The sequence below is a fragment of the Ambystoma mexicanum genome, chromosome 9, assembly GCF_040938575.1.
Source record: "Ambystoma mexicanum isolate Mex_15411 chromosome 9, UKY_AmexF1_1, whole genome shotgun sequence".
Taxonomy (NCBI): Eukaryota; Metazoa; Chordata; class Amphibia; order Caudata; family Ambystomatidae; genus Ambystoma; species Ambystoma mexicanum.
The window spans coordinates 968,618,172-968,690,260 of NC_090931.1; positions in this window are offsets into that span (position 1 = coordinate 968,618,172).

Genomic DNA, 72,089 nt, shown 5'->3' on the forward strand with positions numbered 1-72,089 from the left:
CGCAAAAGTAAAACTGAGAAAAGAGAAACAATCACTTAAAAACTGGTTGAAACAACACCAACATCGACTACTGCAGGCAGACGGGGAGAGAATGCTGGGCCTGATGGCCAACAAGAACACAGTTGAGATCTGGAAGTTGTTGAATTCTACAACGGCTCCACAAGACTCGATTCTTGAAAACTCAATATCATCGTCAGCTTGGGAAAAACACTTTGCAGGCTTGTTCTCTAATAATTTGGGGGAAGTACATGAGAAGGTTATACTATATAACCTACCCTGGACCTTTGAATTTGACAGGGAGGAGATACTCACCCTAATAAAAAAGGCAAGTGCTTCAAGGTCGGCGGGCCCGACGGCCTAACAAATGCTATCTTGAAGCAACACCCGGAACACTGGGCCGACTTCATGCTGTCCTTATTTCAGGAAATCAAACAAAGAAAATACCAACTTCATGGACCAAGTCAATTTTGGTCCCAATTTCCAAAAAGGGCGACAGGTCTGACCCAGCCAACTATAGACCAATCGCCCTTTTGGATGTTGTAGGAAAGCTGTTCTCTACAATACTCCTGAAACACCTGAACACGTGGTCCAAACTATCAAACCACCAAGACCGATGGCAATCTGGCTTCAAAAAAGGGACGGTAACTACCCTAAATCTTTTCCTGATAAACTTGTTGAAATGCAGGGCAAAAGTAACTAAGCAAAACAAGACCTACATCACCTCTATAGATTTGGCCCATGCTTTCGACTCAATAAACAGGAACACTCTATGGGGAAAACTGTCAAAATGGGGCTGTCCGACTGACCTGAGGGAAGCCCTGGAACTCCTGCATTCTGGAACAACACTAAGAATACGCTTGGTCAGAGCAGGAACTCTGTCTAGCGAAATTGGAACATCAGCAGGGATAAAACAGGGAAGCAGACTAGCACCGGCAATATTCAATCTTTACATATCTGACAACGAGGATGCTTTTGAAGATGTGAGGTGCTTCTGCCCAAGGATTGCAGGCACTCCAGTGGGAAAACTACTCTACGCTGATGACCTCCTAATCATGGACCAAACTGAAGTGGGACTACAGAGACAGCTGAATGCTCTGTCTAAATATGTGTGTGACAACACACTAACCATCAATGCTAAGAAATCTAAAATTATGGTTATAGGAGAAGCAAACAGAACCCACAGGACGAAAGGAAGCTGGAGTCTCCAAGGGGTTAAAATACCCAAGGTCACATCTATGAAGTACTTGGGGTTAACAGTGAACACCAGTATGGTAGACTCACACGGGGCAGCAGTCGTGAAGTCCAGAGCCAAGAACCTAGCAACCCAGGCTAGAATAATCAACCGCAAGTATGGAAAATTCACCCTACTTCCCATTATTAACGTTTACAAATCAAAGGTGTTCCCGATTTTGACGTACGGCTCTGAAACGCAGTTACAACTTGCAGGCTCGCTCTGGAAGCAGGTTGAGGGAATATTTTGGCGACAAGTTTTGAATATGCCAAGATCCCTACCGGTAGAAGTGATCAGGAGAGAAATGGGAATGGTGTCATTATACACCATTATGGTTTGGAGATCATTGTCAATGTTGAGGAAATGCTTACAACCACCAGGTGAAGGAGGGTACGAAGTACTACAACAAACCATCTCCTTAAACAGCGAGAAGTCTCTAACTGAATGGAGATCTACATGTGTGGTGATACTAAATAGTCTAGCACTGAGCGAAGAGACTCTACTGAAAAATCCTGATCACGTCAAGAAGAAACTTTACGATCAGAACTGGATAGATACAGGTGAACGGATTCGGAGCATGAAAAGTGGTGGGATAACGAAAGACGTTAGGAAACGTGGTCAAGTTCCAATATACCTGACAAAGTTTCCTTCTCCCACTATCAGACAGGAGTTCATGAGGTTCTGCTTTAACCTGTTCCCTACAAAAGAAGTTCTCGAGAGACGCAAAGTAGCCTCAGTGAGAAAACACACGTGCAGGCTCTGCAACGGCTCGCTCGAAACCCTAGAACACTTAACAACTGAATGAGAGTCACTGAAGGATTTAAGAACAACATACTTGGGACATTTGTTCCAGAAGCCAACAACATCACTTCCGAACTCATTTTGGGTCAGCCTATGTCAAGGGAGAAGAAATACAGAGATTCTAGCCCTGATGGCCTACGTCAAAAAAATCTTCGAGAGACTGACGATAGAAGATGGGGAAAGAGCTTCACTGAGATGAGAGGAAAAAATAGAAGATGATGGAGCGATTTTAGACTTTTGGGATGGGAACTGGGGCTCTTCTTCATTATTAAGAGATTGTTTTGTATTTATTTATTTTTTATTTTATTTTTTCTCTTTCCTTCTCTTCTTACTTCTATTTTTCTTTGCTAGTAGTTTTATGAATGTTTGTTTTGTTTTAGTAAATAGCATAAAAATGTTTAAATGTAAACTATAAATATGCTAAATAATTTTTTTTTAAAAAAAATCTGACATTATTGACTGTATCTGAAAAAGGATAAAGGAAAAAATGTTTCCAATGCTTTGTAGCTCGTTATTTATTTATTGGCAGAGTTCCTCCGCGATTATTTTTAGTTTGTGAAAAATATATATAAATTGTCAATTGTGTACCGTAATTGTCCACCAGCGGAATTGCTAACTTCTTGTTCCATTCATTACCGACTTTTGTGTGTTAACTTCAGATGCAATTGTCTGGTTTGGAAGTTTTTAGATTCCAAGGGATCAATTTGTGCAATATTTGTGCCGAAGACACCCGTGTTTGCGAATTATACTTTCTATGATTTCACAGATGACAGCTCATATCCCAGTCAACGGTCATACCAGTATGTTATCTTGAAGTAAAGTAACAAATTATTTGTTTCACTAAGGAATTTCTTTATTGCAATTACTGACTACGGTCAGACAAAAGAGTGCCCTGTGTTTGTCCACCAGGTTCGAGCTGGAGCACTCCTTTTCCCACATTGTATTGTATTGTTTGTATTGTTTATTTATTTATAGAGCGCACCTGGCCGTTGAGCAACTGGGCGCTTGCAGAAAATAAATCTTAGGTTACAGGTACATAAATAAGTTACATTGTTATGGTCTTGTAGCTGAGACTCACACAGGAGCACCTGAATGAGATTGAATCATATTATTTGACAAGAAATAGAGTTTTATGAACAAGTGTTATCAGTTAACAAAAGTGCACCTCAACACTGTATGTTTACCTTTGTGTTGAGGCTATCCCAATTTTAGAGGTTGCACTAATTAATTGACATGGGAATGTCATTTTCAAAAATTGAATCCTTAACCAGCAATAGAGCTGGAACATTAGGTTTCACTGATGAAGAAGCATTGAGAATTTTGAATTTAATTAAATCTACTGACCATGACCTTGGCACTACAAAAAAACAGAAGAACTAGTGACACAACTAGAACACCTAATTAGAAGAGAAATAAGCCAAAAACTACATGCTACTACTCTATCCCAATATTATAGAGCCCAGCAGATTCCAAGAGGGTTGCGTATTGACTTAGAACCCACGCTCTGTAAAGATAACCCTGAATTTGTTAAAAGATGGAGAAAGATTCTTAACAAATGCTCATTAGACTTGATTATTCTCACGATTGAAGAACTCTCAAAATCCCTCGAATCCATTGACGGTGAATTAGAAAATATTAAAACTCAGCTGACATCTTTCATCACAAAGGAAGAACTAACCTTATTACTTGAAGAGATTAACTCAAAATTGGACACTTACAAAAGCGAATTTGAATCCAAGAAAATTTGTAAATTTAGGCGAGATACTCTTGACTATAAACCGGACATCGTATCTAGTTGGAAAGAGTACTACCATCAAAGAGATCAATCTAAAACAGGAGGTCCCCCACATCCTAGAAATAAAAGGCCAGAAAATCCAGAAAACACATCATCAGATGCTTCAAGTGGAGAAACTGACATTCGAGCACCAGAACAAACCACAAATCTTGTAATAGATTCTCAAGTGGCAAGAACATCAAGTACAACTCCATCGACTCTGGAGTCTTTTTTAGAATGGGCGCGACTCGAAGAGGTAAAAAGAAAAAACTTACCCAGGAAAGAGACACTTTGTCCAAAGAAAACTTAGTGATTAACATCTCAAACCACACTTTGACTAAATTTGAAAAACTGACATTACAAAAAGGTGTGTCATTTGTACCTCAATATAACAGCACCCTCCTGAAAGAAAAAATCGTTTTTTTCAAACTAGCACGGAAAATGAAATTAAAAGTATTCTTTGACTCTGCTCTAATAGAAGAAACACAGACAACTGAATCAAGATATATGGAAATGAGACCAACTAGTACCTTTATACCTTAAATACAAAACACCATTTTAGATTCATTTAAAAAAGAAGTACTAAATAATCTATCTAAAATCAATTATCGGAAAAAATCTCCAACAAATTTCTCACATAGAGAACAACAATAGTTGGATTGCCTTTGGAGCAATCCAGAACTAACAATAAAACCAGCCGACAAAGGCGGAGCACTTGTCCTAATGGACACAACAAGATACAAAATGGAAATTGAGAACCAACTACGAGATTCAGATACATACTTAGAAGTCTTTACAGACCCAACGGAAGCGGTACGGGCCATTATCTCATCAGTTTTAGAAGAAGCAGAAACAAAAGGTTTCATCAATCATCGGACAAAACGATTCCTTACAAATTCACATTCACTTATGCCAGTATTGTACACGCTACCAAAAGTACATAAGAATCCCATAGACCCACCGGGGAGACCGATTATAGCAGCAACCAATAGTTTACTTGAACCTCTAGCACAATACATTGACAGAGTGGTACAACTACTAACATGGAAATTCACAACATATATTAAAGATACGAATGAATTTTTGGGGAAACTGCAGAACATCTGATTCAATGAAGAAACCAATGTCCAATTTACTATGGACGTAGCAAGCCTCTACACAAACATTACACATCAAGGAGGTCTTGAAGCCATGGAATGGCTGTTACTTAATACATCAGAAGCATGCTTTACAGATCGCCTGTTCATTTTGAAATTATTAAAGATTGTGTTAAACAACAATTTCTTCATGTTTGAGGATAGATACTTCGTCCAGATTTCAGGCACCTCAATGGGGCCATCTAATGCCCCCACCTATGCTAACACACATATGGCATATTTAGAGGAACAAAATGTGATCAACAACAACAAATGGAATAAACACTTAAAACTTTTTGCGAGATACATTGATGATTTGTTTGGAATCTGGGATGGCACACTTGAAGAACTTAATGAATTCTTTACATTCATGGACACAATGGCTCCTAGGATTAAATTCACCTCAAAAGTGAGCAAGACATCAATAGACTTCTTAGATGTAAGAGTCTATATAAAACATGGGAACTTATGACGATTTTCACAAAAGAAACAGAAAGAAACAGTCTTTTGCACGCAAGAAGTTTCCACCCAAAAAATACATTTTCAATTATACCACTGAGCCAATTTCTAAGATACCGCAGAATAATCTCAGAAGAAACTGACTACATGAATAAGACCCAAGATTTAGCTAAGAAATTTGAACAAAGAGGATATGACGGCGCAGCAGTGGGAAAATGTGCAAATAAAGCCACACAGATCCTAAGAGAAGAAGCCCTTAAACCGAAAGAAAAGAAGAAATCAGAAAATCTGGTGTATGTGACATCTTACTCCAACCAGAGTAATAAAATCAAGAGTATTGTTAAAAAACATTGGAAAATCCTGACATTGGACCCAACTCTGGCAAAACTTTTTCCAACTCTGCCGCTGTTTGCATACAACAAGAGCAGGTCGATAAGAGACAATTTGATCAAAGCAGAACTATACTGGATTGACAAATTGGAAGCTATGCACCCAAAAGGAATGAACGTTGATTGGGATATGAGCTGTCATCTGTGAAATCATAGAAAGTATAATTCGTAAACACGGGTGTCTTCCGGCACAAATGTTGCACAAATTGATCCCTTGGAATCTAAAAACTTCCAAACCAGACAATCCCATCTGAAGTTAACACACAAACGTCGGTAATGAATGGAACAAGAAGTTAGCAATTCCGCTGGTGGACAATTACGGCACACAATTGACAATTCATATATATTTTTCACAAACTAAAAATAATCGCGGAGGAACTCTGCCAATAAATAAATAGCAAGCTACAAAACATTGGAATTGTTTTTTCCTTTATCCTTTTTCAGATTCAGTCAGTCAATAATGTCAGATTATAATAACGCATTGTATCGCATCATGATACACTACACTCCAAGATGGCGCCCTTCTCAGTTGAGTAACATAACAGAGATGTCAATTACCCATCAACCCTCACGGTTGCCCAGACAACGCCGCTTCTGTAATCTACACGAACAGTAAACACTTGCGAGCTCAACTCAAGACACGTAAGCCAACCGTGAGCGTGGCATACATGAAGGTCTTAAGCTGCAGCGAAACGTTGTACACCTAAAGTCACAAGTAAGTCATCAAAATAAACAGAAAGCGTTAAAGCACGGCATTTGAATTGAAATTAGAAGCTAGCCTTTAATACCCAGATAACAATTCGCAATAATTTGCATAGTTGAATCACTGATGCCTACATGTTGAAATTATTGAAATCACCACCAGAAATACAAATCTGCAGCTAACGACGATGTTACAAATGGAAGTCACGACCTTGAATCTACCATCACTGTGAAGACGGTGAGCGGAATTATATACTTTTACAAAACAGTTGAATTAACCGTGTAGTGGGGCCCAGCTCTTTCTTTTGAGCGACTGTGACCCACACACGGTTTTGTAATATACAAACTCATGTTAAGTTTTTGAAAAATATATTTCTCCATTAGGTATCAGCTTAACACACTGCTGAAATCTTGAAAATCTAATAGGACACTAGATCGCACAGAATCCTTTCCAGTCACTATTGGATACTTTAAGGCCACAGGTCAGTCCTCGGTTTTTTTATAAAACAGTAAGAGATTTAATTATATAGAAATCCCAAATGAAAGCATAAGTCTTATACGACTTTATTTATTTATTTACAGGAAAGTCAAAGCTTGAAAACTGTACCTGAAGAAGGGCTAGTCCCGAAACGCATCGTACATATGTTTTGTGACAATTAGAATTATATGCTTTTGGACAGTGTTAATGAAATAAACCCTTGTGTTCTCACAAAGTCAAAATAGTTTATTTTCTAAATACCTAATGCATTCACTTTACCTTGAAATATTTTCTGTTCCAATAAAAAAATTTTGAAGCATTTATTTTGAAAAAATACCAGTATGTTATTTTGAAGTAAAGTAACAAATGATTTGTTTCACTAAGGAATTTCTTTATTGCAATTACTGACTACGTCAGACAAAAGAGTGCCTTGTGTTTGTCCACCAGGTTCGAGGTGGACCACTCCTTTTCCCATACTATCTATCAGCCACCTAGTCAGATCTCCTCCTTCCTCCCTGAGTAGGCAGACCTCTCCTCCTCTGTCCTGGCCTCGACCACTCAAATTCCCCTTCTTGGAGACTTCAACATCCATCTGGATGCTTTCTGTCCCTCATCTGGACTCTTTCGTGACCTCTGTGAATCTCTCTATCTTTCTATTCTCCCCTCTGGCCCGACACACTCTGCAGGACACACTCTGGATGCTCTGATCTCTTCAGACCTCCCACTCTCTATCCCTTGGACAACTTCTCTCTTCTGGAGGAATAACTCACTCCTCTCCTTCCATCTTCACTCGCTACCCTTCAGGCCAAGCCAACTACAGTCCTTCCACCTACCTTCTGGGTCGTCCGACTCATGAAGCGTGTGTCAATTGAGGCTTTCACTACCACTTTCCCTCCTCCAACTCTGACTGACTCACATCCTGACACAGCTCTTTCCACACTCTGTTCCTCTATCTCGGATACTCTTGACGCTCTTGCCCCTGTCATGAGGATCCGTTTGAAGCCCAAAGCCAAGTTCAACTCTTGGTACGATTCTGACCTAGTTACCCTTAAACGCAAGTGTATGGTGGGTGAGAGGAAATGGCAGGCTTCTTGCGCATGCCCTGACAAACTGTCCTGACGCCTGCTCCAAAGGCATTACCGGCTCCTTGTCCGGACTAAGAAGAGAGCCCATATCCACGCCTGCATCTGTGCAGCATCTAACAACTCAGCCGAACTGTTTAAAATCTGCAAGGAGCTGGCCAATCCTACTGCAGTCTCTACCTCTCCTGTTGCCTCCCAGGTCCTTTGCACCGCCCTGGCCTCTCATTTCATCTAAAAAAATACCAAATCATCTTGTCCACCCACTCATCCTGACCTCCCCCCTCTCTCTCTCTCTGATACCTCTGGCCCCCTTGCAGCCACCTCTCCTCCCCCATCTCATCTTTTCCTCTGTTCTCCCCCGACGAGATTTCCAGACAAGTCAGATCTATGAAAGTCTTGTCAAAACAGGTTTTTTCCTGTCTGTCCAAAACCATCAAGGACCACATTGACACCCTTGCTGCAGCTCTTGCAGACTTCTGTAACCATTCCTTCACTTCTGGAGCCTTCCCCTCCACTCTGTGCACCCTCTTCTCAAAAGAACCAACGGCCGACCCATCTTGCCTTGCTAATTATCGCCTGATTTCTATCACTCCTTTTCTGGGCAAACTCTTGGAAAAGCTGGCTGTCTCTCAGTTTAATCTTCAAACCAACTCTGTTGGCTGTCTACATGACAATCAGTCCGGCTTCAGAGCTGCCAGAAGCACAGAGATTGCTCTGCTCAACATACGCAAAGACCTGCTCTCCAACCTTTACTCTAACATCCCTTCTGTCCTCATCCTACTCAATCTCTCTTCTGCCTTTGACATGGTCAACCATGCCATCCTGCTCAACCGTCTCCGTGATAACCTGGGTATCACCGATCAGGCCCTGGCCTGGCTGACCTTGTTCCTCTCTGATCAACCCTCCTGGGTCCAACTTGGGTCCTTCCTTTCCTCCATCTCACTCTCTACTCGTGGTGTTCCCCAGGGGTCAAACCTCTCTTCCTGGCGCTTCAAACAATACCTGGCACCCCTTGCCCACCGTATTGCCACTCTCTGTTCCAACTTTCAGTGGTATGTTGATGACACTCAACTCGTTTTCAGGCTTCCCTCCACCACCTGTCTGCCATCCAGGAGTGTTGTGCCACCAATGATCTCTGCCTTATTGCCAGTAAGATGGAGATTCTCCTCATCGACACACCCCCACCCCACTTCCCTGTCACTCCCTAGCTGGCCTCCCTTGGCCCTCTTCCTGCTCCCACCAGTGAGGCTAAGAACCTCTGGGTCATCTTTGACTCCCCACTCTCCTTTTCTTCTCACATCTCTGATGTCTCTAAAAGTCAATCAACTGCACCTCCTCAGAGGTATTCTTCCATTCTTCTCCTTCCCCCAGAAGCGTACTGTCTCTTCAGATCTGGTTCTCTCTAAACTGGACTACTGCAACAGCCTCTTTCTAAATCTGCCTGCTTTTAATCTCCACCCTCTGCAGCTCATCCAGAACAGGATTGTGAGACTTGTCCTTGGCCCCAATCCCTGGGATCGTATCTCTCCAGCACTGACATCTCTTCATTGGCTCCCAGTGGCTGCAAGGGTTAAATTCAAGACCTTCTGCATTCTCCACAAGGCTTTCTGGGGCCTGGGTCCAAAATACCTTCAACTCTCCCTCTGTAAATACCTTCCAGCTCTAGCTCTTCACTCTCCCACCTCCAACTCCCTCAGGGTCAGTCGCATCTCCAAGCAATGAGTAGGGGGTAGATCTCTTTCCTCGGCTGGGGCCTCCCTCTGGAACAGCCTCACTGCACTCTGAAACTTGAGGAGCAACATCTCCGGTTCCGGAAGCACCTCAAGACCTTCCTCTTTGCTTCTGCCTTCGATCTTGCTCTCCCTTGCTGATCTGTCTGCTTCGGCTCCGTGCACCTACTACCCTCCACCCAACCACACACCCGCACTCCCTCCTTGCAACCCTTGCACTTGAGTCTGTATCTGTAACGCTACAGTTCCCTTTCCTGCACTTATCAGACACCCCTTGTCTATGCTTTAAACCTTGCACTTGCCACCATGCTGGCTGCACTACCAGTGTTGTTTTTTTATACCCTGCTCAGCACTTTCCATCTCTCCGCTATGCATTGCACTTCCCCCTTCCCTCTTCCCTGCACATTTTCAATGTCACTGGGCCTAGTAAGATCGTTGTTTTTTGTCCTCCTTTGTTCCCCTCCCTTGCTTTGTCACGCTCTGAAACACGTGTGTATGAGCACGATACAAATAAAATATCATATCATACCTCCCTTGCTTCCTGTCCTGCCAGACACACTGGAGCCAGAGGCGGGTTTCAGTACAGAAGCCCGCCAAAGGCAAAATTAACAAAAGGGTTACACCTGATTTGGCACACAGAGTAAAACCCAAGAAAGCCCCCACAAACAAGAAATTGCAAAAAAAGAAGACCAGGGCCATTTTGACACAATGGTCACCCATGGGTGCTATACTGCAGCTGAGTATTCAGCCTGTGGTAGAAAAGCACAATGGTAGGAACATTAAACCAGTGCCACCAGCCATTTAAAGTAGTGAGGGTAACACAAAAAATGTTACATGAGTAAGTGGGAAAAAGTGCTACTAAGTAACACCCCAGCATCCCACATAAAATGGGGTGGGCTGGACCCACATAGGAAAAAAGGTAAGTAAAGTTAATTTCACCTTACGATTTCTTGGGAACAGTTAGTTCACCCACACAAAGGTAGGTAAACCTTATGAGAAATCCAAAGGACTTCCCCGTAACAATGAACTGAAGGTGCTGTGTGTCACAATACAAAAGATGCCTACGGAGTTTGTCAGACTCCAAAAACAAATAAAACACAGTCCAAATCAGATCAAAGATACACGAGAGAGTGCGAAAAAGGTCTCACTCACTCCAGGATAAAAATGTAATGTCCTAAAGTCCAGCAAAAAGCAAAATTACAATGGGTCAGGAGGCGGCAGCCGAGACGGGCCTCCTTTTCATCAGGACACCTCCCCAGGATATAGTGTATGGCCCCAGGGCACTTCTGCCCCATAAGTAAGGGAGCTGTGACAGAAGGTCAGCCACAACGGTCCAGCCCGGTACAGAGCAGGACCCTACGAAGAAGAGAATTAGCTGGTGGTCAACAGTTGTGGACGAGTAGTATAAGTGATGTATGTAGTATATGGTGAAGGAATAAAAAGAAATAAATCACAATTTGGTGACCCTGATCTTCCCAGGTACCAACACATATACAACGGCTAATCGATCAGGGCAATTTAATGAAAGACCTAGGACCACTGTGACTTCTCTCAATACAACATTCTTAAAAATCATTACACAAGACAATATACAGTACACATTTTTGACATTCACATAGACACATTATTCAAATGCTAAACATTACATGTATACCTTATTGTAAATTTATCACAACTATTCATCCACAGTAAACCTTCCTACTGGACAAAGGACTGGCTTGATCTACTATGCCTTATTGCTTGGCAGATGATGCAGTGTATGTACATTTACACTGCTCCATTCAAAATATGTCGACAAAATGTGTTTCGGCCTCACCAGCTAATAGAGTGCTCGCACTCCCACGGCCTTCATCAGGACAAACGTCACTACTTTCATCTCCCAAATTTGGGTTCCTGCGCTCTATAAATCTACAACGTAGCTAAAACACATAACAAATAATTCAAGCTAGGTCTATCCAAGTTAGTTGTTGTCCCATTTAATATGCTGACCACTTATTCTAAATCCATCAATGGCAAAGATAAAGTCTGCTTCCTCACCTAGTATTTTGCACCGCTGAGTATAATTTCCATTAGGTTTACTCCACATTCAACTGTGTTCCATCTACAAGAACAAACAGTACAAAGACTCAGTATGTCTGTACCATAGAGCAAACATCCTCATAAATTGCATCTGAGTAGATATAAGGGGAAAGTCACATCTTCTCACACTATTGGACAATTAATTCATGCATCATGCTTCACTATTGCATTCCCAGTGTGTTTTTTTCTGTAAAATAATTCCAAACAAATGCCTTATCACTCTCATTGAATTGATGTAGTGAACTGGCAGTCAGACCATCCACCTTATGGCGATTTTGCCATTTCCCGCAAATTGCCGCTATAAATCATTAAATGAGCGCAAAAAAGACACGTTAGCTTAGTGTGTCTTTTTTCGCGCTCATTTAATGATTTAGAGCGAACACAGCTGGCTGCTGATTGCAGCAGCTTGAGGGTTAACACCTCGGCTCTGCGTTGCAGGCCCAGGATTGGGGGAGGGTCACGCAGGCCTGGGAGATGCACAGCATTTGGCTGTGACCCCAGGCACCTCCAAGGCTCATTGAGTGCCCGAGCTGACAGTTGGTGAAGCTAGCCAGGTAAGCACTGGCCTGTCCACTCATCTGCCCTCAACACAGAGCACCCAAAGAGGCCACTGGACTGTTTTCATTCCCGGCCTCGACAGGAAAGTAAATTACTTTCCTGTCGAGCGCCGGAAAAGAAAGCATAAACTTAATGCTTCCTGACGCTCGTCTACAATTGGTATCATGCAGCCCAGCCTCAAGGCTGGGCTGCATGATACCAATTGAAGACTCTCGTAGCTGTATTAATTTCAAATTGCTTTACAATTGGTATCATGGGCTGCATGATACCAATTGTAAAGCAATTTGAAAACGAATACAGCTACGAGCGTTTGTATCATGCAGCCCAGCCTTGAATCAAGGCTGGGCTGCATGATGCCAATTGAAGACTCTCGTAGCTGTATTCGTTTCAAATTGCTTTACAATAATTGTAAAGCAATTTGAAACGAATACAGCTACGAGCGTTTGTATCATGCAGCCCAGCCTTGAATCAAGGCTGGGCTGTATGACACCAATTACGCACAAAATTGGGTGTTAAAATTTATGAAAGGCAAATGCCATTCGTCCTGTGCAATTTATTTGGTGCTTATGCAAAGCCAATTTAATGGTATATGCATATTTCACCTTGATATGCTAATTTCTGATGACATCACATGCCATTGCATTTGTTAATGAGTTCCCTCCCCCACTTTAATTTGTAGGACTTGACCCCTGGTAGTGTTGTGATGTTTCATTTCTGTTTGTGGGTGTGTTTAGTCACCATGTGTGGGTGGCATAACCAAGGAATTATGACCACCCAAGAGAGTTCATTGTTTGGCTAGGTATTATGGGCTTGCAGTTACTGCCACTGCATTGCCCCTGTGTCTTGGCCTCATGGATTCCTTCCATGGAGAAGTGTAGAGATGTTCCCCCTCTCTCCTGGGGTCATAGGACAAGCGAAAAGCAAACCTATGGGCTTCAACCAGGGTTACACTTTTGAATTCAAGCCTATCTGTTTATTTGCTTTCCACTTGTCTGCTGGAAGTAGTGGCACAGCACCATTTCCTTGGAGCTCATCAGGCTGTATCCCCCTTCCCCCACCACAATCCAAAATGTTAGGCTGTGGTGACTCGACCTGGCTGTCCTACAGAGCGCAGCCAGACAGAACACATTTTGTTCCTCACTAACAAAAGCCTTGCAATTACTTGGTTTTAGGCTAAAAAAGATGTTAAATTATATATTTTTCAACGTTAGAAAATGCTGCAAAAAACGCAGTTGGGTTCCGCAATTTTTTTCTTTTTTGTGCCGCAATATTTTCCATTTCATGCCGCAATTTTCTGGAGGATTTGGCCAGTGCTGCATTCGCTAGAGTGATAATATAATTTGCTTACTAGAAAATGAAGGTCCTGTGTGAGCCACTCAGCATTGGTCTCCACCAGCTTAACTCCCTATGTTCTAAAAACATGAAAAAATGTGTTAGTGCCACGCAGTGTTCCGCGCTGCACCCATCTTCATTCACAATGCTCATACCATTATTTCAGACCGCTCGTTATCTAATTCTCAATTTGAGCATCTATGCTCCAAAAATTTTGTATTGAGAGAAATCAAGTAGTCCTAGGCGTTTCCAAAATCGCCCTGATCAATTAGCTGTTGTATATGTAGTTTATGGTGGAAAGTAGAACTTCCTGCGGGGTAGTGATGGGTAAAAACACTCGAAACCCCAATTGTCATTGAAAAATACAGGGCAAGCAGCCCAATAGGCAACCGCATGGCACAGATTTTAAAGTGGAAAATCACAATGGAAAGCCCATGAGTAAGTGTCAAAGATGGCCCCACCACGGAGCAAATAACACTTTCCAAATATTGCATATGGCACCAGATCAGAGCGAATATCAAGGAGGACCCCATTCAGGAGCAAACATCAACGTTCTAGCATCACAGATTGCCCCATCTAGGAGCAAGCATCACAGATGATCCTACCCAGGAGAAAATATCACAGATGACCCCACCCAGGAGAAAACTTCACAGATGAACCCGCCTAGGAGAAAATATTACAGTTACAGTACAGATATTTCAGGTGGCCCCACCCAGGAGCAAACACCACAAATGAACCCACCTAGTAGCAAGTATCGCAGTGCAAATGTCAAAGAGAATCCAGCCCAGGCGAACATAATCCAGGTTAAATAACATTAGAGCTCCCCTCACACCCAAAGACCTAGAGCCTATTAAAGTAGTGATGGGATCTTTTAGGTCAATGTGTTGACATGCCCAGGCAGGTTTTAGGCCAGGAAGAGGAACAGAGAGTGTGCTTGTCTCAGTGCAAGATGACATGTCCAGACTCGCGGACGCAGGTGGTGTTGGAGCTTTGATTCTGCTGGATCTGTCTGCCGCATTTGATACGGTGGACCATCCTATTCTTCTCTCACGTCTAGCACAAATCGGGATCTCTGGATCAGTCCTGGCTTGGTTCACCTCTTTTCTTGCAGACCGCACTCAGACCCTTGCTATGCCCCCTTTTCTCTCTGTCCCTTGTGCCCTCACCTGTGGTGTCCCCCAGGGATCCTCTCTCTCTCCTATCCTATTCAATATCTACATATGGGCGCTGGTCTGCCTTATCCGCTCGTATGGACTTAATTGTTATTCCTACGCGGATGATACCCAAATCCTGATCCGTTTGGATCAGGATCATATCAAGGTCTCAGCTTCTCTTCATGACTGCTTGACATCAGTCGGTGTCTGGATGGACCAAAATTGGCTCAAGCTTAATGGCGACAAGACTGAGGTGATGTTGGTGGGTTGCCCTCCCTGCCCGTCATTATGGACCCCTGCTTTTTGGCCTACCTCACTGGGCCCCTTGCCCTGCCCAGTGGACAAAGTAAAAAACTTAGGAGTCATTCTTTCCACCTCCCTGTCCATGACAAATCAGGTCTCTACGGTCTGCCAATCCGCCCACCACCAGATTAGGGTACTTAAGAGGGTCCTTCCTATGATCCCAGAGGCTATGCGCCCTCCTGTGGTAGCTGCATTAGTCCTCTCACGGTTGGACTATTGTAATTCCTTATACCTCGCTCAGCCGACAGGCCTTCTCCAACGTCTCCAACGTATACAGAACCTGGCAGCTAGACTAACCACAGGTTCCCCCTATGGAGCTCATATCTCGCCAGTGCTTCGTCAACTCCACTGGCTCCCAGTGGCCCAGCGAGTTAAGTTCAAGTCACTGTGTATTGTCCACCGAGCAATCCAGGGCCTAGGTGCTGAGTTTCTTCAAACCAAATTTGTCCGTTATATCCCGGAACGCAACCTTCGTTCCCTGAACACCAATCTCTTGGTGGTTCCTAAGTATAGCCTTTTCCATTGCTGCGGCGGGAACACCCTCCCACTGCCACTCAAGTCTATCTCCAACCATCTGGCTTTCAGGAAAGCCCTGAAAACTACTTTATTTTAGCTCTCTGACTATTACTGTGCTTCCTGTTTGATAGCTTCCTCACCAGCGCCATGATGCCCTAGGGCGACCGTGCGCTTTACAAGTTCAGGTAACATAACATAACATAACATGCAAGTACCAGGGGGCATGGACAGGCATGGGGCAGAGCTTGGGGGATCCACCAAACAGTAATCACCCCTTTTCACTTCATGGGCAAAGCTGCCCTGTGAGGTCTGTTTCTGGAGTAGGGTGGAGGGGGTGGGGTTTACATGACTTTCCTAGCCAAATCACAGACAAGAAGGTCGCTAATTGTTAGTGAAAGTGATTTTGTTTACAAAGAAACAGAGAGGATGGTAGGAATTCTCTTCCTCATGAGAAATCTAAACCACAAACTGATTTTTTTCCATCCACTTTAAATAATAAATGTTATTATTGACCAATGACCTCCTAAAACCGAAATGTAAAGTTGACCGTGCTAGGAATCATGCCTGTATCCATCAGATCATTCAGTAGGTGCTCAGCTCACAGAGCTATATTACCAGCTAAGCCCTTAGTTAAACAAAAGAGCCATTTTGTGGTCATTGACACAAGTAGAAAATGTGATCATTCAAATATCAAAAGTCGTTCAATAAAGTTTATGAGGCAATACTATGTAGGCCAGGTCACATAAATTAAACTAATCCTGGGATATTTTGCACTGGTATGGTACCAGTAATTTGGAGATACTATTTGCACTAACCAAACACGGCAATGTCATAGCCAAAGTGTGTCACATCAGTGCTAAATTGTCCTTCACATCTGCAAAAACTGAAAAGAATACATTGAGTTAATAGGGACTCTCTGGGTTTGCTGTGCTTACAAAAAACACTGAACGTGCAAAGCCTCACCAAAATATTTAATACCTTAACGTGCAAAGATGACTACTTTTTAAAGCTACGATTATTAATGTCTCACTGAGTTGTACAGAATTTTCATTGTAATGCTTTAGTCAATATTAATAGGTTAAGAAAGTTGAACTGGGTTCTCCAGCCCTTTAAGATGAGTAGCAATACCCTGGAGATGGATGGGGATGCATATTTTATTCATACATCAATAATCAAAATGACTCAGGTAGTTTGGCAAAAGGGGAGTCCGTTTTAATAACAAGTATATAAAACAGGGAGTACAACGAACATCAGCTGTCGTTCAATCCTCTTATTCAATGCATCTTAGTTGAAACTGAGGTTGTATTGCCTAAAATCATCATCATTGATGTTGACCTGCGTCACTACCTACGTGGCAAACTACAAAAACCTATCGGAGGGAGTGATTGGTTCTAAGTGAATATCTAATCATAAGTTCCATATCAGTATAGAACCGTGAAGGAAAGTGATAGGGTGCTTAACATCAGGTGGGGCAACTAAGCCCTCCCTAAACATGGGCACTATAAACATCACTAAATACACAATGTTCCATTGGCTACACAAACTGTAGGACCTTAGATTACATAGTCCTCTACAATTGGTTGGCTTCCGCCCCCCATCAGTACTTTTCCACCTACGTTTAGCAGCATGCAGAATGAACATCCAGGTGCTAGTGGGCTCATCTAGAAACCAGCTTCCCACCAATTATTATATCAATCCATCATCTCCTCAACAGTCCAGTGTCAATTAGTGCTTTGAAGTTTGGCCTTAGGCTTATTCTTTGCTCTCAGAATTTTAAGGAGTGTAGGCACAGCTGGCCTTCATGCGTAGGTGTGACCACCTCGATCGTCCAATTTCTTCCTTCCACGCGACTGGACACCATGAAATCGGGCTTTTCGGGTATTTAATATTCTTTTTTTAATAGTCGTCTGATGTATTTTGTTTTGCTCAAGCTTCCTGAACAGGAGCCCCTTGTTCCTTCACACAATTTGTATCCAATGTCAGTCAAGTCCAGTTCGATAAGACTTTTGGCTTCCTGGCTCGTCCTATCTCCGTTTTCTAAGATTCATTCGTGCAATTAAAACTTGCTTTTAACTGTAACACTCTGAAGTGAGGCCTTTATGTTCAGCACTGCTTTATAACGTATATTGGAAACATCCATTTCTATTTTTCCATATGCATCTATAGAGGTATATATATATATATATATATATATATATATATATATATATATATATATATATATATATATATATATATATATATATATATGTATTGGCGAGTGCTGTGGTCTATCTATTATAAGCTTAGAGCTAGCTTCACGATCACTTTGCTGCTTGCGTTTCTTCTGCATCTGTAGACGTGTAAAATGATTTGATATCTTCATTTGTTTCTGCGGCATAAGCTTCTTCATCCTGAGCCCAAGATGTCACTTATCCTTGTTGCTTTCTTGATGCCTTATAGAATATCTGCATTCTCTGATCTCTGCATTTTTTCTGTGTGCGTCATCTCTTTCCGTATGATGTCACCATTCATTCTTGCCTTTTAACTGCTCTGCTTCTTCGGGAATCTCATTCAGATGGCCATCATTTTGTCTTGTGTGTAGGTACGGTTTTCTCAATGGCTACCTTGCCTCCCAGATTCTCTTTGGTATTGGTACTCCTATGAGTACAGCACAGAGTCCATGCTCTGCTCTTTGCTGATTCAGCTGTTCCACATACGTCACATACTTTGGTTCCCATTCTATAGGTAATATGGGCAAGGCAGTTGGAGGGGGAGTACTTGGCTCCTCCTCTATGCTCCACCCTCTTGGTGATTTATCAACCACTCTCTCATCATCCTTCACATCTAGACATCCTTGTCTGAAGAATTGCTTCTTTGGATCCATATCTTTATAACTCCCTTCAGACATCCTGCTGATTTGACATGCTCATCCTTGTTCCATGTCATGACCATGCAATGTCCACTTGGACTGCAATAGATCTATCTTACCACATATTTCTTATGGTTCTTCGGGTACAGGAACTTTGTTCCTTCAGGTGCATAAATATTGGCCTTCACAAAGTCTCTGATCTCTTTATCTGTCAGATCCTTGGGCTTCCATCCTGGTTCAACATCAATCATAATTGTCATCCCTATAGCTTTCTTTTCTGTCTTCCTGCATTGTGAAATTATTATCTTGATTACACAAAATTCAAGCAATACCAAAACAATCAGGGCTCCAAGAAACCTGAACATATCTGCCATCTATTGTGGAACCCAAGAGAAGAGTGATCCAAACCAACTGTCATCAGCAATGTCTTCTACTTCGTCTATCATCTGGCCATGGACTTTTCGTCAGCATGTCGATGGCCTCTGTCAAGGTTCCATTCTCATCATCATGAGAAGATATGAACGTGCAACATGATTCTCCAATTGTTGCACAAACACCTCCATCCTTAGCTGTGATCATGTCTAGGATGTACCTATTCTGGAGAGTCATCAGTCTTCTGGCTGTCATCTCTTCTCTGATTGCATTGAATCCCTTTATGGTAGTGTTAATTATCTGCAGCAGTTGCCATCTGGTTATCTGTAGCTACTTGGTATTTGCTCCAACTTGGATTCTTGGCATGAAGATTAATGTGAACACTGTAGAGGTTTGGCTGAATAGGCTGTGTTCATATGGTATAGAATCAAAAGCTGCTATTGATTTGGCTGAAAAGTAATTTTCTCTCTTTATTCTTTTATCAGCTCCACAGATCTCTTCTTCCTCAGGTGAGCATCTGCTTTTGGAAAACTGTCAAGATTCAGGTCACTTTTTGGAATCACCAATTCTGGAACACGGACATTCACGAATGTGCATATTCCTCCCCAGTCTTTAGGTAGCCTTATGTAGGCCTTGTATCCACAAGCCCAATAATGATCCATGATTACTGCTGCTCCATGCACCATTCCTGGAACATCAAATATTCTACCATCATTTTGATTCTCTCCCACTTTTCTTGTGCCATTATTCCTGAAACATAGCTTTGAACTTTCCAAAGGTACTATTTGCAGGGGTCCTCCTCTATCTTCGACCCAAGTCAGCAGTTTAGCAAGTCTTGGCCATAATGGCTTGCTGCCATTCTGTACTATGTCAATGGCAGGTTTGTAACAACCAATGACAACCCAGGCTCTGCAGATCACTACTCCTTTTTCCCATCCATCTGGTGATAGCACTGATCCCCAGATCTGCATCTGGCCTCTGTTCTTGCAAATTCAAATCTCGTCTGCAGTTTTTCCTACGATTTCCAATTTCTTGTTCACTTCTCTTCTAATTTCTGCTCCTTTTACTCCAGGTTTCTCGTATCTGATCACCAGCTTTCTCGTCTTTGCATTGTTTCTTGTCTTTATATCTTGTGTGTAGTCATCTTCATCTGGATCTGTCTTTTCAGTTGCCCATTTGAGGGAGGCATCTTGACCCATGGATTGGCCTCCTGTTTTGCAAAGTGCCACGTGTGAAAGACAATGTGCTATTTGGACATCTATTTCAACAGCTATGAAGATCTTTGATTTCCCCATGCTGTATGGCAGGAGTGCACATACAAAGCATTCCTCCTTTGAAGTTCTTCTCCTGACTTCCTTCATACGTTGGTACCATATGTTATTTCCCAAGTGTGCTGTGCTGTCCAGGTAATCATTTAATTCATAATTATCTTCCTGTGTGCTTCTTTTAGGTCTCATTCTTTTCATATGAGCTTCCATAATCATATCATGAAGTGTACCCATGTTGCTTCTTCTCCCTGAATTAGTCACATAAACATCTGTCCGGATTCACTGTGTAGGAGAAAGTTCAGACTGTCTCATCTGTTCATCAGTGTATAACTGGGGGTGTGGTAGCCGCCGATTTAGAATTGGAACATGTCTTGAGTGTAGTATGTTGTATTGTTCTGATATAACTAAATTGGTGTTACTAACAATCACCAAGAGCCCAACATGCAAGTATTTTGAATAGTGCTTCACATGCAGAGCCTATTTAGGCATGAAAATGCCTCTTATAATTTCCATCTGGGATCTTCTTTTTAAAACTGCTGTACGTTAACCTGCAACATCTACTTCTTGGACAACGTGAGCGCCTTTCTTCATGCAGTAAAATTATGTTGCTATTTAAATTACTCATTTTGACCAACTAAGGAAGAAAAAAACTTATTTTTAATGTTTCAGCATGGTGAACTGCTTCTGGAAAACTGCCATCTTGATTCAGCAAGTCGTCCTTGATCAATTGTCTGCTTACTTAGATGATGAAAACAGTGTCTCTGTGTCTCTGGAATCAGTCTTTCACTAGTCAAACTGTAGATGCCTTTTCAGTATGAAGAAAAATGGTATCAGGTAATATTATCCCCATAAATATGGTCACCGTATATAATATCGCCGGGAAAAGGTTGTGGCGATATTATATGGGTGACCATATATATGGGGACAGGGGCAGAAAAAGAAAAAAAAAGGGTTTGAGGGTTGCGGGGGTGTCCCCTGCATGTTCCATGCAATAATGTCCCCACAAAAAACGTCCATTTTTCGGCAACATTTTTGCATGGCGATATTTTTGAGGGGACATTATTACATGGAACCAGAAAACCGACCTTAGTAAGTCTATAGAATCTGAATGACATAGATTATCTCCCAATCTATACCTCGAATCTGCCTCAGCCCTGATGACATATCGAATTTCTTTCAGCAGGAACTAAAAGTCTTTCTTCATCAGCAACTTCCTGATCTGTCCCTCGGAGGAAAGTTTCTTCACCGACCTGTGTTTTCTTTCAGAATAGATGCTCACTTGGATAATGATACCTTCCAGGATCCTATTCAGATTGGCAGTTTTTCTTGGATCCCTGAAAAAGGTCTGCACATCGGTGGGCCTCCCACCCAGGTGCGGATACTCTTCGATTAGACAAAAGAACACCACACTGACTAATCTATTGGCTGCTTCGTTTGATAGGGGCATTTGTACTCTCCTCACTGTATTCAGGTAATTGCAAGAACTGTTCAGTGATGACTATGAGCAATCTTTTAATAACTTCTTCATTCTTAGGATTTTGCAAAAAGACTGGAATGCGGGTGGTCCTCCCCACCAGTGAAGGACAATTGTTCAGTACTAACTCGAAATAGGTGAGAATGTTTCTAGTAATGTCATCACTGGGTAACGCCATAAGTAAATCCAAAGAGGAACGCTGTGTTATATGAATCTTGGTATTCTACCCTTTTCCAATTGCTGTGTCCACGATCAAAATCTGGCATAACCCGCTTCTTATCAAGGCTTAAGCATGCCTCTGTCCAAAGTCAATAAGCTACTGTGGCTTTAAGAACAAAAGGATCTTCCCTTAACCCTGCAACTGAGATGCACAGAGTGTTCGAATTTGTATTTCCTGTCCCAAACCAAGCCATAGTCCACTGGGTTCTTTGTCCTTCTATTTGTCAGCTTCTGCGTCCTTCTTCCTCATCATCGATCTTGTCTGCACATGCTGTGGTTCTTCCCCGATGCTTGTACTTGCCTCGTCGTGAAGGGGTGCAGGCAGAGGAGTCTTTCCAGCAAAGATTTTCACATCTCCCAGAAAAATCCAGTCACGCCTACCCTGCCCTTTGACAGCTGATGGCATGACGTCCTCCACAATAAAAGGCCCACAAAAGCGGGGCTCGTCACACCATGTTTCTTACGTGATTGGAGATTAGAACCGCATCTCCTGGGAATAGCTTGGGAACAGAAAGTTCTTTAGATTGGTCTGTCGAAGCATCTCCTTCTGCGTTCTGTACTGCTGTACACCCTCGTCTCTGCAGCTGTCCTGAAATGACAGCGATACTGGAAGTTATACAGTGCTGTGGTTCTTCCCCGATGCTTGTACTTGCCTCGTCGTGAAGGGGTGCAGGCAGAGGAGTCTTTCCAGCAAAGATTTTCACATCTCCCAGAAAAATCCAGTCATGCCTACCCTGCACTTTGACAGCAGAAGGCATGACGTCCTCCACAATAAAAGGACCACAAAAGCAGGGCTCGTCCCACCATGTTTCTTACGTGATTGCAGATTAGAACCGCATCTCCTGGGAATAGCTTGGGAACAGAAAGTTCTTTAGATTGGTCTGTCGAAACATCTCCTTCTGTGTTCTGTACTGCTGTACACCCTCGTCTTTGCAGCTGTCCTGAAATGACAGCGATACTGGAAGTTATACAGTTCAAATAATCACGTAATTCCAATCCTAACAGTTCTGATGTTGGCTGAGCATCACTTCTAACTCTGGATGGAAGCATTAGAGGTGTTCTCATTTGTCTCCCCGTCACTATTTTGTGGGGCGTGAGATGGTGGTCAGAACCTGGTTTGTTCCCCGAAGCATATAGTGCCAGTGGTAGGTGATGCAACCAAACCCTTCTTTAAGGTAAGCTTCAACTTGGCTATTCTTTCTTTAAGCAAGCTGTTGAGCCTCTCACAAATCCTGTTTCCTTGCAGATGATAAGCCGAAGAAAACTTGTCCCTTATACCAAGCAACAAGCTAATCTGTTAAAAAATGTTATTACCAAAATGAGGACCATTATCTGACCTCATAACTTCACATACTCCCCATCTAGGAAATACTTCTCGTACGAAAAATGTTGCTGCACAGGTGGAATCTAGGTGTGTACATGGGCCTGCTTCTATCCATCTTGAGAAAGGACACACGACTAGGATCAGGTATCTATAACCATTACATACTTGTATCATGTCGACATAGTCGATATGCAAGTGCTGAAACAGGCCATTAGGTCTCGGAATGACTCCCCTAACTGTACGCCCAGCTGTGAATTGTTGACACACCATACAGTTCACTATACAAAATACAACATGCTCCATCGAATTCGGCACCAACCAGTCCTCAGCAATAGTTGCATCAAGATTCTCCCTAGTTGTATGCGCAGGGTAGTTACATCTAACTATTTTGATTGTGGGGTTTGATATAACTACCTCATAGGCAGAAGCCCAGAAAATCCCATCACTATGCTTGCAGCTTTCTCTATGGAGAATGTGGCGGCTGTTAAACTTTGCTCACATGGAAAATGACCCCTCATTACTGGGGCTAAGATTCTGCTGTAATATGCAAGGGGCTTGCACCCCAATGTGGTTCTCTGCGTAAGCACTGCTGTCATAACAGCGCCATCTGTATGTGTCACAACTCCTGCCTCCAGCCCACTGAGACATCAGGCTGGAGCCAGGCCCCGTTCACCTACATGGCCCCTAAAGGCCTCCCCATCCTCCCAGAGACCCACTTGGAGGCAGACCTACGGCGCCAGGCTCACACACTGCCCTAGGATGGCATTGGAGTTTTAATGAATAGAGGGCAAGATGGATGCCCCCACATATTCCAGTTCCCTAAACTGCATATGCAGACTAGCCTTTTGGGTGTGGTTCAACCCAGGGATACTTGGGATACCTAGAGACTATTTAAGTCACGGCCAGGCCGAGAAACACGCTTTGCGTTTCTCTGCACCTGCAGCGTGACACTCACCGTGCTTGGATCGGTCTCCAGAAGACCTTCTCCTTTCTTCCGTGTCCAGCGCCCTGCAAGAACAAGAACATCATTAGAAATAGCATTACCTGTTGAGCATCCAGCTTCCATCCATCGCTCCTCTAGGCCAGTGGGCAGCTTTGGCGGTGTCATCTTCATCCCAGCACTCCGCACCCTGAGAAAGGGGAAAAGAACAGAGGAAAAGACATTAGTAAGCAGTTTGCATATTTCCGGTTACCCGAAAACTGTAGAAGTTTCAAACGCTTACCTGAATTCAAGCCGCAACGTAGACTCCGGAGTATCTCATTCACCTGCAAGGAGAGAAAAGGCATACCAGGTTAGCGCTGAAAGCACTCGTAGGTGCCGCACATCGTGCTTACTCACGCGTCCCTATCTCTCAGCTGATACCCACGCTGGGACTTTGCGGCATCTAAAAGGAGAAAGAAACAAACATTGGTTAATACAAGTAATAAGGATCGCATTGCGTACTGCGCTCTCACTCATCGCTAGAGTCACTCGCCTCAGCAGCACGCCTCCGTCTGCGAACTCCCTCCATCACCTAAGTAAGGAAAGACACAGTAGAGAAGGAACAAGAGTCAATAAAACTGTTCATAAGACTCTTTCTACTTACCAGTCGGGCTGAAGAAACAGCAAGCCCTGTCCGTCGGACTCACGCCAGAAGTGAAGCAACTAGGCAGCAGTGGACTAAGGGGACGCTTTGGACACGGGGAAAGAGGGGGTCAAGCAAGCAGAGACAACAGGGGTTAAACTCAGACAATCCTGTGTTTCAGGCCCAGCCTTCAGGCAAGCAGACTCCAGGGAAGGGGTTCGAGGTCATGGAAGGTCCGAACAGGCTGAGTGGCGTCCCCGAGGATACCAAGTGAGCATTACAGAATGCAAAGCCTCACACCACAATCCACCTGGGCATCATGGAAACGTCAGATACCGACCAGTTAGCCCAAATGCTGGGGCAGCTACGTTCTGAAGTACATGCAGCCAGGCAGGAGACCAACACCCTGAGGAGAGAGTTGATAGTTGCTAAAGAACGCACCAATGATTTAAGCCGGCAACTTCTCCAGTCACAAGCGGGGCATGCACAGCTGCCGGGCAACGCGCCCTCGATACCAGTGCCATCAGCCAATCCCGTTCAGATAACCCTTCCTGGGGCAGTTCCCTTGGCCACGCCCGAGCGATTCACGGGGGATCCCAGAAGTATGCAACATTCATGAATCAATGCCGACTGCACTTCCTTTGCAGGCCTGGGGCCTTTCCGAATGACCAATCAAGGACGCTTTTGTGCTATCCTATCTGAGCGGAAGCGCTGCAGACTGGTCTGTGCCCTTGGTTAATCAAGACGATCCTTTGCTTCATGACTTCAGGGGTTTTCAGCTGGAGATGGACAAACTTTTTGTCCGTCGTACTCATGGGCAGGCATTGGACAACAAACTTCTGTCTCTACGTCAGGGGAACCAGGACCTGTTAACATATATAGCCACGTTCAATAGACTCATAGTTGAAGCTGAATGGCCTGAGGAGAAAAGAACCACGTTATTTCATCGGGGACTGTGGGGAGAGCTCAGGGATGTTCTCGCACAAGTAGTGAATCCCCCAAAAAACTGTGCAGAATTGATTGACCTTGTTATTCAGCTGGATCACAGGTTGCAAGATCGAAGAGCCGATCGAACCAGACCGGACCCTCGCCCTATGTATATGCATTCAAAGGACAATGTATCCCGAACAACTGAAGGCTCAGGGGAACCAATGCAAATCGAGGGGGTCAGAGCCCCCTTGACCAAGGCCGAAAGGGATAAAAGGAGACAGTAACAGCTGTGTTTGTACTGTGGAAGGTCAGGTCATTTCCTTAAAGAGTGCCCTGTGAAACCCCTGAAGAGGACGGTAGGGGCCATGGACAAGGAAGATAACATCAAGGAATCGGAAAACTGTAGGGTCCACTTGTCGAGCGAAGAAAGTGAACTGCAGACCTCCCATTTTTCTCTATTTGTGGTCTTGATCAATCACCAACAACCATCTCGGATGCACGCAGTAAAAGCGTACATAGATGGGGGAACCGTTGGGAATTGCATAGACCAGGACCTCACAGCAAAGATGGGGCTTCCGTTATGCCCTAAGTCAACCGCGGACACTGTGACCACAGTCGATGGCACGGAAATAGCTTCTGGTCCAGTATCCCAATGCACTGCTGCCTTAACCGTTCTGTGCCAGGATGGACACCAAGAATCTATGGTTTTCGACCTCATCAAGGCACTGCAATTCCGGTTGATCTTAGGAATGCCTTGGTTGGTAGCTCATAATCCTCGAATAGAATGGCGGGCAAAAGAATTGGCCTTTTCTGAAAATTGCGCTCACACGTGTTATCACCAAGGAGAACAATCAGTTGATACCAGGAATTCTATGCTTGGGACAGTGACAACAGGTAGCCTACCAAGTGAATACCAAGATTTTCAAGATGTATTTCAGAAAGAGCAAGCAAAAACCCTACCACCGCACAGACCATACGATTGCCAGATCAACCTGATACCCGGTGCACAGAACCCTTGTGGACGAATCTATGCACTCATGGAACCAGAAAACCAGCACCTGAATTCCTATCTCGACCAATATTTAGCGAATGGGTTCATCCATCTCTCAATCGAATATCGCGCACTGAACCAAATTACAGTGAAAAATCGTTACCCTCTGCCGTTAATCCCTCAACGGCTTGACCAAGTCAAAGATGCCCAGATCTACACAAAATTAGACCTGAGAGGAGCATATCACCTCGTTCGTGTGAAAAAGGGTGACAAATGGCAAACCGCCTTTCGTACCAAGTATGGCTTGTACGAATATCAAGTAATGCCCTTTGGCCTTTGCAATGTGTCCGTTGCATTTCAATACTTCATGAACGATGTCTTGAGGGAATTGATTGATGTCTGTGCCCTAGTGTACATTGACAATATCCTACTATACTCTGCCTCAAAGCAGGACCATGTCAAACATGTGCGATCCGTATTGGCGAAACTCTGCCAACACCAGCTCTACGCTAAGCTTGAAAAGTGCTCATTTCATGTCACCGAGGTGGAATTCCTTGGATTCATCCTCAGTCCGAACAGAATCCGAATGGATGTACACAAAGTGGATGCTATCTTAAACTGGCCATCTCCAAGCTAATTCAAGTGGTTCCAAAGTATGTTGGGTTTCGCAAATTTCTACCACCGGTTCATTCCGGGGTTCTCGCAAATAGTGCATCCTATCACATCACTACTAAGAAAATACAATAAAAAGTTTCATTGGACAGAAGAAGCATCTTTCCGGGAGCTCAAAGCAAGATTCACTTCCGCCCCAATTCTGCGTCATCCTCGCCCAGATCTCTCATACCTGGTGGAGACGGACGCTTCAAGTATGGCTGTGGGAGCTGTCCTCTCACAAAAGGATCCCGAAATGGGTCAGTTACACTCTGTTGCCTTCTGGTTGTGCAAATTCAAACACCCCCAACTCAATTATGCTATCACGGACAAAGAACTCTTGGCCATTAAATCAGCATTTAAGGCCTGGCGCCATTACCTTCAGGGTGCCAGGCACACGATCACCGTAATAACTGACCATCGGAACCTACAGTACCTAAAAACAGCAAAGGCTCAATCTTCATGACAACTACACTGGGCTCTTTTCTTCGCTGAATATGACTATGTAATTACGTTCCGGCCAGGGGTAAGAAACGGGAAGGCTGATGCCCTTTTTCCGTATGGAGTAGAAAAACAAGGGTACAGGACCCCTGACACTATAGCCATCATCCCAAGTGACAAACTCCTAGGAATCACGGCAACCATAACTCAGAAGGAGTTACATGAAGAAATCCAAAATTTGATGAGTCCGGAGCAATTACAAAAATGGAACACACAAGGAGAACACTACACGATAAAGGACCAGCTGCCCTACTTTAGGAACCGCTTTTTCTTACCAAACCAGGAACTACGAGAACAAGTAATGTCTGGTTATCATGATTCTTTAATCGAAGGCCACCCGGGAATTGCAAAACCCTTAGCCAAGGTGAAACAAAATTACTGGTGGCCCACGTGGCGGAAAGACATCATCCAATTTATCCTATCTTGTGGAGTGTGTGCACTAAACAAGTCATCCAAGCAGAAACCAGCTGGGCTCCTACAACCACTGGAGATTCCACCAGCACCCTGGCACACGTTGTCCCTAGATTTTATTACTGACTTACTGCCCAGTCAAGGGTTTAACAGCATTTTAGTGGTCGTGACCTGTTTTCAAAAATGGCACATTTCATTCCTCTTAAGGGGCTCCCAAACGCTTCCACTCTGGCAAAGGTGTTTCTTGAAGGTATTGTACGGCTCCACGGGTTTCCTTCAGTGCTGGTTTCGGACCGAGGTACTCAATTCATGTCTAACTTCTGGAAGAAGTGCTGCTCTATGGCCCAAATCGACATCCAGTTATCCACCAGTCACCATCCTCAAACGGATGGTCAAGTCGAGAGAACGAATCAAACGCTCGAGCAGTACCTCCGCTGCATGTTACATCAAGCTGAAGGAACCTGGGCAGATCTGTTATGGATAGCTGAATATGCTTATAATAATTCCCTGCACACCAACACTGGACAGACCCCTTTTTATACCATATATGGCAGGCATCCACGCACTTCCGAGTTAGACGTCCCTACAACCTTGGAAATGCCAGCAATCACAACCTTACACACAACTCTTTCTCAAACCTTTAAAAGAGCAGCTGAACAACTATTGCAAGCTAAGAATCGCCAGAAGAAGTTTGCTGACCAACACAGAGGAAAAGCCCCCAATTATAAGGTTGGAGACAAAGTCTGGCTGGCATCTAGAACGTGCCCATTAAAGAAACCCGAACCTTCCGTCCCCGATACCTAGGATCATTCACTGTCACCTCTGTGATAAATCCAGTAGCTGTCAAACTGGTCTTGCCCCCAAACATGCAGATCCATCCTGTGTTCCACGTGTCTTTCCTAAAACCTGTTCAACCCGGGACCCGAGTAGTAATGCCACCGAAGCCAGTAGTAGTTGCTGGAGAGCCCGAATTTGAGTTCAAGGACATCCTGGATTCAAAATATGTCAGATCCAACCTGTACTACTTAGTAGACCGGAAAGGTTACGGTCCGCAGGACAGAATGTGGGAACCTTGTGAGTATATCCATGCACCTTGCTTGCTTAGAAGATTTAATCAAAACCATCCAACCAAGCCGGGACCAGACAGGAGAGCCACCTTGAGAGGGGCCTTGGGTGGAGTGTGGTCACGACTCCTGCCTCCAGCCCACCGAGACATCACGCTGGAGCCAGGCCCCGTTCACCTACATGGCCCCTAAAGGCCTCCCCATCCTCCCAGAGACCCACTTGGAGTCAGACCTTGGACTTGTAATGAATAGAGGGCATGATGGATGCCCCCACATATTCCAGTTCCCTAAACTGCATATGTAGTCTAGCCATTTGGGTGTGGTTCAACCCAGGGATACCTAAGATACCTATAGACTATTTAAGCCATGCCCAGGCCGAGAAACACACTTTGCGTTTCTCTGCACCTGCAGCATGACACTCACCGTGCTCGGATCGGTCTCCAGAAGGCCTTCTGCTTTCTTCCGTGTCCAGCACCCTGCAAGAACAAGAACATCATTAGTAATAGCCTTACCTGTTGAGCATCCAGCTTCCATCCATCGCTCCCCTAGGCCAGTGGGAAGCTTTGGCGGTGTCATCTTCATCCCGGCACGCCGCACCCTGTGAAAGGGAAAAAGAACAGAGGTAAAGACATTAGTAAGCAGTTTGCATATTTCCGCTTACCCGAAACCTGTACGAGTTTCAAACGCTTACCTGAATTCAAGCCGCTCAGGGCAACGTAGACTCCGGAGTATCTCTTCGACCTGCAAGGAGAGAAAAGGCATACCGGGTTAGCACTGAAAGCACTCGTAGGTGCCGAACATCGCGCTTACTCACTGCGTCTCTATCTCTCAGCTGATACCCACGCTGGGACTTTGCAGCATCTAAAAGGACAAAGAAATGAACATTGGTTAATACAAGCAATAAGGATTGCATCGCGTTCTGCGCTCTCACTGATCGCTAGAGACACTCACCTCAGCAGCACGCCTCCGTCTCCAAACTCCCTCCATCATCTAAGGAAGGAAAGACACAGTAGAGAAGGACAAGAGTCAATAGAACTGTTCATAAGACTCTTTCTACTTACCAGTCGGGCTGAAGAAACAGCAAGCCCTGTCCGTCGGACTCACGCCAGTGAAGCAACTACACAGCATCGAGTCCGCATCATTCAATGCACCCCTGCCCTGAAGGCAGGACGGAGAGCGCCCTACACACGAAAACAAGGTGAGGAGTGGACTAAGGGGAAGCTTTGGACACCGGGAAAGAGGGAGTCAAGCAAGCAGAGACAACAGGGGTTAAACTCAGACAATCCTGTGTTTCAGGCCCTGCCTTCAGGCAAGCAGACTCCAGGGAAGGGGTTTGAGGTCGTGGAAGGTCCGAACAGGCTGAGTGGCGTCCCCGTGGATACCAGGTGAGCCTTACAGTATGCAAGAATAAAAAGAATTCCTCAGCATAATTGGGAATCCCTAAAACTGGAGCCGTGCAAATCGCTTGTTTCAATTCATGAAACCCGTTTTCCATCTTCTCAGTCCACACAATTTTTTCTTGCATTGCCTATGCTTTCATTAGGGCCTGCAAATAAGGGCCTAATATATGAGCTGTAGTCAAATACCCATGCTCTGACAGAGTTACATAGTCCCAAAAATCTCTGCATGTGCTTTATGGTGTGGCTTGGCTGTTTTCAAAATAGCCTCAGCTCTTTCATGGGTAACCTTTTTCCCTTCATGTGAAATCAATTGTCCTATGTACAGCATTTCCTGTTGCAGTATTGTAACTTTTCTTTGTCAACCTTATATCCTTTGTCAGTGAGTATAATCATCAGCTGGACAGATTTGCTTCTGCACTCTTCCTCTGAGATGCTGCAAACTAGAATATCATCTACATATTGTAGCACAACGCTTTCTAAAGCAATATTGCTTAAGTCCATCTGAAGGGCTCTATTGAAAATCGATCGGGACTCACAGTACCCCTGGGGTAAACATGTGCTTTTTAGGCAACTTTGTCTTAACATAAATGACGTCAGATCCTGCGAGTCTTTATGCAATGGGATTGAGAACAATGCATTTTTCAAGTCAATCACTGTGAAATGTGGTGCGTCAACAGGTATATTACATAGGATTGTAGAGGTTTGTAGATGGGTTCGGGACTAGAGGGAACTCGGCCTCTGCAATGTGGTTTATTAGCCTAAGATCTTGTATTAGTCTCCAATACCCCCCTTTCCTTTTTTCACAGGATAAATCGCAGTATTACATGGTGACTCTGACGTCACCAAGATACCCTGTTCCATCATGAAGGAAATCGTCTTATAAATATCTTCATCTGCCTCTCGAGACTTGGGATATTGCCGTGCTCGAGGAAAAATTGCTCCTGGTTTCAGTTTAATCTTTATTTCTCCAACCCCTTTCTGTAGGCCTACGGCATAGGGGCCTGTGGCCCATAATGAAACTGTTACCTTTGCCATATCTTCATCGAAATATTCAGGAAGCTTTTGTACTAGCATCATTTTCTGAGGAAATTCTCTTTTAATCGCTCTTACCCAATAAGTAATGTTCATCTCAAATATCACCTCATCATCAGAAGGGTGATCCCCAAACAGGTCTTCATCAGTGACGTCAGTCAATTTGTAACCTTCTCTAATGGTGATTACTGCGCGCCATTGTCTACCCTCATCATCATTGCCATCAAGCAAAGCTATTTCCCCATGAACTATGGCTGCTTGTATCTTTAAGGGAAAGACTCGTCCTTTTCCTCGAACATAGGTATCCTTGGCCTGAACAAAAATGTATCGGGAGTTCTCATCATTCTGTCTGCCACTCCTGGCAGCCATGACATTAGAATGCAGACCCCATACTGAAAGATCTCTGGTTCTAATGGGATTGCTCTTATAGCTATTTGTCCTGCAATTGCCATGATCATTTCGCACACGTTTTCATAATGCATACGTGGCGTTGAACACACTATACCTTCATCAGTAAACAAGATTGTCATATTTAATTTTGTCGTTAAATCTCATCCCAATATATTAACAGGTGTTTGCCTCGAATATAGCAGTGGCACCTTCATATCACATTCTCCTATAGTAACTGGTAATTCTTCTGTAAAAGAAACTTGATTTGTAGCTCCTGTGAATCCCTGAGTATTCATGGCATTGCCAGACATTGAAAATGTTCCCTCTCGTATACATGAGTGCGTTGCACCTGTGTCTACTAAAAACAAAAAATGTTTGCCTCCTATACTGACGTCCACCCTTGGTTCCTCATGGGGGTTTAGCGTCACGGATAGTATGGAACAGATCAGGTCACCCAGTGAGCTATCCTATTGCAGGTACAGCTGTGTCCCATCTTTTGTAAAAGGATTCCCTCCTTTAATAGTGACACCCCCTACTCTAGGAGTTATTGACTACCCTGTGTTTGTGTTCTGCTGAAGCTGCACAGGTGATTGCTGCGACTGTCCTTGTGGCATATTAACTGCTACCTGCTGTGGTTACAAGCCTTGCTGCATTTTCAGCGCTTGCTGCTGCGCTGTTTGATTCTGTGCAAATCCATCTCCATTCTGCTGTAAATATGCAGATGAATTTGACATGCCCCCTCTTGAAAAGTATGAATTTTACATGAACCCTTGACTTCTACACATGCAAAACAAATGCCTTGTCATTCCACACAATCAACATACAGACGGTGGTCTCCCGATCTGCCCATTTTGCATACTCGGAATGCCATTCTGCATGTTTTGAAACACACCTTTGTTATTCTGAAAGTTTCCCTGATTACTCTGTCAATTCCCTTGATAACCTTGCCAACGTCGTCCTCAAAATCCCCTTCCTCGTGGAGTTAATCCACTATTGTTTTGATCAAACTGCCTTTGATTGTTCACCTGCGACATGTTTACAGCCTGCTGTGAGTTCGACACGTCTACACTAGTCAACATTGCCCCTTCAATGGCGTACTTGGATAATTTTTTCTGCACCAACTTCGCCTGCTCGCCTTTGCGAGCATTTTCCTTTTTGCGTTTCCTTTCTTGTAGGAGTCTGCAATAATGAGCAATGGTCAGCTGAATTTCCGACCATGGCTTAGCCTCTATCCCCACTAACTTCTTGAGCTGTTTCTGTACTGGCTCTGGCAGCCCTTGGCATAATATATGGTAGAATACTGGTATAGACTTCCCCCAAGATTCATACGTTTCCAACGCCCAAGATTCCTGAATATTTTTAATGTGAACTAACAGATCATCTCCTTCCTTCATCTGTGGCCAAGTGATGTAGCCGAGATTATAACTCAGGACTGCTCATTCCTCGACCAAAAATCCTCTGTTTATTTGAACAACGCAACACAGAGCACTAAAATGTTCCCCCCTACTTTGCCCAAATAATGGCAGTGCGACTAGGGGTGATATTTCAAATGTATGGGGGGCTCGTTTGTGTTATATGCTTGTGCCTTTCAAGAGATAACTGAGAATTCTGGAATACCTGTCTGCAACACATGACTAAGAAAAAGACAGAAGTCTTCACTTTTTGGTGGAGAGTGTGTGAATAAATGACATTTTTTCAAAGTTACTCTTGCGGACAAGGTTTTGCAATTTCTCAGCATTGTAAATAAATGACACTTATTACTTTTGACCAACTCAGCGGGTTCGTCTAATCGCAAGCGAAAATGATACATTGCTGCATCGTCCTACCAGGGTGTAGCTGGCTGATAGTGGCCACAACCGTCAGCTTCTCTAGCGTTATCTTGACGAGCTCCAATAAGGAGACTATTTTCGGTGATCACTATGCCCTTTCATAATAGTTATTTCATAAAATAATTATTTGTGTTTATACAGCGCTGGCACAAAACCAAGTCTGCATTTAAAAAACAAAAGGACAGCAATTGCAACAGCTATGAACATATTTTTACCTCTCGGAAATGTAACTGAGTAAGTTTGCTTGGTGGCTTCCCTGCCTTAAAGCATATGTAGAGAATAAAAACATGCTATGGCACCTGTGGAACATGATGAATTGGGTTGGGGTAAAGGGATCATAGGGAGCTCGAGCAGTGCGAGACTGTGCTGCTGTGCTGTTGGAACTAGAAGGACTGAGTGTTCAGGGCAAGCTTCTTGATCTTTTTTGGTGTGCAGTCTTTTCGGGTGCGGCCTGGGTGTGCCCTAATGTGGAACCGCATCTTCTCGGTGTCTGTTATGGTATGTTTGATTATTATGGTTCTGCTGGTTAGAGTCTTTGCTTCAAGCTTCAGTTCATGCAGTGAACAGCATCAGTTCATGAATGTCGGTCCTGTCCTTTGTGGCGATTGTGGTCGTCTCATTTGGTGCATTGTGTTCAGTGGTGCGGTGAAGTGTGATGTCAGTTGTGGTGGGAGACTGGGCTAGTAAGGTGCAATGCGGATACAAGGGAACACATATCATAGTGTGTTTTAGAAAATATCACTGTGTGAATAGCACTGCAGGGTGTAAATGTCAATGTGCTTTAACTTCTGACAGTTTGCCTAGGGAGGCAAAATACCTTGCACCGGCCCTGGCAATGACGGTTACTTTTGTGTTATTCCAGCTAGACTTGGGTCATCTTAAACTCTTTTAGTGCTATTAGAGCAACCACCTTAGTGGCAATATTCATTTATTTATCCTTTTTATATAGCACAAATTCATAATTCAGATGAAATATTTCCTACATTAAAAATACAATTAACCATCTTTAATTAGTAAAACAGTCATTAAAAACCCTGATAAAAGTCCAATCCTTAACATTCTGAAAACAACATACATTTATCCTCAAAACAAATTAAATGATTTTCCACAACCATGCTTTCGCTAGTTTACAGACTTTTTAATAGTCCGATGTCATTCTGAACTCTTTCGGGAGTTCATTCCAATACCTTGCTGCTGCTCCGGAGAATGCATGACTCAGGGTACTTGCCCTTTTAAATGTAGGCATTTCTAAGCTTAACACTTCACGACTTCTGAGGCCTCTCTCTCCTCCTCAAATGTTCAGTTTTTCTGCTGGAGAGGCAGGAGTCTTAGAGCTCTATGCATAATGCTGAGACATGTAAAAATGATGTAATTGTTCTCAAGGGCCACATATCCCCTTTCCTCCACCTAATCTCCCTTTTCCGCCCCCGAACAAGGGGTCCCCCCCATTACAAAATTATTTCGAAACCAGGAGAAGGGCATACCGCGGGTAGCCCTACCATCGGCAGTATACAATATTTCGAAGAGACAACTCAGTGAACAAGAGACCCGAATTTTGGAGAAGGGTTTCTCGTTTGTACCTATGAGAAACCCCTCCAAAATGGAGGTAGAGATAGAATTACGCGGTCTATTTCGTAAAATACGATTGCGGGATTTTTTTGGGAATCAGGCCCAGGACAATCATGATGATGGCCTTCATACCACTTTGAAATGTAAATCTACTTTTACTCCTACTTTACAAATGGTTTCTGATGAGACAGCGGAATTTGAAAAGGCGGTCCTTAAAGACTTTAACTCCTGCTATAATACACTTAATAACTATAGCAGAGGCTCTTGTTTCAATTTTGGTAGACAAGATTGGGCCAGCCTTCAAGAACTTAAGTCTGATACTTCCATAATCATAAAGCAAGCAGATAAGGGCGGTGGAGTGGTTATTATGGATTCCGTCAAATATGATAATGAAATTCTGCGTCAGCTTGATAACCCAGCTATATATAGGAAACTTCAGGGTGATCCTACAGAGAGCATTAGAGCCCAAATTGTAGCGATTGCTCAACGAGCATTGGAAGGTGGAGCTATTAATGATAAGGAGTTCCTTTTCCTCACTATTAAGGGAAATAGGACTCCCCTTATTTATGTACTTCCTAAGATACATAAGGACTTACACAATCCGCCAGGACGTCCTATTGTTTCATTGTGTGGCTCCATATTAGAACCCATTGGCCAATTTCTAGACTATTTTCTGAAGCCATTGGCGGCTTCCACTGAAACATACCTTGCTGACACCACTGATGCCATTAAGCACCTTGAGGGTTTTCCTTTTAACCCTGATTTTGACATACTTATGACTTTAGATGTGGAGTCATTATATTCCAATATACCACAAATGGAATCTTTAAAAGTAATGAAGGATTTTCTGGATTTACGGTCAGGTATTCAATTAGTTCCAACTGAAATATTAATAGATTTGCTTGAGCTAGCTCTCTCACGCAACTATTTTCGCTTCAAGTCTTCTTACTATTTACAAGTGAAAGGAACGGCGATGGGGGCAGCCTTTGCCCCTAACTACGCCACACTCTTTATGTGGAACTTTGAAAGTAGGTGTATTTTGTCAGACACTAATCCCTTTAGAGATGCCATCAAATTGTATAAACGTTACATCGATGATATAATTATAATCTGGGACAAAACAAAGGCAGATCACCTTTTATTTCTTCCATGGCTTAATGCTATGGATATGAATCTTAAATTTACTATGTCAGCCAATAGTACTTCTTTGCCATTCTTGGACTTGTTAATCAAGAATTCTGAGGGCCATATTATCGTCGATTTGTATCGAAAAGAAACTGACCGGAATACTATTTTAAGATTCGATAGTTTCCATCCTGAATCGTTGCGTAAGAGCATTCCCTATAGTCAGTTTCTTAGGGCTAGACGTAATTGTACTAAAGTTGAAGACTATAAGACCCAGGCGAACATTATCGAAGACAGATTGCAGCAGCGAGGTTACCCTAAATATTTACTTCGACAATCTCGAAAAAGAGCTAGATTTCAACATCGTGATATTCTCCTTGAGAAACACTCTCGGGAAAATATCACTAAGGAGCGGCTAGTTTGTGCCATGACTTTCAATACTTTCCACCATAAGATTAAACAAAGTATTATGAAGCATTGGCATCTGCTCCAACTAAATAATCCAGAACTTGCAAAACCTATTTTTGCATTCAAGAAAGGTAAGAACCTTAAAAGTTGGCTTACTAAAGCTGACAGGTCTAGTATTGGACCTAAATTGAACACGGTGACAGGACTGTGGGGCGTCAAGCCCATCCAAGGTCACTTTCCATGCGGTTTCTGTAACCAATGTGCTTCTTCTATCACCGGAACTTCTGTAGTGATTAATGGAAAGAATTGGAATCTTAATCATCACACTACGTGTAACACTAAAAACGTTATTTACGTAATATTTTGCCCCTGCGCTCAAACGTATATTGGCAGAACATCTAGGCCTATTAAAACCAGAATTGGCGAACACAAATCTAAAATTCGAAATAAAATCGTGTCTGCCCCGTTAGTTTCTCATTTTCTTGAAAATAACCATGACCCGAATAGTTTGAAATGGTGCGTGTTGGAAAAAGTCTATGGTACTGACGTTAATAACACAGCAGCTCGCTTGGCGCAAAGGGAACAATGGTGGATGTACAACACCACTAGCTATGAAACAGGACTTAATCGCCAAGAAGAATGGCTCCATTGTATACCCTAAAAATAAAAAGATTTTTTTTCGAGCATTCTATTTTAGTAAGGGTAACTTTTACAGATGTACATCCGTTGGCTTGAATCCTTTTGTATCCTCTGATTACGCTCTGTAGTCAGACTATTACATTTTTGACATATATATTCAATATTCTTTTTGGTGATATTATTTGTGTGATTTATCACACAAAATAATTTGTGTTCCTTGATTTATATATTGAGTGGCAATAAGATTTTTCTTCAAATATAAATTTGCTTGGCTCGCCTCTGCACTGTACGCTTCTGTGCTTTTTCGCATCCCGTTTCTTGAGTAGTCATTTTTGATCACTGTTTAGTACTCATGGGACCAAGGTTTCCCATAGGTAGCCCTGTTGGTGTTTTCTTGTCCTTTTTCGCGCATGTGACACTTGCGGGTATGCATTCGTTTGTTTTACCTTTGCAAGGTGAATTTAGTCCCTTTTTAGTATCGACGGGACATAGGGCTCATATACGTAGTCCCATTTCTATTTTCATTCTCGCGTGTATTTATAAACACAGCCGCGGATCTAACATCTGATGGCGTGCCTTTACTTCGGTTGTTTCTGAGACGATTCAGGAGGCTGTGTGAGGTGAGGACTTCGTCACTAATATACGGGTTAGAAGTGCGTCCACGTGAGGTTGGGAGTTGCGATGATAGTATCTTTTAGCCTCTCTCTGCGGCGGGCTCATGTAGGCTTCCAAAGTTTAAAATGGTGTGAATGCCCAGGACAACTACAGCTTGTTAATCTGTAGAAATTTTTACATCTGCTGGATAATATAGGCATACGTCGACAGCATTTTTGTGTGAATTTGTTTCGATTATTTGGTGACTAATTATTTCATTTGTAAACATGGATCTGGCTGTGCAAGTGGATTTTGTCTTATCAAAGCAGCTATCCATCTTTTCCGTAAACATCACTTTTAACATTCTAATTCTTAGAGGTTCGGGGCTACCTACCTGATTTCAACTTAAAATGCACTTGTATTATGTGCATGTAATCATTTGCAAGCCAAGTTGCTTGCACTACTAAAATGTAATTTTTTATGTCTTTCCTTTAGGGTTTTTAACCCAAGGTTTGCACCATTTGGACTTTTCTTTTGGCACGACCTAACATCGTCCAAGGCCCTTATGTTTGGAATGTTTCCAGTTCTATCTACAATTTAGTCCATTGGTGACATGACCAGATTCTGAAACATTCAATACTTTAAGGTTAGTAACAGAAGGAAATTTAGTGATCTATTCCCTGTGGAGACAGTGGATACTGTGTGTTAGTATTTGAAGTTTGAGATAATCTTGTGATATCTCACAAGCTTCATATTTTCGTCTCTCTAGATGTAAATTCATTTGCATCTTCAGTTCTGTTTGGGTGGCGGATTCGAAACAAGTATAATTTTCGGCACCATATGTGGACTAACTTAGGTGAATATATATCTCCAGGTTTTCTTTTAATGGCTAGAGGTGGCGAGTATTAGGAGGCTCTTTCATTTCATTTTTTACTCTAACATATGTTTTTGTGTTTTTTCTTATTTGTTTGTTTTAATGTGTTTTACCAAGGGTTAATGCTTCTAACAGACTTCAAGATCTACAATCAAGTCTTTTGAATTGTCTAAAGTTTCACCTGTGAGAACTACTGTGTTATTGTCAAAAGTTTAGCATTAGTATGTTCCAGGCTTATATTTGCATTATATAGTGCGCCCTGAAGAAGGCGACTACTGGCTCACTTAATTGAGCCAGATAGGTTGATTTCGCCGAAACTGTAATGACATTTGAAGACCATGTATGTACAGTAGGCACTTAGCACTTTTTTGCACTTAGTACTTTATTCCATTGGCAGCAATTTTCTTTTCAACAGCATCTTTATTATTCGAATGAAATTCAAAAATATGAGACAGTGATGCTTTACCTTGATTAGGCACTCATCACTCTTTTGCACTTAGCACTTTATTCCATTGGCAGCAATTTTCTTTTCAACAGCATCTTTATTATTCGAATGAAATTCAAAAATATGAGACAGTGATGCTTTACCTTGATTAATACTGGGTCATGAATTGTGGTAATTAAATTGCGATTGAATGGTTTAATGTATTAGATTTGACAAGTATTTTATACTAACATTAATTCATCTATTTTATTGTTGTTATGTTGTTTATATATTACGCAATTTTATAATGTTTTGTGATGATTATTAAAATATGAAAATATGAATCTGTTATGATTGGGCCCCTTTTCTTTTCCACCTCTATTCCTATAATTGGGTACTTAAATTAATATAGTACTCTTCCATGTGAACTCTCCCCCCTTGGGGTTTTTTTTTTGTCATATTGTTCTGTAGGCAGCCAATGCAAGTGTTTCAATATTGAAGCGCCATAATCATATCTTCTTGCCCCACGTCCTTCACTGAAATTTTAGCCATCATCCACTCAGGTATTCCTTCCTCTGCTTCTATCAACCCCTTTACACAAACAATCTAAGAACTAGCATGTGTTACCTCACTGCTTCTCCCTATTCAATGTCTCTCTCATCATTTTTTTCCCTTCTTTGAATTCTACTCCCTCTCCGCTGCCATCTTTCTTGCACAGCAGCAGTCCCAATTCTTTGACCTCCTCAGAAGGCCTCCTCAGGGCCGGGAGGATAGCTCAGGGGCAAACGTGTGTCTTGGAAGCAAGACAACGCAGAGCAACTCGCTCAGAAACGGGTATCCGGTATTAAGCGCGTTATGAAAGAACGAAACCCACCAAAAGTGCCCTGAGCACATCAGGCATTTCCCTCCTAGTTTACACCACAAAAGCTGATGCACCATGAAGAGGCCTGACAAAGCGCGTCCTCTATAAATGGTGCGCGACGGTGCTGATCAGCTTACCCGTCCCTGTCATAGGCAAGACAGATAGAGGGGAGTTGTATTCACCATGTATCGCAGCCCCCCATCCTGACACTCCTTATCTCAATAGTGCATGTATTAATTCACCTATGCTCAGGTCCCAGCACGAGCAACCAAGCATCTTCCAGGTAAGCCCCCACATTCAATGTTTGAAGCCCCTCCTGGTCAAAAGGGTGTTGCTTCTATCAGATGGCGCCAGAGCCCGGCAGGTGCCACATCCAGAGCCATGGTCCAGCCAGGGTTCAGAAAACACACACAGGTACTAATTGTGGGTAGCTGATCTGGGGGTGCACCCTAACGTTTTTCACATATACAGCACACAGGTCTGTGATTCCGTTTATTTACATGTTAATGTTGCCATTGTGTGCAACCTAACTTGCCCTCCAACCATGCTATCTAAGCACTCCTGTGGTGTTTCAGCCCTAGATTGCGCTGGTGTGCCGCTTACCTAGGGTTATGGGACAGACCGGAGAGGCTTGCCCTATCAAATCCAGACAATAAAAAGGTTTTTGAATACCAATGTTTAAAACACACACTTTCCTGCGGGCAATAAAAAGTAAGCCTCAGGGTGTGCTGGAAGCCATACAGGGTAGTAATCCCTTTGTAATGTTCCATGTTTAGCGACCCCACATAATAGAGTTTAAAAACACTAGTTGAAATTTGTACACAGTATAACACGTGAAGAATGCACCAAATAGGAGCTAAGGTCCAATGACTCTGAGGCGTCTCTTTTTCAAGTGGGTTCAGCCTGGTCCTCTAATGCAGAAGCAGGCAGGTGTTTTAGAGATTCTACCTCTTGTGAGAGATAGTCAATACAGGAAGAGGAATTCTGGTCAGGGTCCACTCTTGCCAATAGGTGGAGGATCTTAAAAAGAGAAAAGTGAATTTCCAGTAGGCAAAGGGATGCACGCCCCATGTGCTGCCACACACCATATCAAGTAATGCACGTTTCTGTGTTCTGCAAAATATATCACAGCCCATTACAATGCCATAGTAGTTGGCAGTGCATCCGGAGCGTGCCCCCAAATCGACGTTCCTGCGTTCTTCCTTCTGGTCAGGTGACTATTGCCACTCCGTCCCACCACCTGCATGGGACACTGTTGGGCCTCTGTAAGTCAATCCCTCCCTAAGGAGTTCCTATTCATGGGGTACACAAAGAGGACAACTTCACCCTCTGCCTGATGAACATGGGGCCCTTGTGTGCCCCTTTCCGAAGGCACCTTGAGGCGTGCGAAACACGCCTCCTAGCACAATACAAAGCCCACGAAAAATAACAGTAAATGTGTTGGCCTGACGTTAGCATCATTGTCCCCCAGACACAAAACGCTTTGAATACAGCAATGCGCGTTCCGCTTCCACCAGTGCATCCCCTGATAACGGGAACCCACTTCTTAAATAAATATTGCACTTTGATCTAACAGAGATGTATTTTTAATGAAGAGCCGCAACACTTGGCTGGGAAAATGTTTCTGCGTACAGAAACGCAGCTGGGAAAACAGACAACTTCCAAAATGGCTTACATGTATGCCCATAAAACTGTAATCGGTATGTTTACATGCTCTGTTGCTTTCGGAAATAGTATACGAATTACAACCCATTCGTGATTTGTTCTGCTAGCAATGTCGCCTTTCTCATAGGGTTTTCAAGACTCCCTGAACAATGAAATGTATCCAGATTTCCAACAGTGCTACTACCTACACATCACACAGTGAGAGAGAAACTCATGCTGATTTTAGTAGCAACAACCCTCACCTGGCCGTCGCTGTATAATATGATATGGCATTTGTAACGCGGCTATACACAAGTGCTTCAAGGCGCGACACCGCAAGGGATGGGGAACAGAGGGAGGACAGAGACAACGATCTTACTAGGCCAAGTGACATTGAGATCGCGCAAGTGCAGAGGAGGGGGAGGGAAAAAGTGCCAGCGGAAATGGGAGGGGGGCAGTGCTGTACATGGGATCAAAACAATAACGAGAAGTGCGGCCAACAGGTGGCAGGTGCAAGGCTAAGTGCAGACAGTAGGTATCCAAAAGTGCAGGTAGGGGGACAGAAGGGTTACAGATACAGATCCAAGTGCAAGGGTTGCTGGGAGGCAGTGCAGATGTGCAACCAGGCGGGCAGGGGCCTGGGCCCGAAATCAGAGGGTAACCAGGTGACCAGTGCAGTATGAGACAGGAAATAAGCAGGGGAGAGGAAGAGTGAAGGCAGAAGCAAAGAGGAAGGTCTTGAGGTGCTTCCGGAACCGGAAATGGTTCTCCTCAAGTTTCAGAGAGGCAGGGAGGCTGTTCCAGAGGGAGGCCCCAGCCGAAGAAAGAGATCTACCACCAACCCATTGCTTGGAGAAGCGACTGACCCAGAGGGAGTTGGAGGTGGAAGAGTGAAGAGCTTGACGAGGAAGGTATTTACGAAGAGAGAATTGCAGGTATTGAGCACCCAGGCCCTAGAGGCCTTGTGGACAATGCAGAGGGTCTTGAACTTAATCTTTGCAGACACTGGGAGCCAATGCAGAGATTTCAGTGCTGGAGAGATACAATCCGTGGGCTTCAGGCCAAGGACAGGTCTCGCAGTCCTGTTCTGGATGAGTTGCAGAGGGCGGAGAGTAGAAGCAGGCAGATTTAGAAAGAGGCTGTTGCAGTAGTCCAGCCTAGAGAGAACCAGAGCTCTAGAGACAGTGAGCTCCTTGGGGAAGGAGAGGAAAGGAAGACTATCTCTGAGGAGGTGCAGTTGGTAGTTTGACTTCTTAGAGATGTCAGAGATGTGAGGAGAAAAGGAGAGTGTGGAGTCGAAGACGACCCAGAGGTTCTTAGCCTCACAGGTGGGAGCAGAAAGAGGGCCAAGGGAGGCCAGCCAGAGAGTGACAGGAAAGGAGGGTGCGGGTGTGCTGATGAGGAGAATCTCTGTCTTACTGGGATTAAGGCAGAGATCGTTGGTGGCACACCACTCCTGGATAGCAGACAGGCAGTCTGAGATGAGAGAATGAGAAGAGGTGACTTAGGGGAGCCTGAAAACAAGCTGAGTGTCATCCACATAGCACTGAAAGTTGGAGCAGAGAGCGGCAGTGCATTGGGCGAGAGGAGCCAGGTATTGCTTGAACAGCCAGGGAGAGAGGTTAGACCCCTGGGGAACACCAAAGGTAGAGAGTGAGATACAGGAAAGGAAGGACCCAAGTTGGACCTGGGAGGGTTGATCAGAGAGGAACAAGATCAGCCAGGCCAGGGCTTGATCGGTGATACCCAGGTTATCACGGAGATGATTGAGCAGGATGGCATGGTTGACCGTGTCAAAGGCAGAAGACAGATCGAGTAAGATGAGGACAGAGGGGAGATTAGAATCAAGGTTAGGGAGCAGATCTTCATGGATGTTTAGGAGAGCAGTTTCCATGCTTCTGGCTGCTCTGAAGCCAGACTGATGGTCATGGAGACAACCAACAGATTCAGTGTGAAGATTACGCTGGGACATGGCAAGCTTTTCCAGGAGTTTGCCAAGGAAAGGAGTGATGGAGATCGGGCGATAGTTAGGCGGGCCAGAGGGTCAGCTGAGGTTTTCTTGAGAAGAGGATGCACAAGAGAGTGCTTCAGGGGGTGGGGGGGCTCCAGTGGCCAAGGAGTGGTTTCAGAAGTCAGCCAGGGCAGGAACGCGGGTGTCAATGTGGTCTTTGATGGTCTTGGAAGAACAGGGAAGAATATGTTTTGACGACCCTTTCATAGATCAGACTTGTCTAGAAACCTTGTCAGGGGAGAACAGAAGAAATGAAGAGAAAGAGGGAGTAAAGGTGGACACAGGGGGGCCATCAGTAGGGGAGAGAGTAGAGGGAGGAGAAGGAGAGGCCAAGAGGGTGGACAGGATGCCCTGGGTTTTAGAGATGAAATGAGAAGCCAAGGCCATGCAGAGGGCCTAGGAGGGGACAGGAGAGGTAGAGACTGCAGCAGGATTGGCCAGCTCCTTGCAGATTTTAAAGAGTTTGGCTGACTTGTTAGATGCGCATAGACGTGGTCTTGGATGTGGACTCTCTTCTTAGTGTGGACAGAGAGCCGGTATTGCCTTTGGAGCAGGCAGCAGGCCAGTTAGTCAGAGGATGTGCAAAAAGCTAGCCATTTCTTCTCAGCCACCCTGCATTTGCGTTTAAGGGTGACGAGGTCAGAGTCATACCAGGAGTTGCACTTGGCTTTGGGCTTCAAGCGGATCCTCATGACAGGGGCAAGAACATCAAGAGTATCAGAGATAGAAGAGTGGAGCAGGGAAAGGGCTGTGTCAGCATGTGAGTCAGCCAGAGGAGGAGGGGGGGGGAGAAAGTGGTGGCGAAAGCCTCAAATGACACACGCTCCATGGGTCGGATGACCGAGAAGGTGGGTGGCAGTGGTGGAGTTGGCTTGGCCTGAGGGGTAGAGAGGGAGAGATGGGAGGAAAGGAGAAAGTGATCACTCCAGGAGAGAGGAGTGGTGAGGGGGATACAGAGGGAGAGGTCTGAGGAGATCAGAACATCCAGAGTGTGCTTTGCAGAGTGAGTCAGCCAGAGGGGAGAACAGAAAGAGAGAGAGTCGCAGAGGTTGAGAAATAGTCCAGAGGAAGGACAACAAGCATCCAGGTGGATGTTAAAGTCTCCAAGAAGGAGGAGTTTAGTGGTCAAGGCCAGGATGGAGGAGGAGAGATCCGCCCACTGAGAGAGGAAGGAGGTGATCTGACCAGGTGGCCAATAGATAGTAGCCACGACAAGACAGTGGCCAGGAGAGAGAGAGAGCCCGTAGAAAAGGCATTCGAAAGAAGAGTAGGCCTGCATAGGAATGACAGAGGCAGGAAGCCACTGCGGGAAGATCAAGGTTATAGCCCCTCCGGAGCGGTTGGATCTGGGCACGGAGAGGATCTTGTAGCCATCAGGGAGGAGAGTGTCAAAGCTCGTGACAGAGCTGCCCGTGAACCATTGAATTCTAAAACCACGCCCACGTCATTTGCCCCCCACCCCGACTTCACATGTCTCCCCATAAGTTGTCACATAGCAAACACAAGTGTCCAGACCAGAAATAATACACTTAAAGTAAATGGGAAAAGCGTGGGCCACAGCCAACCAGCTTGCAGTGTTTCTATGCTGAGCTGGTGTGCTAAACTGCACCCAAGGAGGGAAAACATTGACTTTCCTCCCAAGGTTGTCCCCTTCTAACCCTCCCTAAAAGATCCTCTCTTTTCGTTTACATTTACTCCAGACAACATACTTGTTACTTCACGGTTATTTGCCGCTTTTCCACAGTTGCCTTAATCATCTCCCTTGACACGTGGTGCTCGTGGCCCCCCTCACAACCGTCTTGTCCAGCTCCCTCCATTTTCTATGGCGTCCCAGGCATCTGGTACTCCTGAGCAACGTTGTCTAAACTAGTGGCTGTTCAGCACCCTTGTCGTTCCTGACAGTACTTTCTTATTGGATTCAACCCGTAACTCTGCTGCAGCGATCTAAGAGAGGGTACCTCTCAGCCGTTGCTGTCCTCATGGCGGGTGAAAACTGAAGATTTATTTTTTGGCGGGTGAGAGCCCATTGAATTGTCTGGGGGGTTTAGGGGCTTGGCGGGTGAGTGAAAGAGGTATGTGCAAGCCAAGAGAAAACATGATACCATTTGCTAGACTGACAAGCATGGTGCTTTCCGCGTGCAAGGGAGGGGGCAGGAGGGGAGTGGGACTGAAATTGTCACGAGCTGCATGAAAATAGCTTTGGAGGTCCGAAAAATAAATGGGCTCCGAGATCCCTCGCCGCCATCCCGGATATCCCACCTGAGTGATTGCCTGACCGCCGACCAGAAGCTTCTGCTCAGCCGGTCACAGCCAGCTGTTACCAGCCTCCGCTCAAATGGCCTCCGGGTTCGAGAGTGTGCTGCTGGTAACAACTCGGAACATTTATGCCATAGGCATTGCGTGTTCCCTGGCAATTCATAATATTTGTTCTGCCGCGACAGGCCGTGTAGATCGTAAACGGTGGTTTGGGTTCCTGCTCTAGTGCCTTCTGTCTGGTAATCCCAGCACAGCTCATAGTGTATGGTTTACAAAGGTCTAAACTGGGCCTCGAAAGTGACAAGACGCGCAACAGGATTTTATTTCCACTGCAGGAGACCAGTACGCTCTGATAACCATCAAGTCATAATGACAAGCAGTGGAGTGCCGTTGAGTGTTCTGGATGTTTGGCATATTACAATGCAAGCTTTTGGACTTACTGGCTGGTCTATAGTCTGCCGCATCACAGAGAGGAAGAGGGGGTGCCTACCTATATGTACTACCAAGTTCGCGGAGCGCGCAGAGTGCCATGAAGTGTATAAATGTTCGGGTGAGTCAGGAGTGGTGCTGTCTGGGACCGTAAAGACAGTGGTGGCTTAGTCCCTGTGCACCCCCCCCCCCCGTGATTAAAACTCTAAGAAGACACCTCCTGGACCACTGGCCACTGTGTAATAAGTTATGAATTCATTAATGGTGGGATATATAAAATTGGCATAAAAACGTTTCTATGTCCATGCGGGGGCAGCACAGGATGCGCCTACGCAGTGCATCCACCCTAATGGGCCAACGCACCAGAAGCCCCACCAGGCAAGGAAAGGAGTTAAATGAGGTCCCCATCAGCAAAGAAATAAAAGCAAGAGAAAGTAATAATACATTGGAAGCAGGAAATATGCAACAACAGCCATTACAGGTTTTTTTGATGTAGTTAAAGTGAATATATCTGCAGAAGTGGAGACCGGATGAGTGTGGAGACCGGATGAGTGTGGAGACCGGATGAGTGGGGAGACCGGATGAGTGGGGAGAGCGGATGAGTGGGGAGAGCGGATGAGAGGGGAGGGCGGATGAGTGTGGAGATCGGATGAGTGTGTGGAGAAGATGAGTGTGTGGAGCAGACGAGTGTGTGGAGCGGATAAATACGTAGTGCGGACGAGTGTGCAGAACGGACGAGTACGTACAACGGACGAGAACGTAGAGCGGACGAGTATGTAGAGCGGACGAGTATGTAGAGCGGACGAGTACGTAGAACGGATGAGTGTGTGGAGCAGATGAGTGTGTGGAGCAGATGAGTGTGTGGAGCGGATAAACACGTAGAGCGGATGAATGTGTGGAACGGATGAGTACATAGAGCGGACAAGTACGTAGAGCAGACGAGTACATAGAACGGACGAGTGTGTGGAGCGGATGAGTAGGTGGAGCGGATGAACGTGTGAAAAGGATGAGTCTGTGGAACGGATGAGTGTATGGAGCGGATGAGTGTGTAGAGCGGGTGATTGTGTGGAGCAGAGACATTCGTAGAATGGATGAGTGTGTGGAACGGATAAGTGGGTGGAGCGGATGAGTGTGTAGAGCGGATGAGTGTGTTGAACGGATGAGTACGTAGAGCAGATGAGTAGTACATAGAGCGGATGAGATGTACATAGAGCGGACGAGTAGTATGTTGAGCGGATGAGTACGTGGACCAGATGAGTGTGTGGACCGATGAGCGGATAAGTGCGTAGGCAGACTGGAGTACATGCGCGGGGTAGACTTAGTGCATGCGCGGGGAAGACAGGAGCGCACGCGTATGGAATACATGAGTGCATGCGTGGGACACACTCGAGAATGAGGGACAGACTAGAGCACGCAAGGCGGACTAGAGTGCGTGAGTGTGTCGAGCAGACAGAAGTGTGTAGGGCAATCTTGAACGCCTGAAATGAATAAAAATGCATAGAACGGACCTGATCGCATACAATTGTGTGACGTACATAATATGCTTTAGAATGCAGGGATCATTTGATAGTGCATATATCATACCACACCCCACGCTTACTCTCTTCTTTACACCACCACTCAACTAGAACACAGAGATACTATGACACCATTCGGTATAACTGTTCTCATATCAACATCTCCCGCTCACTCCCCATCACTCTAAGTAAACACTGCTGGGTTCACACCCCCCAGCCAGGCGTTCTCCTCAGGCCTAACGCAGCCACACTCGGTCTGGATAAATTCTGCCAGAGCGAACACATACTCCTGATCTCTCAACCACCACACCTACCGCTAAGAATAACCTACCACACAAATTTCGCATCAGCTGCACACATACCTGGTGCGCACACGCACCTTTGGACTCTCTTTACTCTCTCTACTGACTCGAACTTCGGTTCCCAAGGGCGTTCAACCTACCAGCGCCTTCAGACCATACCAATGGTATATAAGGCGCTATATAAATGCAAAATAACAGTAACAACAATAACAATAACAAGAAGACGTGGAGCTGATGAATACTGCGGTGCCGGCCGCAAGTGCTCTTTTGAATATGCACCCTGAAATGAACAAAGAAGGGGTGGAAGGTGCTGAGTTTGAATGACTCAGAATCTTGCTTTGCTGGCATATCCCCCTCTATGGACAATAATAGATAATTACTAGCAATGTGCCTGAATCTAAAACGTAATGGCGCAGTCAAGCCAAGAAAACATACTGGGAACTAATCTATCAGCTAGCCCTTGCTTAGACGCATTAATATCTAGCTCAGATTTGTCTTCAGTGATAAGCTATGACGATGACGAGTCCTCCTCAGATCCTCAAAAGAAGACCTCAATCTTGGATGAACTTCCTAGCACTGACCTATTGAATATGATTCTAGCAAAACTCAATGCAGTATTAATGTTATGCGCGAGCATGGCGGCAGAGCAGCGTGCTCCTAAGCTGGTCACGTCCAGGGTGATGGATGTCATCTTGGAATGTAGCCAGGAAGACAAAAATGGAAAAGGCAGGAGGGTAAGTAGTGGCAAACAAGCCAGTTCAGATGTACCGCTGGAGACAGTAAAGAGCAATTCTGTTAATTTAACGACGTAATGTTTGGAAAATCATACTGAAGAACATGCCTCTATATTAAAATCTGCAGCGCCAGAGGATTTTTATAATATCGCTGCCAATATCGAAGAAGATGCGCTCGAAGCGCTGTGCAATGCGATCTCGAGATTAAATGGTTCTGGCAGCAGTAGCCGGGGAAAAGAGCGGACTGTAAATCAATTTATAAGTAAAAAAAATGTAAGAAGAAAATAAATCCGAGCAAGAAGACACAGAGACTGGTATCTGGTGGTACCACAAAGCATTTAGAAACTGCGTATGTCAATAAAGGGATTGAGATTACAAAAGAACAGGGAGATGGATCAACAATGCGGGTGACCCTGAAAAGACTCCTAGACAGGGGCATTAATACGAACAGTAACCAACTGTATAGTGATCTAGCCACTATTATAGACAGTGTTTCTGAACTTTCCACTGTGAGACACCATTTCCAGCCGCGAGGGTTGTACATGGCGGCTAACGGGGGTCAGAGGCCTTCTGCAATGCTGTGGAATAAGGAAACGACATCAGAAGACGTAATATCTAGGTCAAAACCAGCTCCAGCACAAGGTGGCTGAGGGTTCAACCACAATCAAGGAAAACAGACTAATACAAAAAAATGTTTGGGAACAATGATTAGGCTGGACGGAATATCCCCTGTAGCAGAGAGCCATTTTTAAATCGATCTATGCTACTAGCAGTTTGGGAAAATATTCCATGGTTATCAGCGATTAACAGGAACGATATTGTGCTAATTGAGTTACCTAAAGGGGCTAGTGCAACAAATTGGGTTATTATTGAATGTACTTCTTCTGCAATTGTGTCATTAATATATGCTTGGGCTAACAGTTTATATGAATTGGGTTTTAATGTAACTGTTTGCTGGCAAACAAGAGCTGAAATACATAATGATAACACCTTTCCTTAAGATGTCACATGTCCTATAAAAACAGATAAGCATAAGACATGGAGGAAAGGGGAAAGGTATGATGTGTCCTCTGGCAATGCCCCCCCCCTTCTGTGCATTATTGGGAGGGACATGTACAGAGGTGTGTTCCCCAGTTTGACGATAAGATATTGACCTAATTCTGTGATCTATGTATGTTACAAGAAACCTGGTCATTGGAGGGGTTTTATATTGATGGGTATAGTATTATACATAGACTTGCCATGCAAGGGACCAAAGGCCATCCATTTGGCGGCTTAGCTACTGGAACTCGGACTTCTTTTACTTTGCAATTGCAAGCATTTGAGGAAGTTCCTGCATCCCCATATGTACTACCTACAAATTTTCTTCATAAGATCTCCGCTGGGAAAATGCTGGTTGTCAATGCATATTGTCCTCCAGCGGGAGGTTGGTTAGGAACACACTGCACAACATCGAAGAGATACTCAATATTTGGTACACCTGCCATCCGGAAGGACATGTCATTATTGCGGGGGATTTACATACCCCCAACTTGCAAATTGCTATACCCTTCTCGACTGAGATGACTGGATTGGAAACCTGGTGGGACAAAAACCTCTGTGGAGGTGTGGAATTAGCCTGGACTAGGCTGAAAGAAATGTATGATTTATTATTTTTAAACTATAAAGATTGCAAGATAAAAACTGCAGTGCCCTGCACATGGTCAAACTCTAGATCTTGTTCACATTTGGACTACATTTTTATCGCCCACTCTCTGTGGGAAAACAGTGGGTAGAGTGACCATGCTGGTTTAACTTAGAATTTTAAATCTCTCTCTCCTAGAAAAAGACAATTTGTGGCACCCATATAACTATGGCTACAAAGGGAAGTCGCATTATATGGAGCAGTCGAAATATCTTAAATCTTAGCCACTTTATCAGGCAAAATTAAGCATCTGCGATAGATTGGCTAAAATGACATCTTTAGAATATTTTCATATTAATGGTTTTGCTGAATAACCATTTACATCTAGAACCTAGATCATCTGGGAAACAAATGAATAGATTAAAACCGATTTGACATGGCAATTCAGATGGGTAAAAAATGTCATTGCCAGAGATGTAAAGCAATTAGGAACAATCCCAATTATACTTGGGAAGATAAAAATCTATGATGGTGCAAGAAAATACGTATTACAAAAATGGGCTTAAATATCAAAAAATGAATACTGCTAGAGTTGATTGTCAATGGCATTTTGGATTAATGAGGAACAGTGATGGAAAGAAGTTCTGACTGAAGCCAGAAATGTTATTAATGGTAGTATGAATATTGATCTTAATCCGATAGATGCCAGTCTCTGGGCATTGACTATTAAATTGCTTTATTATGAACCGTTATGCCTGCCTAAGAAGGTAATGACCTACAATGCGAGGACGGGGGATCTGGAGGGGTTTGGATGGGAGGATATTTAGATTGTAATTAAATCTTTAAATAACTCTCGTGCACCTGGACCAGACTCACTAGCAAACATAGTGCTGAAAGAAAATCAGGACTTTTGGGTGGCTATTTTAGAACAATTATTCTTTAAAATGATAAGTTGTGGGGTAGAGTGAAGCGCAGTCCCTGCAGTAAACTGTGCAAATAGTCTGTCTACACTTGCAACATTTTCAGAGGCGGAGCAAATTGAGAAAAACGTTTGCCAAGTCCACAAAGCGGAGCAGAGTGGGGTAGAGTGGAGCGCAGTCCGTGCCGTCCGAGCAGGCGAACAACGTATTGCGTCCGGGTGAGTGTCTCTCCAGGAGTAAGATACATCTGCTGCTAATGGTGAGTTCAATTGACTGGTCATATCTACACTTGTCCTTCCTGGTCCCACTATATATACCCTAAACGGTGACAAGGAAAGAGTGTTGAATTTCAAGAACTAGTTGCATCAGGGACTGAAACTTTGCACTGACACAGTAATCGCACGCTAATCATCAATCAGAAATTCTGAGGAGTCTGCGGGGCCAGTCCCTTTGATCCTCGGAATAAATGACCACAGCGTGCATGGAAAAACGAAACGCTATGTGCTCTGGAGCGCTGATTTCCACGCTGTGGGCAACATCACAGAACGTAATGAGGTAAACCATACTGAATCTCTGGGTACAAAGAAACAAGGAAAGATTTCCACACTCTCCCCCCCCCCCCCAACCACTTAAATTGTTTAGTCAAGTGATTACGGATGGGGGCATGGTGACAGTTAACACAACAATAGCAATAAATGAAACGCAACCCATCAATACCTGTACGGTGAATCCTGCGATTGAAATTTCAGGTCATGTTCTGATGCAAATTGGACACCAAGCAAACGCCATGATCTTTGAAAGCCTGTGTGAGCCTGGAGAATGAGATACGGGCGATTGAGCGTCTGTGAGACTGAGTTTGTCACCAAGACTTTTTAGAACTCTGGACACCTCAACTGCAGAAATCTTAGAAACACTCCGATCTAAGAATCCAGGAATAAACGATTCAATAACATCACAAGGTCAGTCATCGGGAGGATAGCTCAGGGGCAACGTGCATGCCTTGGAAGCAAGACGACACAGGTTTGATCCCTGGGTCCGCGCTTTGAAACCTCTGGGTATTAAGCACAATATATATAACCTATCATGTCATGTCATGTCACTCCTTATTGCCCTTTCAAGGAAACTTCTCAATGAATAATGAGTCAGTAGAAGGCGTAACCTCGTCCTTGGCTGCCCTTAACATCGTCCGGCAGTCATTAATCTGCCTCTATGATACTGGGGTACATGAAGTACGACTGAACATACAATCCCTGAACGAAATAAAATCACTTTTGACTAAAGAACTTCCTCTATGTGAACCTCAAATAAATGAGAAAATGGTTAACCCTCTCCTAAGCAAGCCTCCACTAAATGATCATGAGTCAATAGTCATTCAGGGAGATGAAAATGGCTTCAAAGCACCATTATACAAAAGCCCAAATGATATCTCTTCATCAACTAAACCCTCTATCAATTCCAAACGATCGGAAATTCATTTGAACGAGGAAACCAACAGAAACGTGACACAGAAAAAAACGAAAAATATGAGAGGAGGACCTAAAACCTCCAACAAGGGGTCTCGCAAGTACCTGCAAAATATGTTGCAGGCAGAAAAGTGGACCTCTCAACATAAAAGAGGTGAAGATAATTCCAGCGACATCATATGCATTAACAACAAGGGCCTAAGATTTAAGACCAAAATGGTCAAATATCTGCACAAAATCAAAGGAGGACCAACCAACCGGCCCCATGAAAGTAAAAGTGCGTACACCGACTTCAAACCCTGTTACAGAATGTGCACCGAAGAACCAATCGGGCAGAATCCCTAAACGGGGAGGGATATCACAAATGGCGGTTCCTCTGAACTGGGAAGAAAGGAAAAGCAATTAACACCGACAGCCAACAGCACAATGGAAACAATATACTTTAGAAGTCAGACACCTTTAATTGATCTTACGAAAAAGAAACGGCCATCAATTAATGGACGGAGACATTGGGGTTACCATGATAAAGAGGAAGACGAAACAGTTCAGGATGTTAATTCTTCAAAGAAAAAGCTACAACATGACAAAAGGTCTGATAGTCGTTTTTCGAAAGGAAAGTTAATACTTTCTAATCTTCGAATCCATACGGGACAGTGACTACAAAATCTCACTTAATAGAAGCAGATTGTTAGCACGTCTTTTGTCCATTCAACAACTCAATTCAATTTCATCAGCAGACATTACATTTGTTCACTTGTTTGATCATAACCATCTGGGGAAATGTGCTGTACATTTCCACTAAAAAATGGTGAAAACCTTATCATCCATGTATTTATTGATTCTCACTTTTTTCTCTTGTACCTGTACCTTTGCTCGAATTCTGTGTGTCATGTGTAACTCATTCCTGTAATCCAAGCTGTCTATCACCTTGTAACGTTTGCGCCCTGATACCCCTGGGTCTGGCGCGCATTACAAATGAATAAAAAGACAAACATAGATCAACAGGAAGCCAAATTACTTGAAGGTTTTGAATGTTACTATGCACATCAAGTAGATGGAAATGGGTTGTTTCCGGTCGAACCGACAATCACAGTAACACGTCATTTTGACCTGGATAACAAGCATGATACTGACCGTAGCCGTGAGGAGTTGAACTGGGCTTGGCTCCCCTCAGTCCTAACTGCCACAGGGTGAAGCAGACCAGGCTTCGCTTAAAACATGGAATATCTTTTGTTGGAACTCACAGGGACACAATTCCGTTTTCAATAGAGAACCTAATGTGGTGTGGGATGAATTTAATCTCGCTCTTTTGCAGGAAACATGGCTGACGTCAACACCTGATGGGATGGCTTTACTGTTTTGTCTAAGTTTGCGCGCAAACACTGAAAAGAGCAGGGTAACTCTAGCCTCTGGACCAGAGTATTATAATAACATCAAGAAACAGAAAAGATATGTCCAGAGCAAAGTATATTTAGAAAAAATGTATCCAAATTTATTAAAGAAGATACAAAAATTGAAAACTGGTGAATAAATCACACAAAATTATTGTACACTAATCATTTTAACATAACAAAACAGCAGCAACAATATGCCGAAAATCGGCTAAAACTTCATCACTCATAATCAACATACCCAGTTCATTCATACGCACACAACTCATCATACCGTGGCACTCATCCAAAGAACTAAAAAACACCAAAAAACATGCTAAAAACCAATGGGGAAGAGGAATTCATAACTAATCCCCATAATAACACACATTATTGCGGTGTTTTACAAACAATAGAAATAATTCACAACCAATCTATTGTCAGGGTGGATAGAAAAAACAGATGCAAAGATCACATCCCTGTAAAAAATTTTCTCTCGACCGGTTTCGACGTGTAGTAATTGTTAACTGAACGTCTTCTTCAGGAGGTGGATGTTACCATTCTGCAAAACAAATACGCAAAAGGGACTATAAGCTACTACATGAAAAGGTCTTTGCCGACTGCTTATAACATACAATTAAAAAAGAGAAACAGGACTGCTGGCTAGCAGCCTGAATTATTCAAAACAATTTAGGAACCGCGTATACCATAATACAAATAAGCATACACGGCCCCCGCTACAACAGCTGTGTAAACCAGAGCAAAAGGGTAAGTGACTCCCAAAAGAGAACCGTGCAAGATGAGAGGGAACCTTCAGGACCATGGTGAATCGGCAACAAGAATGTGTATATATAATATAATAATATATATCTGAATCTCACTGGCAATATCTGTGTCTAAAAAAGGTCTAAGTTTGCGAACAAGGGTACTAGAGGTAGTCCAAAATGAGGGCTTATCATGGCAGTCAAGGTATCCAATGGGGTAGGTGTGATTGAAATGGAAACTAATTGCAATTCTATCTTGATCACAAAAATCATCGACACAAGGAAGCGTCCAGCAGCTCCTCTGGTGCTTGTGATTAATGTAAACTTAAACCCACTGACTGCCTCTCTTGATGTGATCCTGAATAAGATTGAGGATATCCTGGTCTGTTGATGAATTGGAGACCCAAAAGCAGGTGTGGCAATAGTGAGAGACTTTAATTGTCAATGTTTGAATGGAGAGTTGAATGGGAGAATTTGGATGAGGGGAGGAGAGCAATGCCTACTGTGTACAAAACAGGAAAAGCAAATAATGGAAGGGTCTGATCACAATTTCTTTCATGATGGGCCTTCACACAAAACAACTTATTAAATGAGGGCGCCCGTAAAGATGCACCCACATGGTCCAATACCTTTGCATCATCAGTTATCGATTATATCTCTGTAAGAAATGTTGAGCAACAGCAGATTGGACACCTTGATATCATTGAAACAAAGACAAGTGATCATTCAATTCTCCAAATAGCCTTGACAATTGAAGGTTTCAATGATACTAGAGTATTGATGTAGGAAGAAACACTTGTGGTGTCAAATTCTGGAAATGAGGTGATCCAATATTTTCTAAATTCAGGAAATGACAATATACATCTCTCAGAGTGGTGGAACACGCTGAATGACAGTGATAAACGTATACATACTTCCCCTGAAAAGTTCCCAAAACTATTGGAAAGATTAAAAAAGCCAAAGGGTAGGATGATGCAAAATCAAACATATATCCCGTCACACCAAAAAAGGCAGAATTAAGACAGCACTATCCAAACCCTCAAACGATTGGTACTTAAAGCTCTCAGAAAAATAGTTAGATATGGAGCAGCATGAGAAAGACAAACAAAAAAAGATCTTTAAACAACGTCATCAGAATTGGTGTAAACTGCACAAAATACGCAAATATATTAAGACCAATCACGATCTGATGAACAAAATATGATGAACAGCTAGGTCGAATTTATCAGGGGCATAGCTGTTTTCTAGTTGTGTGATGGTGTATAGTAGAGAGTAAGAGTAGTGATGTGATATCATGGTTCATCTTTGAAGCGTCCGAGACCAGTCACGTGAATAGGATGGCAGGGAACACAGCGACACACAGATACACAGCGACAGGGGGCTAGGCTTACAGGGACAGGAGGGGGCATACGGATATATAGCAACAGCATGAGGAATAAGAAGGCAGGATACACAGTGACATACGGGCACGCACGGTGGGCACTCACGTCGACAAGAGGGTTGGGTAATATATTAGGATACATAAGGATATCACGGGACCAGGGTGGTAGGGAGCACAACGACACACAGTATGTGGACGCATTTCTATCTAGATGCGACTCAGGCTAATATTCAGTCTAAGTGTGGCACATGCTATCATTCACAATTCCATCTAAGTGTAGCACATGCTATCACTTATAATTCTGTCTAAGTGTGGGACAAGCTAACAATCACCTTCCTATCTATATGTGGCTCAGTCTAGTGTTCATGATTCAATCTAAGTGTGGCACATGCTATCATTCATGATTCCATCTAAGAGTGGCACATGCTATCCTTCACATTTCTATCTAGATGCGACTCAGGCTAGTGTTCACGATTCAATCTAAGTGTGGCACATGCTATCATTCACAATATCATCTAAGTGTGGCACATACTATCATTTATAATTCCGTCTAAGTGTAGGACATGCTAACAATCACCTTTCTATATATATGCGGCTCAGGCTAGTGTTCACGATTCCATCTAAGTGTGGTACATGCTATCATTCACAATATCATCTAAGTGTGGCACATGCTATCATTTATAATTCCATCTAAGTGTGGGACATGCTAACATTCACAAATATGTTTATTTGCGACGCAAGGCAAAATATACAACCCTGTCATGAATAGACACAGGCTGATGGTCACAAATCTATCTAAGTATGAGTGGTGAAAGTGATGTTCGCCTGACAGTCTGTTTTGGAAAGGTAAGGTATGGTGGCAGGGCTTTCTGGGGTAGAGTAATGGCTCTACTCCCCACCCAAGCCACACTTACTTTGGTGTCTGAGGCTGGTCGCTGGCTTCACTGGTTTCCCCTGCTGACACCTGCCGACACTGTTTGGAGCCGCCATTGTAGGAGCCGCCCTTTGCCTCAGGTCTCTTAGCCGCAGGGGCTGCCAGGCAGGGGGCTGCCCTGGGCTATCCCTGATGAGGGTGTAGCGAACCAATCGGGTCGGTTGGGAGGGCAGGGAGACGGGATAATGGTTATCAGGAAGCAGGCTAGGTAAAGGGGGACCCAGGAGCATGCCACACACCACGTGCTTTTTAAAGCACAAAATAATACTTTTACAGATAGCGATAGGGCAGGGGCCTCGAGACACTCACCTTGCACTGGGTGGAAACAGCAAATGGCGCGGAGGTACTGCCGGCGACCAGGTCTTTAGACCAGTGTTCGTGGTAGTTATGGCGGACCAATCGGGTCGGGTGGGAATGCAGGGAGGCGGGATAATGGTTATCAGGAAGCAGGCTGTGGAGAGGGGGACCCAGGTGCATGTCGCGCTCCATGTGCTTTTTAAAGCACAAAAAAATATTTGTACAGATGGCGATGGGGCAGGGGCCTCGAGACACTCACCTTGCACTGGGTGGAAACAGCAAATGGCGCGGGGGTACTGCCGGCGCCAAGGTCTTTAGACCAGTGTTCGTGGTAGTTATGGCGGACCAATCGGGTCGGGTGGGAAAGTAGGGAGGCGGGATAATGGTTATCAGAAAGCAAGCTGGGGAGAGGGGGACCCAGGTGTATGCCATGCTCCATGTGCTTTTTAAAGCACAAAATATTATTTTTACAGATGGCGATGGGGCAGGGCCCCTTGTCTCTATGTCGACATCATTGATGGCACAAAGCGTGCGCGGCGACAGTCTGCTTCAGTTCCCTTTTTCAAGGAGAGCTATCACTTCGGAATATCGGTGCGCTTCGGTTCCTTGTCAAGAAACCTTTTGTATTTACTCCTACGTCCCGTCCCCTTTCCGCCATACCCATGGGACACTTCGTCCATCGGGACGGGACCAAAGCACACCTGACAAAAAGCATCAAATTGAAAAAAAGATGCCCCTCCTCTCCCTCCATGTGGGGCACCGCACGCGGCCGCAACCCTAAGCTCCGCCCTGTGCATCACCCCTCAGTCTCTCTCACCGCACGGTCATCAATGGACGCACTTGCATTTTCAGGAGTTTTTTGTTCCCGTTGTCCTTCTCTCCTGCTCTGGTTCTGCGGTCGCGTAGTCCTCCGTCTATGCCAGAGCATCTGGGATTTGTGTCCTGTTCTTCATGCGAACGTCGCTTTGCGAGGGCGGATCCCCATTCTCTCTACTTAGAGTGTCTCGGGCCGGACCACCGCTGGGATTCGTGCTTCTACTGCGATTCGCTCTCCGTCTGGGCACTCCAGCGCCGGCTACTGCATTGGGAGGATGTCTTTCAACATGTTCCTGCACCTCATCTTCAGCTTTTCATTGAAGAAAAGAAAAGACGTCTGGTAAGTTCCTTACTTTTTAGGGCGCCCCGGCCGGGGGACTCCTTTCCGGGGTCTTCTTGGTCCGGGAGGGGCTCCAGTAGCTCTACCAGGATTTCTCCTGAGGTGCCTTGCAGGCCTAATAGGCATAGCAGAGTTTTCTCTGAGGGTTCCAACGACAGACCTGCCAAGATCGGAACACATTCCAAGGTTCACCTGTCAAGTGCTAAACGTTGGCCCAGTTCATCTGAGGCTTTGGACACCGGGGTTCGCTCTGAGGTCTCCATTTCTGGAGCTTTCCACACAGACAATGGAGTACACCCTGAGGCCTCCTTTTCTGGAGGTTTCTGTACCAAGCCATGGCTTTAGGCCCCTCACGAGGGAGCTACTCATACCGGGACAAAACCTGAGGTTCCTCTTCTTAAGGCTAAGGTCTGTACCGACAAAACGGAGAGACCTGTACCTAAGGTCTTGTCTGTAAGGGTGATTCTTCAGTTTTCCCATGCTCATCGGGACCTTAGGGACAGGTCTCTCATAGGAAAGGTGTGGGTACAATTATCAGTGGGCTCACATTGAAAGCTTCTCTGTCAGATGTATGGTCTTACTCAGGGCATACCTTAAATGTAGCAACAATCAATTTAACATCTGCGTTTGACAATGTCGACATCTCCAAGTTGTGGTCCAAACTTCAGAAATGGGACATAGACCCATCTTTGTTGGCATTGCTCCAACTTTTATACTCAAAATAATTCTACAAGAATAAGATTGAACACTGCGGGGGAATTATCAAGGAAAATTATACTGAGAAAAGGCGTGTGTCAGAGTTGTCTGCTGGCCCCCACTCTTTTTCTATCTGGCTGACCTGTGGGAGGCCAGCAAATAGTGGGGAGGATATGTGCCTATGTGGTCAGGACCGAAATTGAGGTGCATTGCTTTTGCCAACGACATTATCCTAATGGATTACACACCAGCGGGTCTTCAACAACAATTGAACTAACGGGCTAGATAAATATCTGAAAGAAAATCCACTGCAAATAAACATTGCAAAATCTTACGTAATTGTCAGCTCTACCAAAAAGAAATGCAGGGAGCATACCTGGGACTTGAACAACTCTACAATCAAGCAAGTTGATTCAATCAGGTATTTAGGCTACGATATTGCAGTAAAAAAATAAAGTGAAATTGACAGTGTCCGAATTGACGATAGGATCGCTTCATGCTTGTCACTTTTGAAAATGGTAAAGAGTAAACTATGCGTCTACGTCGCTCCATTAATTGAGTTCTATAAGGTGAACGTTTCACCTATTGTGCTCTATGGGTGTGAGCTTATGAACATCTCAAAGAGCAAGTTCTTCGAGATGTTAGAAGGAAAGATTCTAAAGCAAGTACTGAGGCTTCCAGTCTCAGTTCCTATAAGTGCAATCAGACTCAAACTGAGCCTGACATCTTGGTGGTCCCAGTACATTACCAGGAGCTTATCAATGCTTCATGGTTAGGAAAAGTCTGATCAGACTTCTTTGGGGTTTTACCTCAATATTCTAATAAAGCAAAACACCAATGCTTTTTTGAAGAAACTGAAAAAGTGATGTGATAATTTTGTTACAATGATAAAGTTAGACGGTTCGAAAACAGTTTTCAAAATCAAGATAAAAAGGTAGGATAAGTCGATCGATCTTTCATATCTGAGTCGTCTAAAACTTTACATGAGCAAGGAACTAATGCACCTACCACCACCCCACTTAAGACCTTATTTAACCAGGTTTCCAAGTTCCCATTATCATGCTTGGTATTTAAAATTTCGGCAGAATTTTTGCCAACACTGGAGGTAGAGGGCCCAAGATTGGGTGTAACTCGGGAATTGGGAACACGCAGAATGTGCAAATCCAACTCTATTGAGTCTTTATTCCACCTAGTAATGCTGTGCCCAACATTCTCACGTATAAGGATACAGTATCTTGAATGGTTTATGCATTCATCATCTACAGTGATTAATGACGTCTTCCCAATTGTCACTGTTGATAGCTTTAGTAAAGATGTTATTTGACATCTTTGCAGAAATGAACAAGGTGACAGAGCAAGGAATTCTGGCAAAAGTATGTAAATCCCCTGAATAGAAACTTAAAGTGATTATGTGTTCATACCCAATTATTTTAGTGACTGAATTGTGGAATTATTTTTTGGATTAAATGAATGTATACAAATTGGATAATTATTTAAATGTTATAGATGTATGGCTCAAAATGGAGATTTTATTAATTCCAGTATTGGAGTGCGATTTATGGCGTCCAATCTATTGTGGTATCTGCGTCTGCATACCAGGTGTGGAAAGAGGTGGTTCAAATGATAATTTCAAGAGAAATCCATGTACTGATTGGGCCTTGCATGTGATTGATAAAGCCAAGACAAATTAAAGGCTTATTCTACATGGAAAGCATGGCATTTGCAAACACAGAGTAACTTTCACAAATATAAGTGTCTTTTTCTAGAGGCATGACTTTAAGTTTCTATTTCCTGAGAAGGGCTCAGTTTATATTCAGAACACTCAAGTGACCACAAAGGAATTTTATTGGGGCCTCTACTGTGAGATTAGCCTTGGCAGACAAAAGGCTGATGACTTTACACCAGGTTAAAATCAAGCAGTAGAAATTGTATCCGATGCCCTGGGGTGAAATGAAACCCCAGAAAATAAATGAAAGTTAGGGTGCTGTTTGATGGGCAGAACCATATGTACATAATTATGTTGCCATAAGTTTATATTTATCACACTGGGCTGGCGGACTCACCACTTTATCAGGTTGATCGGTAATGTCTTCCTCATCAGTAGAACTCAACTCGTTCCCCCGTTCCCTTTCCTCCTCACCTGAGCTTGAAGAGTAATTTAACTTCTTTCTTCTGGCGTGCAGAGCGGGAAGCCTTTTCTTCTGTAGAAGGTAAGGTCGGCCTCGAAAGGAAGCCACCGCGGCTCCACACAGGAGGCACGGTGACCCCCCTCCGTGACGGGCTAACAACGGAGTGAGGGGAAAAGCCAAACGGCGTAAAAACCCCTCCGGAGTACTTGAGCAAGCAGGAAACCAGAAACAGGAAATACTCGGTGAAGCACAATCAGGCGATCCTAGGCAAGGTGAGTATGAGAGTGTACAAGAGAGGCAAGCTCCGTAGAGAATGGAGCAGAGTGAGTGACAGCAAGGAAAAGGAATGGACCGGTGAAAACAACCGGGGGAGGGAAAACTGGAAAGACTGGAAGGAGGAAGTGAGCAAGGGGAAAGAGAGCAAGGGCTTGGAAGAAACCGAACAGCACGGGCGGAGCACCGCCAAGGAGAAAACTATAGAGGAGCAAGAGCAACAGAGGGAAATCCGAAGTTGCAACGCGCCGAGCTGCCTAGCGTGTGGAAGTAAATACGCGTAGGCGGCGGCCATGTTGAAAAAGACTAGAACGTTAGTGCTGTCAGGGAAAAAACGTGACGGCACAATTTAATGGCGGCCCAGCTTCCACCTCTTCCACAGCTGCCAGCGCCCAGCGGTCGTGACAGTATGCCCCCCTCTAGGGCGACACCCCCCGGGCTTGCCGGGATGTAGGTTGTGGAACCGGCGTAACAAACGGGGTGCGTTAACATAAGATAGGGGTTCCCAGGAATCCTCGAACGAAGGGAAGCCTTTCCAATGAATAAGATATTCCAGGCGACCCTTATGGTAACGGGAATCCCTGATGTGGGAGACTTCGTATTCTTCAGAGTTAGGGTTGGGTGGAACGTGAAGTCTGGGAGCTCTCTGCCTTCTCTCATCAGCCACATAGGAGCGGAGCTGTGAGGAGTGAAAAGTCGGGTGAACACGACTAAGCGACTTAGGTAACTTGAGGCGGTAAGCCACTGGGTTGATCTTGGTCAGGATGTCAAAAGGTCCAATATACCGGGGGGACAACTTGGAAGGTCTGACCCAACGGGGTAGAAACTTGGTAGACGGCATAACTTTTGAGCCTTTCTCCCACATCGGCACCTGTCTCCGGTGGCGATCTGCTTGGTCTTTGTATTGAATGCTTGCCTTTTTAAGACTCTGTTTGGCAGATATGTGAGCTTCTCTCAGCTGCGCCAAACCGGATTCAATCGATGGGATAGAAGTATCTTTCCAGAAAGTGGGTATAATAGATCTGGGGTGGTATCCATAAGTACAATAAAAGGACTCATACCTAAAGAAGCATGAATCGCATTGTTGTACGTGAATTCGGCATTTCAGAGAAGAGAAACCCAATTGTCTTGTGACTGATTTACGAAACACCTCAGATATTGTTCAAGGGTTCCGTTCAGCCTCTCAGTTTGGCCATTAGTCTGAGGATGGAATCCAGAAGAAAGAGCCCTCTCAATCCCCAACAATTTGCACAAAGCTGACCAAAACTTAGAGGTGTACTGGCTGCCACGATCGGATACAATCTTTTGAGGGAGACCATGCAATCTGAATATGTCCTTAAGAAAGACTTCAGCAGTGAGCGAAACAGAAGGTATGCCGGACAATGGGGAGAAATGCACCAATTTGGAATAGGTATCGACAGTTACCATGATGCATGTACAACCTTGGGATTTAGGTAAGTCGACGATGAAGTCCGTAGAAATGTTAATCCAAGGACCTGGAGGGATCAGGCTGGGTTGAAGTAACCCCAACGATTTCTGGGTGGAATTCTTGTTACGTAAACAAGTCAAACATGTTTGAATATAAGCCTGAGTGTCTGCCCTCATATTGGGCCAAAAGAAGGTTCTTTGGAGCAGTTTGAGCGTACCGCGCAGGCCTCGATGACCCGCAACCTTGTCGTGACAACACCTAAGAGCTTGTACCTGGAGGTCGTGTGTAGGTAGGATTAGTCTTCCTTGGTTGAAATACAGTCCATCTTTTTCCTCGACAGGTAATTTTTCTAGAGTGGGAGCGGGTCCTTCTAAAGGAGTATAAGCCCCCCTAACCTCTTCTAGAAAAGACGACACAAACAGGACGATCTTAGTACGGGGAAACATGAGTTCTTTCTGATATGGCTTGTTGACTTCGTTTCTTTGAGACAACGCGTCAGCGACTTGGTTTTGAGAGCCCGGAATATACGTGATGGTGAAATGAAACTGAGCAAAAAAGTGTGCCCACCTGGCTTGTCGGGTGTTGTAGCATTCCTGTTGCCTCAAAATCTGCAGATTTTTGTGATCGGTACGTATCTGAAATGGGTGCATACTTCCTTGAAGTAAGTGTCTCCATTCCAGACAAGCCAATTTCATAGCCAGTAGCTCTTTCTCGATGACAGAATAATTTTGTTGACTGGTTGTCAAGGTCTTAGAAAAATAGGCTATTGGATGTTCCATGCCGCGGTTGATTTGGAGAAGAACGGCCCCTACTGCAGCAGCAGAAGCGTCGGTCTCCATAATGAAAGGTTTCAGTTGGTCTGGTTGCCGAAGAATGGGAGCCGTGCAGAATCTTCCTTTGAGACTGGCAAAACTGTCTTCAGCCTCTTTACTCCAAAGAAAGGGTTTAGATGATTTCTTAAGTAGAGAAGTGATGGGCAAGGTGAGCCTCGAAAACCCAGGGATGAATTTCCGGTAAAAGTTTGCCAGATCTAAAAACCTCTGGATGTCCTTGATAGATGAAGGAGATGGCCATGAGATAATGGCTTCAACCTTCTCGGGATCCATGGTTATCCCCTCTTCAGAGAGTATTATACCCAAGTAAGGCATGGATGATTGAGCGAAAGCACATTTCTCTGGTTTGACCAATAGGTGATGTAATCGGAGTCGGTGTAACACCTCCAATACCTGGGAAGAATGCTCTTCCTTCTTCCGGGAAAATATCAGGATATCATCATGGTATACAACTGTGTTGATCCCCAACAGATCGGAAAATATGCGATCCATAAACCTCTGGAATATAGAGGGAGCATTTGCCAGTCCAAATGGCATCACTCGGTACTCAAAAAGCCCGTAGGGAGTGCGGAAAGCAGTCTTCCATTCATCACCGGATTTCACCCGAAGCAAATGGTATGCGTTCCGAAGATCGAGCTTAGTAAACAATACCGATCCCTTCAAGTATCTCCGAGAATATAGGCATCGGGTATCTGTCCTTGATCGTGACTTGATTTAGACCCCTGTAATCAATACAAGGTCTCAACTCCTTGGAGTCTCTCTTGGGTATGAAAAATAAGGAAGCACCTGCTGGGGATCTTGATGGTCGGATCAATCCGTTTGCAAGATTGTCATCCAAGTAGCTCCGGAGAACTGCCTTTTCAGCCATACATTCTTCCAAAAGGAACCAAGGCCTGAGGTATGAGGTCAATATTACAATCTTCCGGCCGATGAGGGGGGAGTACCGAAGGTTGTTGTTCCTTAAAAATATCAGCAAATTCCTCGAATATCCTGGGTATATTGTGGATGGAGCTACTCTCAGTAGCACATATCGTCTTGACTTTCTCAAACATCGGTCCCGGCAAACACCTTTCTTGACAAAAGGAAGAGTGAAAACTCAGCAGGTTGTCTGTCCAATTTATTGTTGGGTTGTGTTTGCGGAGCCAACCAATCCCCAATATAACAGGGAAATGGGCGGCCCTAATGATATCGAACTTCAAAGACTCAGAATGTTGTTGGATAGATACTTGTATTTCCTCGGTGGTGTGGTTAATGAGCCCGGAGCATAAAGGAGTACCATCTACCCCTTCTACCTTCTGGTCTTCCTTCTTTGGAACTCGGAGAAGACCCACCTTGTCTGCCCACAAGGTGTCTAGGAAATTTCCGGCAGCTCCACAGTCGAGCAAGGCTTGTGTCTCTATCTCCTGTCCTCTGAACTGGAGTTGGACGGCAATTACCATCAATCGATGGTCTTCGGCGGTCTTGGCAGGGGTCACTGAAAGCGTAGCATAGGAACCAACTGACGCCCCTCGATAGTGTGTCCCACCGACTACCGAGGGCGCTCGTTTCCCGGCCTTCTCGGGGGTACGTCAGGACAGTCTCTCAGAAGGTGATTGGCCGAACCACAATAGAGACACAGACTGCCTTCTCGCCTTCTCTTCTTTTCTTCCGCTGTCAAAGGAGCTCGGGTGGTACCAATCTGCATCGGTTTGTCTCTGGAAGGTGGGCGAGTAACAGGTGAGGAGGTCGAAGTGTGGGTTTCAAGAAAAGATCCGGGAGGACGAGTCTTCTTCTTCTCGTTCTTTCTTTCGGTCATGCGATAATCGATCCTTATTACCGCCTTGATGAGATCGGAGAAAGAATCTGGGCGGGGAATTCTGGCTAGTTCGTCCTTTAAGTCCTCCCGCAAACCCCTCCGGAATATGGTATACTGTGCTTCTTCCTGCCAACCAGCCTCAGCTGCTATTCTTTTGAAAGAGGACAGATAGGAAAGTAGGTCTGAATTCCCTTGACGCACGTCAAGGAGGTCTTCGCTGGCTACAAAGGCTGTTTCCGTATGGAGGAAAGTCTGTTTGAGAAGGTCCTTGAAGGCTGTATAATCCTGTAACACCGGGTCAGATCGAGATACCAAAGGAGTGGCCCATGCTAAGGCAAAACCCGTCATATGGGTTATCATGAACCCTACCTTGGTATGGTCTGTGGAAAAGGTGCCTCTTCGGAAAGCAAAGTGAATATTACAAGCATCAAGGAATTCCTTTACTTTCCTCTCGGTGCCATCAAATTTGCCTGATACCAAGGGTAGGGGGGAGATCAGCTGTGAGCTGTTCTCGAGCAGCAACCCCTTGTTGAAGGGCAGCATTGTCTGTTTTCAAAGTCTGAACCTCCTGACTCAAACTCTGTACTGCTGCGACGAGTTCCTGGAGTTGTTGTGGGGTTGCCATCTCAATACTTTGGCGTTGCAAGCTATCACACTGGGCTGGCGGACTCACCACTTTATCAGGTTGATCGGTAATGTCTTCCTCATCAGTAGAACTCAACTCGTTGCCCCGTTCCCTTTCCTCCTCACCTGAGCTTGAAGAGTAATTTAACTTCTTTCTTCTGGCATGCAGAGCGGGAAGCCTTTTCTTCTGTAGAAGGTAAGGTCGGCCTCGAAAGGAAGCCACCGCGGCTCCACACAGGAGGCACGGTGACCCCCCTCCGCGACGGACTAACAACGGAGTGAGGGGAAAAGCCAAACGGCGTAAAAACCCCTCCGGAGTATTTGAGCAAATAGGAAACAGGAAATACTCGGTGAAGCACAATCAGGCGATCCTAGGCAAGGTGAGTATGAGAGTGTACAAGAGAGGCAAGCTCCGTAGAGAATGGAGCAGAGCGAGTGACAGCAAGGAAAAGGAACGGACCGGTGAAAACAACCGGGGGAGGGAAAACTGGAAAGACTGGAAGGAGGAAGTGAGCAAGGGGAAAGAGAGCAAGGGCTTGGAAGAAACAGAACAGCACGGGCGCAGCACCGCCAAGGAGAAAACTATAGAGGAGTGAGAGCAACAGAGGGAAATCCGAAGTTGCAACGCGCCGAGCTGCCTAGCGTGTGGAAGTAAATACGCGTAGGCGGCGGCCATGTTGAAAAAGACTAGAACGTTAGTGCTGTCAGGGAAAAAACATGACGGCACAATTTAATGGCGGCCCAGCTTCCACCTCTTCCACAGCCGCTAGCGCCCAGCGGTCGTGACAATATTAGGAATCATATTGTGCCCATTAACTTTGGAACCTTGATTCTTACAGAAATGGGACATGTATCATTTTAAAGCTTATCGTAAGGTCATTTGGTGCCAAAACCTCCATCAAACTTTGGGGACAAGAGTTACAATCTAAAATGTATTTCTAGCTCCCCAGAAAATGTCACGAGGCCGAAGGTTGGGGGGTTAGTAGCATTGGGAATCATTTAACTTGGTGTAATGTTTGGTGATACAGTCATTTATTATTTGTGAGTAAAGGGTGAAAATGTCAGTCAGACCTGCAACCTCCTGCTGAGATGGCAGTTAGTTCATTACGAGCTGCATGATTAGAGGAACCCAAAAATATATATGTTGCTACTTTTATTTTCAAAATAAAAGTTTTAATCATGCAGTGACTTTTTAGGTGAAAAATTTTAAAGTGTAAAATGAAAACTCTGGTGGGTGGATTAATCCCTCCCATTATTTCAACTATATAACTCTGGGAGCCTATCCACAGAGAGGTGCTGGGCCTTGAGGGTGGAGAGGATCATAGGGGTCCAATAAAAATTCACGGCTAATAAACTAACACCTCTTAATTTTAATATTTTGGAGGTGTGACTTTGAGGTTAGAAAGTGGTTACACAAGCCATAGAGGGACAAACTGCCTAAAAATCATCTGGGTGAATACTGAAAGGGGATTGCAGAATTTAACCTTGCAGGGCAGCTGGCTGAAGTCATCGGGTGGAACTATTGCAAGCTGGGTGGAGATTTACCATTGCCTGAGAGACCGCAATTGGGAAAGACTAAAGAGGCGGGATATTTGCAAGGAGAGAAAGATAGAGGGATTCATTCTGGTGGCTATCCATGACTGAAGTGCCTGACCAGATCCCTGTGCTTCCACAAACGAGGGTCCCGAAACACTGATGTCTTTCTTGAGCACCAAACTCAGAAATCGAATGTAAGTAGTTTGCCCAACAGAACCAAGTGGGGAATTTGTTTGTTTTGATACCTTCCCCTCAGTTAATGGGTGAGGGTATGGGATTAGACCCTTAGTATATTTCGATAAATCATAATTCAATTAATTCCTCTGTAGCTAAATAACACAGGGTGATTTTGTTAATATTTGAAATTAACAAAACTCACTCCCAGCATGAATAAAAACTGTAGTCTATTAATGTAATCGGGTACACCTATTTTCCTTGTCAACCCCAGAATTCCCTAAAGAGAGGGGGTGTGTTTATCTAGAAATGAAATTCCCAACTGTCACCATTCCTGGCCTTTGAGCAGAGGGGTGCTGAATGTAACTGAAGGTCTGGGTTTTTGGCGCTTGGCAAAGAAGTGGTTTGCTAAATGAAACAAATTGTAGTTCCTAATTGAAAAATGCACACTCTCTCCTCAGAGTGAGAAAGAGACCCTGATAGAAGAAAGATTTTGTATTGCTTCAGGGTGAAGAAGGAAGAAGGGTTTTATCAATCCAAAATATTATCAAAAGTCTGTGATGCTTTCAAAACTGCTAGCATTTTCAAATGCGCAGGGAAATTTAAGATCAATGCGCTGCATGTGTGAAATTTCTTTTGAAAATAGAAAAAGGTTGCAATAGGGTTAAAACTAAACCTTATCCAGGACTGCTAATGTTCATGATATTGTAATGTTCCAAGGTATTGTTTAATTTTGACATTCTGGGGTTTTTGTAGGACAGAAGGGTTGAACTATTTATTTGGCCTATACTCCATGTACATGAGACCCAAAAGTGAAATCCCAAAAAGTGAGTTTTTGTATTGAAGCTTTGTTTTGTGCCACAGAGAAGGTGGCGTGTGTAATTTTTTGGTGCAAATATCCATTTAAGCTATGATTTAGTAAATATATATTGTTTCTGTACCCTAGCCTGGTTCTTTGCTTATTTGTGGCGCACCTGGAGGGATCTATGTGGCTTTATATGAGTCATAGACAGGGCTTGACTGAATCAGACAAATGGTATATTGTGTGGCACTTTAACTGGGAGGACAATGTTGTCCCCATGTTAAGGGTAGTCTCTAAATATATCATTACACAATGTGATTATAAGCCCTAGCTGTTGTTCGGGGTAAAGAGGGTGTTTAGGCAGTTCTCATTGCAGTACAATGAGGGTCATCCCTCTGAATATCATCTCCATTTGGGAGTCTGGTCATGCTGTTTGTAGGGCGGGGTGGTTGTGGGAGATGGGTGGAATGTGTCCTATTGTGTTGTTATCAGACTCTTCACTTTTTTGAACTGAGCCCTTCTAATGCATACATTTTCTCTTGTAATTGAAAGATACATGCGGAAAAAACATAAGCAAAGAAAACCCAGAGTGCTTTGGTCTTTCAAACTCTTTGCTCAGAAGCTGCTGCTGCATAAAGTCAGATGTTCTCCACCCAAACAAGAGCCCCCTGTGGAGATTGTAGCGACACAAGCAACTTGTAATGTGTGCGCTCCAAAATAAGTTACTGCATTACACCTCTGCAATGTATGTTCAATTATGGATGTTTTGCTACAGTTTAAAAGGTATTGAGGCATATGGAAATGCAAAAAATATTGAACAGCCAGGAAAGCATCCAGCGAAAACAAAGTACACATAGTCGAGCAGAAGAGTCAGATTTTCTTTCACTCCTGAGCATTCTAGTAAGTTGTTTTTATATATCAGCCTGCATAATGTAGGCACATTAATATGTATCAACTGAAGTGCTATATTACATATTTGGTAAGTAAAATGTATGTGTTCTTACTTTAACAGTACAACTTTTGCGCTTAATCTTAAATAAATCCCTGAACCGGCAATTCTTTTTTTTGTATTGTTATACAGTCATAGAAATAACCTTTAACAAAACACAAAACAATACAATACACAATACATATCACATTTCATTAACAACATTCACCATCATAAAAAGAATTAATTTCTTAATGTAAAACAATTCCTTCCTTGAAATATTAAAGATAACATTTCTCTTTATAGAAGCACTGCAGCACTCATCCACTGATTCTGTCCATAAGAAAACGCAATGGCCTGCCAAACTATTTCCACAGATAACAATTCATATTGGTGCATCAACTGCCCAAAGTACCATGTCCTTTGGTCATTCAAAGATTGGGCAATGTAACAGAATGTGCTTTAAAGTCTCCATCTGATCTTCTTGAAGGCAAAACCAGCAGGTCCTTTCACCCCGAGGTACATGAGGGGATTTAGGTAAATACATAGGGACCACTCCATACGGCCACACATCCAAAAGAAGGTCCCCATACAATCAGTATGACCTAACCCTCTCAATAGTGTGGATCCAATCCAGTTCATAAATCTTTTTATTTTTTGCTTTCGTAGGATATCTTGAAATCATACCACCCGTTAATGCGTATTCCATACATATTTTCTCACATTCTTTCATCCACATATTGAGAGAAGGCCAATAACCCTTTTCTGGTAACATTTTCAGTTCCCACCATATGGTACCCTCCTCTGCGCCAAGAATCTTGATTGCCCACGAAAGATTTTTCCATTAGATTATCGAGTTAATTGAAGACAGTCCCAACTCATACCGTATTACGGCCGTTGGGACGCCCCTTGGTAATTTCAAGACCTTGCACCAAAACATGGCCCTCTAGCGCAGCACAGTCAAGGGTTATTGGCAAGCAAAGGTTTTCCACACCATAAGTTATGACAGGGAAGACCTTCTTTTTATAACATTCCAACGTTGGGACAAGGGAAAATTGACCAAACCTGCCATTTATCAAAGTTGCTTGGGATGTTAATGCAGACATGTTTGACTGATAGTGAGCAGCCAATACTCTGTGTGCTCTAAGATCTGTAAAACGAAATCCACAGGTACATAAAACTTGAAACAACTCAAGTTTGTCCAACCCCAAATTCCATGCAAAAGACTTATGCTTTTGCCTCATTCCTGGTCTGAACTGGAACACTTTTGATTTAGTAGTATTTATTATCAAGTTATTCGACCTGGCGTACACATCCAGTGCGCTCAGTTTTCATTCTAGACCAATTGAAGTGTAGTCAAACATTGCCAGGACATCCACATATAACAAATAAAGCAGGTCCGAATTTGCAAACCGCGGGACAAAACAACTGACATCCTTAAAAGCCTCATTGATGTCTGAGAGAAACAGGCTTAAAAGCACTGGTCTCAAGATGCAGGCTTGCTTAAAGCCACGACTAGCAGAGATGGGTGATGTTAACGTGCCCTGATTATTCAGCCTGACTCTCACTATTATTCA